This window comes from Apus apus, chromosome 1 (genome assembly GCF_020740795.1).
Source record: "Apus apus isolate bApuApu2 chromosome 1, bApuApu2.pri.cur, whole genome shotgun sequence".
Taxonomy (NCBI): domain Eukaryota; kingdom Metazoa; phylum Chordata; class Aves; order Apodiformes; family Apodidae; genus Apus; species Apus apus.
This window is the reverse complement of record NC_067282.1, coordinates 179,772,040-179,844,128: the sequence shown is the minus strand read 5'-3', so window position 1 is coordinate 179,844,128 and position 72,089 is coordinate 179,772,040. Positions and strand designations below refer to the sequence as shown.

The window sequence follows — 72,089 nt, the reverse complement described above, 5'->3', positions numbered from 1 at the left end:
TACTGCTTATCAGCCAAGAAAGAGGAGCTAAAAATAAGATGCAATTGCCAGGGAAAAAGGTCAATTTCTGAGTCACTACTGAAAGAATAAAGATGCAATGATGTGACTAGTTTCAGAATCATATCATATTCTTGCTGTGTTTAGCAGACAGCTAACTTTGGACTGCAGCATTCTAGATTAATTTAAGAGGAATGTTGATGTAATACTTAATGTATCTTATTTATTGTATTACTGAGAAGATAAAAGTAAAAATAGGCAGTTTTAGCCTAGTGATGCTCAGTTCATGCAAGGTTCAGATACTCAGATTTAAGTCCACTAGAGCAACATGAGTTACATACTGTTAAGAAAATAGCTGAGAATAACATACTTTTTCTCCAAATAAAGTTGCTGTTTTCACTTTTCTTCAAGTTCAGTGATGGAGGAATCAACCCTTCTTTCTGTTCCCTGCTGTATTCTGTATGTAGTGCAAGTTCAGTTTATGTCTTGACTCTTGGATTCCCTTTATTAAAGTGTCCTGATTTAGCAGTCAAATATTAATCTGTAAACTGTAATAAGCCTATTCACATATGAATTTCTGTTCTGTATTACTCAGGAAGGAAATAATTTATGTTTCATACAGATTTATATAAGAGAAAGGAGTCTAGAAGACTTCCCAATTTAGCTACCACACATGAGATGGGACTTGTGAAATACCTCTGCACAGGGCTGCTCCTGTGGAAGTTGTAAGGAATTGCTGTTGACTTTGGTACCAAGGTGCTTTCAGGAGCCTCAGCCATGACTGAAAGAGACTGTAGAGAGAAGTTATCAGATAATTCTGGTTTCTTCAACCAGATCAGTGCCTCAGTGTGAGAAGTATTATGCAGACATACTGAACTACTCCCATAAGAGCCTTACAGCTAGAAAGGACTTCATTGACAGAAAGCAAATCTTAGGTGTCAACATCAAATCCAGCAATATAGAAAAAAACAGAGAGCATGGCAGTAATCATTCAATGCAGATACTGAAGCTGTGTGTTTGCTTGTGCTGTTGGCAGTGTCTTACTTTTCTAAATTAAAAATGTAGTTGGAGCTATATCGAAAATGAACTTTTCTCTGAAATAAAGAACTGTTGTCAGCTCTGGAGCTCACTTCAAGGAGTGAGGCTTGGTGTTACGGAAAGCTCTGAAATATTTCTGTAGCAATCTCTTCCTTAAAAACTAGGACTCTGTGCAAAGTATTTTTTATCAGATTCTTCAGTGTAGAAAAGCAGTATTTAGAAATTTATAAAACTAAGGCACAGAAATTATCTGACGCACAGAGTCTGCAAGTTCTCCACTGTCTTGCTCCAGGTGGGTTATTTCATCCCTGCTTTAAACTCTGTGACGTGGCTCAGGAGAGTGGGGTGTCAACCTGGGTGGTCAGCTGCCCCCACATCTGAGAGTTGTGTGATACTGCCTGAATTTAGCAGCAATGTGAGTAGCCAGTTGCCTTTTTCAAGTGAGAGGGTAGAAACCAGTGGGAGGAAGCAGCCACACGCTGAGTTGTGGTTAGTCTTTTGTGAGCAGTTCTCAGGTTAGATCCCAGAGGACCAGAGCTCCTCCTGCTCTCCTCTACCCCATGAAGGTGTTTCTCAGCACAGCTGCCAATAGCACAGTGTAGGGTAGCTTCCTCTTTTATGTGTTATATTCAACTTTATCAAGGGATTCAGAAGTCAGAGGCTAGATTTTCCAAAACCAGTTCTGGCAGTTTATGGATTTGGCATAAATCTCTATCTCTTTTAAGGACTAATTCTTTGGCAATATTTTAGCCTTTTGTGTTTTCAACTTTACAGTATCACAATCTCAACTCTGCACCATTGACTCAAGGTACTCTTCTGCTCTGCTTTAGAGATACATAACATTAATCTATTTCTATAAACTATCTTCATTTTCAGATATTAAAAAAATTACTGTTCTTTGAAGAGAAATGACTTGATATCTGGTTTACCTGAATTACACATTAATGAGAGAGAAATCTTATGTTTGGTTTATTTAATGGAGAAAAAGTCAAGTCATGGAGTGTGAAAGAGCTGTATTTTCTGCATGGAAAAAACTATACAAAAATAAATTACTTCACATAATTTATCTTTTTTTTTTTTTTTTTAGTTTTTTTTTTAGTTTTGATGGTAATGTAGCTTATGAAACCAAATTTGAAATGCAATACTTAATAAGTATGAATTCATGGATGATGACTTATGCATTAGTCCAGTCAACAGGTCAGTCTAAAAAGTGAGGTCAGAGACAGTATTTTGTTTAGACTAATGGAAAGACTTTGCCCACCATTCACCTGAAGATGGAGCTTGAGTGGTTCTGAATATATATATGCAATGTATAACTTGTTTCACAGAACTCTGGCTAATAACTTTCTGCTTGGAATTTTTACAAGAAAAGAAGCACCATCTTAAGCTTATTTAGGTTCTTGTGGCAGAAAAATGAAATCTATAAACAAACTTTCTTTCTTTAATCTTCCTCAACTACCCTATGCTCCTGGGTGTTTTACAGATTCTTATATAAGACTCCTGTAATTATTGAACTGTTCTTTTGACCTAGTTGCTTGAAGGATATTGGATTTCTGTTATCTGCAAATGGAAATTAGCAGTCAGACCACCTGAAGTGCTAAGACACTGCTAATTTTTTTTTTTTTTAATTATTACAAATTTTTATTCCTACCTTGGACTTGAGTATTCACATTTAACTCGTTGTACTACTGGTTCAGTGTAATTAGAGGATGCCATTCCCTAGGTAAAATTTTACAAGACACTCTTATGTCTGCAGTACAACATTATAAGCTAACTGGTATATATGATAAACAATAATTACATAGTTGGATAATTACTTAAGTACCTAATATTATGATTTAAAATAATTAGAGCATGTCATGGCTGCTGTTTTGTATTATTTCAGTTACTACTTTCTTAGAGGACCTCTAGCCTGTGCGTACTGAAACTCACAGTACTCTCTCAGGACCCTTTAGCTTCCAGCTTTTCAGGTACAGACATTGATTTCACATCTCCCAGCCAGATGGCAGTGACTATGAGGACCTAAAAGTACTGACATTGCCTGCAGCATAACTACTTAAAAAGTAGCATATATCTAATTATGATTAGGGTTGGTTCTAATTGTGCCACTTCTGATTGTGCCCCCAAACCATTTTCCCAAATTCCTAATTTGCAAGGGTCGTAGGAGCAGGACTGTGGGTATTGCTGGCAGCAGAATAACAAGCATGGGATTACTGGCCAAATCAAGGAAACAGATGTAGTCTTTCCCACTTTGGGTGAAAATGAGGAGAGACCTAGATGCACATTTTCTGGGATTGGAAGCCTAAGAACAGTTACTGAGCTTGAGAACAGGAGCTGGGGCTTTGATCTCATAGAGCAGGAAGTTTTTATTTACTTTCTTTGTGTTCTCATGGTTACAATTCCTTTTTTCATTACTCAATTTTGGACATGGAATTACTCCTAGCGGTAATCTGAACAAAGAAACACGATATTTTCCTTTTGTTAACTACAAGACTATTCATAGAAATTGCGTCTTTATATATGAAGTGATATCTACCTCAGTTCAACAAAGAATCTTCCTGACAAAAGAGTGGGGAGGGGCAGGGAGAGGTAAAATGAAATATTCTAAAATAATTCTCATTTTCCATATACAGTACAAGACACTATGCTTGTAAAGAAAGAGACAAACATGTGGGGAGGAAAACTGGGTTGTTAAGGCCAGTGGCCTCCACAAAGAATGAAGAAGACAATTGTAAAACATTATCTATCCAGTTAATAAATCTTCTTCAGCCGCTATTGTATAAGCCTGACTGAAAACATTTTAGGCAAAGCTTTAAAAGAACCTGGAGAACTGTACAAAAATGCCAAGAATTGGATTAATTGGCATAATACAAGGTGGCTGGGCACAGTTGGGGAAAGTGTCAGTGTAGGGAGAATCCCCACCAAGTAAGACTGTCTGTGCAATTAGCTATCTGAACTCTAACCCTTCCAGAATAATTAATGAATAACAGAGGGGATCAAGACAAAGACACAAAGTGATTTGGTGGGTGCTAGCAAGTAATACATCAAAGAATGCTGGTAATTGGCCCTGTGGCTTTCATTCTTTGCCCTATTTCTTTCAATTCATTGACTCAAAATAATGGGTTCAGGTTCATTATCAACAGGTTTTAGCTGCAAGAGCACAACACTTCAACAAAGCTATGATTGTAGCAGTGCTGGTGGTTAAGTAAAAAGTTGTAGACTGTAGCACACTCCCTTGAAAGGGAAAGTAGCAGCATAGTCATAGGCTTTGTCTTTCATGAAACAGTTGGTATTCACAAATTTACTCTGAGTTTTCTAAGACTTGGTGTTCACTGAGGTTACAATGCTGGAATACAGTTGGTATGGGCAGGTATGTATAACTCCACTTCAAACCCTATTATTGCAGCAGCATCTATATTCTGTTCCTTCAGCTGTAAGAAATGAAATAGAATTCTCGACATCATGTGTCACATGTGCCTGACATTATTTGCATACTAACGGAGACAGTTTAGAGGCTTTTTCCCCCCATTTTGGAGGCATTGCAGTAAAAGGAAAGTTAATTATATTTAACCCATAAAAATATCTTTCTGATCTGAAAAATTTTCCTAGAGGGTTGGAGGGTGGTTTTTTTTCACAAAATCAGAAAAGATATCTCCACTGTTCTGTTTTGTTTCTAGTATAAATGCTGTTGCAAGATGTTGATTTAGCTGATCAGGATGTATTTAATTAATTAGAATAACTTTTCATAAAGAATAGAAGCAGCAGCAGAGTATTACAGCAATTATCTTCAATAAGTGAATTATCTGTATTTTTGTTCTGCTATTTCACTTTGCCATCATTGTTCCTTGATCTTAAAGGGCTGTAACATATGTTGTTTATTATTTTATTATGATCCCGTTAAATACAACTGCATTTATACTTAAAAACTGTATGGTACTGTGGTTAAAAGCTGCCCTTTTGGTCTAGTATTTGAGAAGCACTAGAAGTAGCTTAAATTGTAGAAGCATGTTTATGAGCACAAATGAATGTAAAATTATTTTACTTTTGAGTTAAGAGACACAATTTTGAATTTGGGCTCATAGTAAACATGTAAAATACTCTAAATGTTTAAATCATCAAATTGTGCCCCATATTCTCGTGGACAAAAACCTAAAACCTTATCATTACCTCTGACAAGTCTGTTAGGATGTAGCTGCTGGTGCAACTATTGGCTGCCTTAGTTTTACAGGTCAAATTCTGATCTCCATTGTATCACTGTCTTTTTGAAATAGCTTGAACAAAATATATGAGGAATTTCATTTTAAGAGGACAGGATTTCGTAATTGTGAAATACTGAAGTAGGATCTTGTATTATAGTAAAATTAGACAACTCAACATGTGATACTTTGCTTTGATCTTAGTCACATTTCTGAGAAAAACGATTATGTATGAAATATTAAAATACAATATGATGTACCACTGTATATATAAAGCTATACATATGATGCATGACTAGTAGCCTTTCATTCTTTAAATGCACTCATACTGTTTAAATACTGTTGTCACTGATCTGTATGTAGTAGTTCTTTGATCTTATCTACTATAATGCAGATTCATCCATCCAAACACATACCTTATCCATAACTTTTTCCATGCCAGGGACAAAATTATTTTGGTTTTGAAAAGCTTTATTAGCACATATTCTAAAATGAATAAGTTTTTTTTAATAAATTCTAAGTAACACTTCCTAGATATTTTTTTTTTTTGAAAAAAAAATATTAAAAATTGCACTGGGAACAATGCTACAAGCCTGGTGTGACGAAGCTGTTAGACAGACTGTTTGCTTTCCCCCCGTCGCTCATTCCAGCTGGTTTTGGTCGACGTTCCTTGTGTAAATCTCAGCATGACTTAAGCGATATGTGAAATACTTTGAGACACTTTTAAGATTGTTGCTCTAGTTGTTCTACTTCTTATGGAGGTTTTTCATAGCTCTGAGGAAGGCTTTTCCATCTGTTCACACTGGGACATGGATATCATAAATGTATGATCTTCACAATAATTAAAGTTGAAGATGGCAAACAAACACTTCATAAACTGCTATTTATTTTAGTATTACCACTGTTATATGTTGTTAAAATAAATATTTAAAAATATTTAAAGCCATACTCACAGTGCCTTCTGTCACACATATAATTCAAGATCCTGAGTTAATAAAATACTGGTTAACTTGTCCCAGAGGTTCTCATACTTTTTCAGAAAGTTGCTCCTCTTTTTGTATAATTTCACCTTCAAGCGAATAACAAGTCTTTGGGAGAGAAGGAAAATCGTTATTAAAAATACACACAGACTTGATCAAAATAACTTTGATGGCTGGAATGATAAGAACAGTCATTCTCTTCCTTTGACAGGTATTTTTTGGTCTGAGATTTGAGGGCACTGATATTGATTCAGAAAGCTGTGTGGCTCAATATTAAATGAAATGTAAAACTTTTCCATTTTCTCACCTCTCAACCTTCATAAAAGAGCAGCTGCTCTTGGAGCGAAAACTGCTGTTCTCTCTTTGGGTATCACAACGCATTTATGATGTGGGCTTATCTAATCAGCTCCCCTTGATGTGGAAAGCAAGCCTGTCTGTATTTAGGACAGGATTTCTGATTGTAGCAGCTGTATACAAGGCTGTATCCCAGGCTGGAATGTGAGATCTGGACCCCCTTGAGGCCACCCTTTCCAGCAGGTACCCCCAGCTTTTCTCCTCCCTCCTGGAAGTGACAAAGGCAGAAGGCTCTTCCACACTCCCCCTTCCCACTCTCCTGCAGGCAGCTGCACTCCCAGCCCTGAGAGTTGCTCCTTCTCCTCTCCAGAGAAATGCTAACAAGCTGAATGTGCCTGGGCAAGTTGCTTGGATCCTTGGTATCCCACACAAAGTTTCCCAGAAAGACACAAGTTTGTACTTTGTACCCCTGATGATCAAAATTACTCTTACACACTGAAAATGGATTCAGTTTGATAGCAGAACTAACCATATATGGGAAAGGCAGAGGAAGAAGAGCTGAATGGCAGTCCTGTCTCTCAGATATGCTCAGTTCCTGTCTTTTAGTGAGAACAGACACAACTCCAGGCTTTTAAGGACGTTTAGCAGATGAGAATTAGAATATATCCCTTTGCATTGCTTTCTAATAGAAAGTGCATGAAGGCTGCAAAGGAGAGGGGAGTCCTGTTCACTGAAGGTCAGTTCCTGTTTCAAAGGCTGACCTCCTTTGAAAAGAGGTCTCTGTGCCTACTGTTCCCAGAGGAAGGGACCCGGGGGCTGGATCCATGCTGGCCTGCAGCCAGGGAAGTTCTGAGCTTCTGTTCAAGTCACTGTTCCCTGAAAAAAAGGCATTTCAATATAATCTTATGTATCTTTGAGTATAAACCAGACACTTTCTAAAGTAGGGTCTTCATTTGGCTGATGTTATGTGCTTGAATCTCTCAAAGGCTGTAAATCTAGGAAAATCCGGACTCTTCTTAGACATTATTTTGTATCTGCATTTGGTATGGTGGAGATGTTCATACCTTGGGGAGGGGATGGAGTTGACTTCTGTTATCCATAGTGTTTGTACTTTCTCACAATGTACATTTCTTAAACAGAAAAATAAGGAATTAGCTCTGGATCTCAGGGGAATGAGTGGCAGGGTCCTGGAAGGTGCAAGGATGCTGAATAAAGAGCCCTGATCAGCCATTTCTCATGAAAATCCATGATGTGGAATCCAGAAACAACAAGGAACACACTAGCAGAATGTATTAAATTTTGTATCTGCTAAGTTGTTATTGGCCAACCAAAAAGAGAATGATTAGTCCACATTTCCTCTCTCCCCTAAGGACAGGTCTTCCATTTCCCTTCCCTTTGCCACCCGGACCTCCTCCATTCTTATATCACTTGCCAGAATTTTCTCTGGCTAAAAGTCCAAACAGGTTTTCTCATAAAAAACCAAAACAAAACCCCAAAAAATTACTGCGAAGATTGTCTTATTTGAGAAGCTTTGAATGCATCTCAGCTTTTGAAGCATCCTCTGGGGAGACAGTCTGTCCCTGTCTAGAGGAGAGCACAGGTGAAAGTAAGCGCAGGTCCCATGTTTTGGTTCTATCTATCTATCTATCTATCTATCTATCTATCTATCTATCTATCTATCTATCTATCTGTCTAAATTTTGCAATGCTGTGAGAGTATCAATGGAATCTTCAGTGGCTTTAAGAGAAAGCAGCTCTATTTCAGTGTCTGAGGTGTACAGTGTCTGAGTGTTTTATCTCTGTCTGATGGTTTTTGTCCCTGTATAGCACTTTGCCATACTGGATCGCTTTCTCGATTGGTGAGATCACAGGCACCACTAACTTTTTCCAGTCTTTCACTAAAAATTGTGAATTTGAACGTCAGCCCCCTTGCTTTTGGTTTAGTGCAGTACATCCAAAACTTGATTGCAAGTGTGAGGCCTTTAAAAGTGTATTAGCATCTTTCAAGTAAAGAGTAAGGAAACCAGGAAAATACTGTGCTAGTTTGTAGCTCATCTGTCACTGCTTGTGTACTCCAATTCTTGCTTCTTGTGAAGGTTTAGATTACTTCTTTGCTCTAACATTACACAGAGAATAATATGGTGTGAGAGAAAATGAGTGTTTCCTGAAAAAGACTGGGGGATGTTACTCACATCTTTGAAAGGATTTGAATCTGAAGATTCAAATATTCCCATAGCAGTTACAGCAGTTACAAAAACTGGGTTTAAAAGAGACAAAATTGTCTCCCTCAAGGCATTAGCATACAGGTACTACTTTAAGGGAAAAAAAAAAAAAATCTTGGGGGACTTAGCATTATTTCAAGTTATTCATAATTTGGACAAAATCATTGCATTACAAGAGCCTATCCTAATTACAGAATTTTTAAATCTCAATCCAAGATAAACATATCTTCAACACCACTTACACCTGAGTTGCCCTTTTAAATACTCAAAACCTTGATGCATATTCAGGGCTTATTTTCTTGAGTCTCCCTGCTGTGATGAAAGCACCATCTCATCTCATATTAATTTTGTCTCGGTACATGGAATATTATTATGCTGTAGCTTTTGGGGCAGGTTTTCTCATATATTTCTGAGAATTTTAAAGCTGTTAAAGTAATAGCTCAAATTTCCATCTCACTTCCAAAAAACACGTTTTGTTTGTGAGAGGAAGGTAGTGTTACGCAAACTTAGCTGTGAGCAATTGTCTTTAACAGCCATCGAAAGTCAAATATGGAACCAAGTTTCTAGTAGTTCCTTAAGAGATGAACCTTGTCACCACCCTTCATGGGAAGGGAAGCAGAACGTGTAAAACTCCTGGGTCCTTGTTTCCCTCAGAACTACTGACCTCTGGCCAGCTGGGCCCGTCTGCCACCCGTGCTGTGGGTAAGGAGTGACGGTGAGTACAGGGACAAGCAAGTAACTGCTTCCAGGGATCATTCTGCTTCTCAGCGGCAGGGGCAACCAGCTGGAAGAGCCTAGATGGGGTTCAGAGCCTTGAGGAGTGAGTGCAGGGCCTTGCAGTAGTGGTGGCAGCTCTGGGGGGAGCCTGAGTGGCCATCCCAGCCAAGCAGGCAGCACCCAGCTTCCCAGCAGGGGTGTGTGAGATCAGCGACTGCTCAACAGGGCTTAATTGTGTAGTCATTCATAATCGATTTTAATGCTTGTATTTTTACTGCAATTGAACTTGCAGTGTATTTCTCTGGCAGGAACTGCTGTGTTAAAAAGATATTTTCAATGCCATCTGGGTTTGGACTGCATTACAATTAAGCTGTTCTACTTCTAAAGCCATAGCATCGCACCACAGATAAATGGATTTAAGTTAGACTATTAAATTAATATTAATATTAAATTAGACCATTAAATTAATATTGAGGAGACAATAAGATTTAATTTCCCTGTTTTATTAAATGAAATTGGTTGTACTATATAAAACAATACATGCCCTTTAATACTTATTTACACAAAGCTTTGGTTGCGGAAGTTTTGCTGACAAATCTAGAGCAAGACTATATTCAAATAATATTTACATTGCACCATATTTTTCAGCTATGCAGTTTACCCCTTCACCTAATTAATTTTGTATGTAATTATGAAAGAATTTTTAGAACTATGGGGACTTTAACAATCGTGTGTATAGATGCTAAGTCCATGTCTATGAATGTATAGACAAGTGTATTCATTCACAATTAAACTCTCTACCATATAAACTTGATTCTAAATATAGACAATTTGTCCCCAAGGGAAAGGAAAATAAAAATCACTGACCTAAGGAAAAAAATAAACCAATAATGCCCCTCTGTTCTGCAAACCTATAAATAATGCTTGGTACTTACAGAATTGAATCATACTTGTTCTTTTTGCCTCCATGGTCATGAATAAATCTCTCAAATTTGGGTATCCAAAATGTATATGAATTTTCAAAGCCTGAAAGTGATTTAAGACCATACTCTACAATAAGATCAGTGGGGACTGGCATTTTTGAGTCACTTTTGTGATTCTCACAAGAATATCCTGAATGTATAATTTAACATCAAAGTCAGTATGCTGCCTGCAATGCTGAGGGGAGCAATTGACTTTTGGAGAGCTATACACAAAGGTGTTCTGGTACTACTATGGCAACTGACAGTACTGAGTACTAATTTATATCTCTAAATTTAAATCAAGGTAAACTTAAAAATCCAGATTTATTTATCCCAAGTCTTTGTATAAAGCTGCTTCTAGTTATCTCATCCGATCTGGGTCATTCTAGGTGATGCTCGAGGTGCTCCTGCTTGGGCAGAGGGTTGGACTTGATGATTTCCAACCCCTACCATTCTGTGATTCTATGATTCTGTCATTCTATGATTCTAAAAGTCTGACATCTGCACTAAGCCAGTTGTCATTGTGGAGAAGCAAGATGTAACACAGAGCAATCAAAACACCTGTTTTAGATATACATAAGACACAACTCCTTAGTTTAATCCAAAATTTATCTTCTGAAACTGACATTCCAATTATAAGTAAGAGATATAGCAAAAAAAAAAAAAAGAAAAAAGAAAAAAGTAACAAGGTTAGATTTGAAGTCATACTCTTCTCGTCATATTGACGTGCTCCCCAAACTCAAGAATGCCCAGCATCTTTGCTGAGTGGGAGAAGACAAAGGTGACCACTAGTCTTGGGGAATAACACTCGCTTACTAGAGAAACACAAAATGTATCCACAAAAGGATAACAGGTCGTATTGCATGTATACATGTGTGAGGGTGTACATAGTTGAAAATGTATTTATTTAAGGAACTGAAGGTGCAAGCTAGAAGTTTCTAAACCAGGTCAGTAAAGGGCAAGGTTGCTTTTGCCCTGGTGTGTTGTGTTATAATCCATCGCTCTGAGTTGCTTCGCCCTTATAGAGTTGTATGGCCAGTGAACAAGACTAAATTTTTGCTAGCAGTTGTTTTCCCCGCACCAAAAGTGAAAGGGAACATCTCTGTCAGGATCCTTTTGCACAGAGGCATAGGAGGGTTGTGTTACTGCAAAGCCACCTTGAAGCAGTAAATGGTGAGCAGGTGGGGAGAGGCCCAGGTTTTGTTTCACAGTCATTCTGTTACTTTTGGAGACTTCCTGAAACAGTATTGGTATGTTGTTCGTCTACACGATGGGTAATTTGGGCTGGGCAGATTGTGGTCTCATTTGTCTTTAACTGACAATGTTCGAAGAGGACAGATTCTGCTGAGTTGTGAGGGAAGGAGCTCAGTGCTGCAGGCTGTTGTTGGCACGAGGCTGGGAACTGAACAAACTCTTTCCTGCAAACGATAATTATACCATGGTTCAGGAAAGGAGTGCTTGCAAAACCAGACACAGCCGAGTGCAAAATAACCTTGCTGATCAAGCAGCCATACCCATTGGTATCTATTAACTTTTTATCTTGGCAGACATTATATAGGTGTGTTCAAAACCCTTTGGTTTGATATTTCTTTAGGAAAAAAAAATTAAGTGTAGTCTGAGGGGAGTCACAGAATCATAGAATGGTTAAGCTGCTTCTTGAGTCTCAGGCTATACATGTTGTAGGAAATATTTGTTGTTTTCCTCAGTTTCATATGATGCTTCAAAGTGTTCCTTCTTCAGAGGATGCTTAAGCTAGCTGCCCTCCTTTGCATAAGTGGAATCCCGTTCTTCACCTCCCTGCATGGCTGGATGTGCTGCAAAGGCTTTAGAGGATGAAGTGAGATGAGAATTTAATATACCTCTTTGTAGTCCTCAGTGAGCTGTCTACGGCAAGTCAAACAAATCACCTCTTGGAGATTTCTCTCTGTTAAGAGGATCATCCCAGGCAGAGATGACTAACTTTGAAGTGTCTATACTTGGGCAAGATGAATCCCATCAGGTGCGTGGCCAGAAATAGGGCTTGCCTTGAAGAATTTGTCATTTCTCTAGGGAAGCTGGGCAAAATGGCAGCAGAAAGATGGCACAGAGAGGTGGCAGGAATTGGCCAAGGTGACCCAGATCTTCAGTAATTGCATGGGAATACATCCTTGTTGTCCCAAGACAAAGTTCTTCACCATATATATCAGATCCATTTTAATCTAATATATATTATTAATTTTGCCATGCTCCTCCGAACTTCCTTGTTAAGTCAGGGTCTTAAGCAACAGCTGAGAGGCCAAGGGTGGGGAAGGGAAGAAGGAAGGATGAGAAGAGACTTCTCACACTTCACAGCCTAATCTGAAAAAGGAAGTGCTGAATGTTTTGCAAGATAATCAGACTGCAAACCAGTTCAGCAACAGACTTTACTGCAGCTGCTCTCCCTTGTGCTGATTTGAAAATGGCAAAATAAACAGAAACTTATTTTTTTCTGATTATATATCATCTGATGATGACAGTGCTGTAAGTGGAAATTCACAATCTATGGGGTTGGAAACGTGGAGATACCTTTCAGATCACTTTACACTTTTTGTCTTCTTAATTTTCATTGGCTAAAGGTAACTAATATGCCTGATACGCATTAAATAGTCTTCTCGTTTTGTTTTCTGTGCACAGATACAACAATTCCTTTAGCTGTATCATAGATTGGATGGGAATATAAATACAAGGTGTCCGTGGACTATATTGAAAGTCTTTAACATGAGATGTGTTCCACAGTAGGAAAAATGAGAGAAAGCAGAAAAAAAATGAAAATACTTTCAAAACCAGGAAATTCATCACCCAACAGAAATATACACAAGATGGCAGGCTCAAAATATGAGAATTAGGAATGATTTATAGAATGAAATAAAAAGAAAGCAGTTGATAAAATTTAAAAACATCAACATTCCAGATGTTTATGTAAAAAAAAAGAAAAATAACCCGTGAATCAAGTAAATTTTGCTTCCCTGTTCTAAAATGAGTCTTCTGATGAAAAATGTCAGTGTTCTTTTTCATCTTAACTGCCTTCAATCTTCAGTTTCTGGGCTTGACATCTATATAAAAAAAAGCCTAAAAATAGGACAGTGAGATGTAATGACTCTGAGCAATAATGGCATGATTCAGACTACTTTTTCTTAGAGTCCACTACCAACTAAAACTAAGGGTGGCCTCTGTTCAGTTTTAATTGCTAATGTTAGGCTATCTTTCTTGCAGAACTTTGGTAAAGACAGCTCAAAATTTTCTTGTATAAATTATGATGCCATATAAACTTTAATTAAAGGGATCCAGAACCTAAGCTACTATATCTCAGGGTTTAATGAAACAAGTTATAGCAAGTCATGATCTTAGCCAATGTGACCAGCATGCAAAAATAAGGATGATCATTTATCTTATGTCAGGTAACTCCAAAATGGTATCATAGACAGCATCTGTAGCTCATTGGCATTAATATATTTAATATAAATATAATATATAATATATTAATATAATATATTAATTAAATATATTAATGTATTAATCTATTTAATGATGATAAAACAAAGACTTTCAACTGCAGTGTGGGAAATTTCAAGTCCTCTTTCTATAAATATTGCAGAACCTTTGGGATGTTACTTTCTGCTGCTGGTACCTGGGTTTGAGACCCCACTCAAGGAGGGATATCTTGAGGTTGGTGGTCTTAAGTGTGAGACTGGTACCATAGTAAGAGAAGCTGGTTCCTAGTCTATTTAGGGAACCACAGGCGACCGGGCAGACCCTGTCACACGTAGTCCAAATGCTTCTGGGATGTTTTTTGCTTCTTCTCAGGGTGGATTATGTTGGTGTTGCTACTCAGAGCACCCACGAGCTGTTCAGCAGCTGGAAAAAAAGTTACTCTTTCTTAAAAGAACCCTTGAGAAAAGACAGAACCTGAATACTGGCTGCCTCCCATGAGTAAATCAGTGGAACTGCATTTGGCTTCTACAGGTAAAAGGAATGTGTGTATTACCATAGTGCCTTCAGATGTTTGATCAGGTTTGCAGCTTCTCGTGCTTTATAGTGAAGTCCTTGAAAAAAGGTTTTCAACCAATTACAAACACCAACAAGAATTTTAGTTTATAGTTACTAACATGATAGCAAGTTGAAATACTCCTACTTTTTAACCAAACTGAATTAATCAAATTTATCTTTTTTTTTTAATGCTCACAAATCCTGTTCATGCTGCAAAATGCTCAAAGGGTTAAATTAAAGATGAAATAGAGCACAGTAACATTCAGAAGATCCTCCCCTCCTTCAAATCATGTTTAAATGATAAAAAGCCTTTCTTCAGAGTTAGATCCAAACTCCAGATTTCCTGTTACTTTTAATAATGTAACCTCATGCATAATGATAAAACTTAACTCTTGAAAAATCAATTTTTGGAATTACCATATTTTTTTTTATTTCAGAAAGCAATTGAAACACTTTTTTTTTTTTAAATATTGTTTAAAGTTGATTATTCTTACGCACAAACATTTTTCTACCATTTTTTTCCTCAAGACTTTAATTTTAAAGTTCTTCTTTCATGTTTATTCTGTTGACTTCTTTATTCCTCCCCACATTGGTATTTCTGAATGCATGCCATTGCAATTAGATTATATTTTAAATTTTAGCTAAGGAGGAAATTAATTGCATTTGTATGTTAGGGAGCTTTGCCGAGTGTGTGTGACAATGAATAATAGAATCATAGAATCATAGGGGTTGGAAGAGACCTCTGAAGATCATCAAGTCCAACTCGCCTGGTGCAGAAGGAACACCTAGGGCAGATCACACAGGAACACGTCCAGACAGCTCTTGACAGGCTCCACAAACGGAGACTCCACAACCTCTCTGGGCAGCCTGTTCTAGTGCTCCATCACCCTCACAGTAAAGAAGTTTATCCTCACGGTGAGGTGGAACTTCCTGTGTTGTAACTTGGTGCCATTTTTCCTCATCCTATCACAGGATACCATTGAAAAGAGACTGGCCCATTCTTGACATCCACCCTTCAGATATTTATAGACGTTAGTAAGGTCCCTTCTTCGTCTTCTCAAGACTAAACAACCCCAGGTCTCTTAGCCTTTCCTTGTGTGACGGATGTTTCAGTCCCTTAATCACCCTTGTAGCTCTCAGTTGGACTCTTCCCAGTATATCCCTATCCCTCTTGAACTGGGGAACCCAGAACTGGACACAATACTCCAAATGTGGTCTTACAAGGGCAGAGTAGAGGGGGAGGAGAACCTCCCTTGACCTGCTGGCCACACTCTTCTTAGTACATCCCAAGATACTATTGGCTTTCTTGGGCACAAGGGCACATTGCTGTCCCATGAAAGTCTTGGAATGCCATTGCTTTTTTGCTCCTTTTCATCAAACAGGTACAAGGAAAAGTGTCAAGGAAATAAAAAAATATCATATAATCATATTTTATAAATATTGTTTTATTTAAGATTTTTGAGCATAACTTTATATGCTTATGGAATTCATCACTACAGATGTGCAGACTTTGTGTGAGTGAGGAATATTCTTAACTGAATGTTGTGGAACATTAAACATCTTCAAAGAGCTCCTATTCAAAACTTCCTATTTCACTATCACTAATTTTCAGCTGGAAGTTGCTAAGTTGCTAGCCACTGACTTTCAGCTCAGTGAATGCCGTTGCTATTTTGATTGTTCGTATGACTATTCTCATGATCATATAATTTCCCTTCCTTTTCATGAATACCTGGAAATGGGCACTTGAGACAAGTAAGTAAGTTAGACTACTTTTCCTAATTGTTATGTATTAGCAAGATTAATAACAGGATTACAAGACTCAGATTCACAATGGTGCTTAGAGTATATTTAGTAATCACTTTTTACTGGCTTCCACAAAAATTAAGTATTTTAAAAAGAGTGATCATGTAATAGAGCTCTCTTGTTTTGATGATGGGGCATGACAAACACACTGCTCTTTAAACTGCACTAATGCCTCTAGAAAATATAATTATAATTGGTGGAAGTAATATTTCAACTACTCCTACAAAGAGCAGGGTAATATAATGTGATGAAAGCTAATAACTGATGCACTATTTCAATCCTCATAAAAACTAACAGTGGCATTGAGAGTATGCACGAGAGCTCAATGAATCTAGGTAGTCACAGCGTGTAGTATGCAAAGAGATCCTCATCAGTCTGTATCAGCCACCCTTCTCTTTGTGTGGTAAAGATCAACACCTGATTCCTCTTTCTGCTGGCTCTCATTTCCTAAACGTCTTTGTGTCTGTACAGGCTAGAAAGCCGCTACCTGCATCCAGGAAAAAAGAAAGTAAAAGACTGATCCTAACTTTGTTCTCCTATAATAGCCTCTGCTCTCTGATTTGAATGTCAGTACTATGTTTATGGTTGTTTGGTTGAGCTTGTTGTTGTTGTTCTTGTTTTTGTCGTGCTTTTTTTTAGTGTGCATATTTTCAGCTTTAGCAGGATTAAACCAAACCGAAAACTGATGAACACTATCATGCATTTTATGCTACAGGTCACAAATCTATGAGAGTTAGCATGCTAATTAATGTAATTTTGACTAAGAAATTCAAAGCATGCTTACTCTCCAGGTGCATAAACAGATGTCTAGGATGGCAGAAGCATGAATTTAATGCTAGCTTACTCTGCACATGGTCTTTAATGCCTGACCTAGTATTGTCTTATGTCTAGACTTCCCTGTCTAATTTCACGTTTATAAACCTAGATAGTTTTCCAGAGAGTGCCCACAGTCTGATCTTTTGTCACCCATGTACCTTTCCATGGTGGTGATTTTTCATACTTGTCAGCAGTTCATTTGCACTGAATGTCCTAAAAAAAAAGTGAAACATAACTCCCAAAAGACATGAATTTGAATATTTTCCTCCATGACATGTGACAAGTGCATTCACCCGCAACTTCAGAAGTGGATGAAAAGCTGGACATGAGACAGCAATGTGTTCTCACAGGCCAGAGAGCCATCTGTATCCTGGTCTGCAACAAAAACGAGACCAGCAGGTCAGGGGTGGAATTTTTACATCTGCTCCACTCTGGAGTACTGTGTCCAACCCTGGAGTGCTCAGCACAGGGAAGACATGGACCTGTTGGAGTGCATCTAGAGGAGGGCCACAAAAATGATCAGAGGGCTGGAGCACCTCTCCTATGAAGACAGGCTGAGAGAGTTGGGATTGTTGAGCCTGGAGAAGAGGAAGCTCTGAGGAGACCATATTGCAGCCTTTCAGTAATTACATGGGGCTTATAAGAAAGATGGGGACAAACTCCCTCACTGCAGGGAGGTTGGACTAGATGACCTTTAAAGGTCCTTTCCAATGCAAACCATTCTATGATACTATAAAGTGATGTCAGGATTGTAATTTCTGTGTGTCAGCCAGTGTTCTGCTCTGTGTGTAACATATGCTGAAGGCTAACAGTGTGTTTGCATCCTGTGAAGTGCCACAATAAAGAAGAAAATCTCATTCCAATTGTGGTTTGCTCAGTCTGTTCATTAGGATTATTGATGTAACCCTTGAAGATTTGTTTCTTGCTTTCACTGGGTAGGAATTTAAATAGTGCTTGACCCACCCCAGAATTTTGACTTCATGAGGAGTTAGTGGGTCCATGCACTTACTGCAGGTATTTGGTTGCATTTTATTTAGATGTTTCTTCTGCTTATTAAAGCTCGGTTTTGCAGTTTTCTTAGTTGTGATCATGGATTGATTAGTAGCACTGACTCTTCCTACCCATCTCTGAGAGAGCTTTTGTTGTCTACAGAGCCCTGCTGATGGAAGAATGGTGAGAGGGAGCAGGAAACCAAGCTCACAATTTGAAGTGCATGAAGAAGGCAGACTTTTTGTCTCAAATAGAAGGCAAAGCTAATTTATAAAAATAATAGACCTCACTTTTTCATTTCAGGATATAAAAAAAGTACATGTTGAGGCCAATAAATTTAAGGTCAAGAAACTCAAGTGCATGTAGTTTTAAGCTAAACTACAAGTCTTTTTTTCTGCTTTAAAACCTCCCTATGTATTTGTCCATCTGTAGGAAGAAATGTTTGAGAAACAGGGAGAAATACATACCTAAGTATTTGTATATTATGTATATATACTGCCTATAAATTACCATTTACAAATTACTATTTAAGGTTACTCATGCTTTACTGAATAGGAAGATTGGAAGGAGATTTTCTCTTTTATGGCTGAGTAAAGGCCAGCTGTTTTGCCCCGCTCTACAGCTTGGTCATTTCCTGCTGGAGAGTCTGTTGCCAGTGCCATGGTAGAGCTGGATCTGAAAAGAGGGCCTGTACAGGAAGAATATTAGTGAAAAAGGTCAGAATAAGAGAAAAACCCAGCAATAATAATAGAAACATTGATTTATAGAAAATTATTATATTTTTTTGTATTACTGGAATATTACATAATTATGTCATTGCAATTAGATTCCTTTTGCACAGTCATATCGAGGAATTCTGGTAAGTGTGTAAAATCCAAGCAGAAAAAGCAATAATTAAATTCATCTTCTGAATGCCTGTCTGTCTGCTTGCCTCTGCTCTTGTCTCAGAGACATTTGGAATGGAGGGTGTAGGAGGAAAGGTGTAGCAGATGTCTTCAAGTTATGCACTGCCTGTTTAGCTGTATGATATCTACACCCCTTTACGTGTCTGAATTCAGAATTTCCTAATCTAAAAATGAAAAACATCCTTTGCAGGGCAAGTGGGACTGCCAGGGAGAGCCTTTTTCATAAACAGGTGCTTATCCACTCTGCTTTCTCTAGAAGAATAGGAGCCACACTTAGGTAGGAGTCACTGTGCCTTTGTATGTTTTCCATACCTCTTAGGTACATTTAGAAACCAAATTCTGCTGTTATACTTGTAGCAGGAATGTAAAACTTTGGATAACATTTTGAATGTAAACTAGTCCACAAATGGACAACATGAGTTTTTGCGGTCATGATCTTATTGAGTGCTGTCGTTTCAGGGTTCCTACATTGAAGGATGCAGAACTACAAATGTACTGCAGTTCTGAAAAATTGTCTGCATACATTAACTAGTCCTTAGACATGTAATTCTATTGTGCAAATGCTGCATAAGGTTGTGTGGGTTGTAGAGGTAAGCCTTGGTAATTAAATAACTGGTGTTCCAGGTGGGGCCTGAGGTAGGGTGCAGGTGTTTGCAGTGTCTGCCTGCCTTTTCCTACATCTGTCTCACTTTCATGAGCAATACAACTCACAATTACTTTTTTTTTGTTAGAAAAGTTGAACAGTTGGTGCTAGCCTACATAATGGCTGGCTATTATAATGCCTTCTTTATTATCAACAAAAGCACTCTGAATATTCATAAAAAGTTGACATTTTTTCATTAGCTGTTCCAGGCATATGGGTAGACCTACTGGAAAGGGTATCGTGCTCTCTGCTGGATATCTGCATGAATGTTTCTAAAACATGACTTCCCACAAGCACGGAGGACCAGATAGCAAGGCAATTAATAGGCACTGAATGTGTATTCCCAGTCTCTCATTCCTGCTCTCTTTCTTGTTAGTTCAGAGCTGTATTTGTTATTACTTCTTTCATAAATCTATGACATCCTAATCAAGTTCTCCAACAGACCAAGAGAAACCTGTGTTTGTAAAATTTATCAGCCCTTTTGACTTCCACAGCTTTAACAAGGAGTTTTCTATACATTGGATTTTTACCAGTATTACAGAAACCAGAACTTCAGAGTTTATTTCAAAATCAGAGCTGCACTCTGGGAGCTCAGCAATTTCCAGTCATGTTAAAAAAGCAGGAAATCTGTAAAGCTGCTGGTTATAATTATTAGTTCATTTTGCCTCCCGAGCAACATGAGACATGGGGAAAAGCCTGAAATTTTGTTCCGAATTTGCAAATTGTATAGACCAAGGGGTTTCTGTTATATCACAGACTTAAGAATGACACAACTACAGAGTGTCCATGCAGTGCACCTGCATGGATCAAGCAGGTTGCAGGTGCTGGGCTGTGAATATCGTGGGCAGTAGATATAAGTGGTGATGATGGGCTAGAACTCCATTTCATTCCATGCTTGTGCTCTACTGCAGCGTATCTGTGTTGCTATAACACAATAAATAATAGTAAGGTTTAATGGAAAACTTTTGCCTGATGGTATTCAGAAGTGATATAAATAGGTGGAGAGGTGGGAGAGCTTGTGATGACAGAATTAGAATGTGTAAAAAACATCTGGAATTGGGGCTCACAGAGGAGCAATTAGAAAGAAAGATCCACAATTCTCTGCTGTAGTGAGCATTAATCAGGCTGGGTAACTGATGAATACATGCAAATGTTCTGGTTTTGTCATGAGCTTCAGAGTTATGCCTTCAAGAATAATAACCACTTTCTGAATTTTGATCTCCTGCTCCAAAAGAGCCTTCCACTCTCTGGCCACATGGGCATTGCTGTGAGCCTCAAGTACACATGAACTCTGTCACATCCTATATTGAAAAAGAGTTTCCTTATTCAGAAACAAATAAAAATGACACAGTAGTGTCACAGTAGTACATTCTGTGCTTTGCAATAAAACTGCAGCAGCTGCGGTTTGCGATTCTGTCCATTATTTCCAAGTCCTGATGCTAATTTTTATCCCTTGCTTTACATCTCCACATGGATTATCAGCTGCTTGTGAACTTACAGTCTGCAGTTCCTCAGAACATGTTGTAAAAGCTACAAATTGGTAGAAAGCAGCTGCTTAGCATCCCTCCATCACCCTCCACAGAGTGACATACCCACAGCCATTACTGGGGTGTGGAGCAGATATGCAAAGGTAGCATAATGATGCTGAACATTTGTTCTGTCTTCATTGTCCTTCTTGATCAAAGTTCAATGGTTACAGAAACTTTAACTATTGTAATAATGATCCAGAGGGAATAATTTGCAAGAACTAGACCCAGAATATTTTTTTTTACATTAACCAAATAGCCAGATCTCTTGTTAGGGAAAATATTTGTTCCCATGCCTCTCTGTACGTAGTCTTGCTGTTATGAGGGGCAGGCCTGCTTCTAAATATACAAGATGACACTGTGGCTGAGACTGGGCTATTAAAACAAAGTATTTATATATACACACACACATAGAACAAGGTTTTAATCCCAGCTCTATCTGAACTAGCTTTATATGGACCGCCAGTTATTTTAGCTGTAAAACTGGCAAATGGTTCTTATCACCCAATGTATGAAGCCTTTTAACATCTTAATGGCAATGAGCAGTAGTGAAACACTAAAAGCAGCTGGTGGACTTCCTGGGACCAGTAGTTGTGGTCTCAAGGCCTGCGGTTAGCTGGGACTAACACTGCAGGGTTTGGGAGAGGAGCCATGTCTTCCTAGGTCAGATTTATAATCTGTATTTTTTCCTATGTCAGGCTGCAAAAGCCATAAATTTAAACACAGTACTCAGTTATGCTCCACACAGGGGTTGTGGTCAAGATGAGCCCGTGCATATTTCATTCAGTTCTGGCGTTTTTTGCCTGGTGGTGGTTATGCTGCTTGTACAAATATAGCATTAAAAATGAAAGTTTTAGGGATAAATAGGAAATAATGAACAACATTTTCCTTGAAAAGAAAAGCTAGCTTAGAGATTCTTGAAATACTTTTGGGAAGCAGGGTTGACAAAAAAATATTTTGTAGACACACTCCATCATTTCAGATTTTTCTGAGCTATTAGAACTATCTAGACTTCTTATTCATTAGGCCAGTTCTCAGTACACTGTTCCTCAGCTCTCATATACGCAAAAAGCAGAGAGGTTAAAAATATATTATTTTTTTTGTTGTTGAAGACTCTGACTTTAAAAAATATAACTCGTCATCAGGTATAAGTGTGCTTTGCTGCCTCTGACTCCACTGCAGCTGCATTGATTGACACAACCTAAAGACCTGAGCCTACTTATTTTTTCTTTTTTCTTTTTGTTTTTAATATTTCTCTCGTAGTTTTGAAAGCAAAACCAGTGTTTGAATCTTTCTTTTAAAACAAAGAATGCATGTAAAACGTGTCCTCTGTCCTCTATGTTCAACAGACATACTGTTGAATTTGATAGTGCTATCATTTGTAAGCTACATATATTGTTGCTTTAATGCATTCCCTCACTACTTTGATAAAAGCCTTAAGATGTTCACACTAGTCCTTTGATGTTTCCTTCTGATGTTACAGTACCTTTTTTTTCTTCTCTTCCAAAAAATCTGTTTTGCATAAACATGAGCAAGCAAGACATTTTAAGGATAGAAACATCAAGTTCTATCAATAAAAAGACAAAATGAGGTGCTATATCCATACTTTTATATACTCTTGTCAAACCTTTAATTATAGATTAAATATTAACCTGCATGGGTGTTTACATTGCAAACATAATAGAGAAAACACATTTCTCTAGTTAAAAACAAAACAAAACAAAACAAAACAAAACAAACCAACAAAAAAACCAAACCACAACTTAGGCTGCAGTGAATTTTGCTGTGAAGCAAAAATTGATTTCTGAATAGCCTGTTACAGGGACACTGGGAAAGTAAATCTTATACAAGCAAGAAAATACTTGCATGTCTAGTCTTGTCCATAAACTGTCAGTCTACTAAGATGGATTAGTTGGTTATTACACAAGAGAAAGGACTGATTTTTTCTATTTTAGCTTCAAAGCCACATGCCTTATCTTGAAAAATAAAATTACTTAGTCTGTGTTTTTTTTTACTGAGAATAAGGAAAGGATTAGTAGTAGAAGTAGTAATAGTAGAAGAAGAGGTGTTTGAACTAAAGGTCCTAGTGAAGAGGAGGTGCTATTGTCCCCATGAGACTGAAGTAATCTTTGTCCCAAAGATTTTCCAAAATTAAAAAGCTATCATTATAGTTATAAATAAATATTATTATTTACATTTACCAAGGAAACTCAATTAAATGTTTTACTCAAGGCCATACAGGGAAAATGTAGCAAGGGCAGGGACTGAATACACAGAACTCCTGAGTGCCAATCCACTGTAGCTTAAATTACTGGCAAGTTTTGTGGAAAGAGTTATTTTCCTATGAATGGCATGACTGTTTTGCTGCATCCAGGAACAACCCAGAGTAGTGGAGCCACAACATGGTCTGGTGGTTAAAGAATGTTAACTTTAGCCAAGAAATGTCAGCTTGTCATCTTGCGTCTTCCAAGATATTACATGTCCTTTGACTAGTCCAAATTTTTACAGTTTTCAGGAGTAGATGATGAGATTTCATAATACATTATACTTATAAACAGAAAATTACAAAAAATTTTAAAATGTATTTATGGTAGATTCTCAGTAACGTAAATAGGCATAAAATATTACCTCTTTGTCACACAACTAAAGAGTGGTATGCTTCTTAAGGACTTGTTTCACAGCTCACTAATGAAGGGTGCCCTTGACAATTATTGTTAAAGCTTCAGTCCTACAAACAGTTGTCAATGTGAGTATTCCTTCAAAATAAATAAAAGCCCTTAAGAAAAAATAGAAATAGTGTAGGTAGTTGCAGGATCATGGTCCAGAAAGGTATTAGCAAGGATAAAGACATTCTTGTAGTAATAAGCAGTGATTAAAAAATAATCTCCTCTCACCCCCACCCCCAACGTGATGGCAGTAGGTAGAGACAAAGTAAGCTCCTAATTAGCTAACAGGAAATAAAAAACTATGCAACCACAAAAAATTCTAGAGAAACAGAAAAATGGAAGAAACCAAGTGATTCTTGAGATTGAATATTTGTTAAACACATCTCTTTCTTCATCCTGCCTCAAATCAACTTCTGCTGTTGTGTCTACCTTCTGTCTTCCCTGTGCTGTTAAAGCTATTGAGTTGAGACTCAGAAGGATGGAGACATGGCCTTCAACTTTCATTACTCACTAGTAGAGAAGGTCACTTCCCCCCACCCCATACTGCAATACTCTGCATACTCTATTTTAATAATGGTTTATTTTAATGTAGAACTGTAAACCAGAATCCAGAATTTATGGCATTGATCAGAGACCAAATGATGCCTATATATGAAGGCACTTTGGACATCTATATTTGGATACTTTGGGTGTTACTCTCACAAATAAAACCTTGCTCCTGTACAATTCCTGCATTAACATCAGTAGTTTGCCATTTGTTTCCATTTAGTTGGGCCCATACTTTATGTTCTAATGGATAGAGCATAGGCCTATTGTGATTTAATCCTAACACAATGATCGGGCATTTCATGTATACCAAAGCATTGTGTATTGTTAAGACAAAGGCTGTGGCCTTATTGTTGATGGGGCCATAAGTAAAATTAACTTTTCAAATTTGAAATTCCTTTTCAAATTTAGTTTAATTATCCCAAATTACCCTTCCAGTTTCAGTGGGTAAGGTGCCCTCTTCACCTTCTCTTATAATTGCTGCTATGACAGATTGCATCCACAGTTGATCTTGGATACAACCAAGATCTAGAAAAACATTATTCTGGGCTGCATGAAGTGCATCCACAATCACTTACTGGTCCTTTCATTAATTATTTCCCATGGAGGCAATATATCAGATAAGAGAATGGTTAGTTCCTGATGCTAACAGACAGTGGGTGTTCTCATTTGTTTAAATCACTTGTGCTTGGTTTATTTATGATTACTTCAGCATCTATCCTATTTAAGATTCCCAGTGCTGTCCCTATGACACGGGTCACCTCTCCTTGTTTATTGTGGAGAGGTGAGGGTTCATCCATGTAACCATCCTAACCATCCTGCATAGGACATGCTTAGCAAAGGGGAATACATCTGCTTAATTGTAAATATATTCATTTACATCAAGAGTTCTACTCATTTAAGAGACCACGAAGAATTAAATAACACTCCTTGCTGGCCTATATTCTTGATCACATACAGTCCAATTTCAGACAGTGACAGGGATAGAGTTATCAGTCTAACCTAGTCAGTTTGTTTAACTTCTCTGATTTTTTTTAGTCATGGTGTTATCCTCTTTCATAATCGTGTTAAACCCAGTTCTTGTTTTGTGACTGTTCATACTGAGTCAGCATTTCCTGCTTTTCACACTACCCTTAACATTGCCTCAAAGCCTTCCAGAAATGGGAGGATAATGTGACTTGAATATTCTCTACTGATACTGCTATGCTTACTTTCTCAGTCAGGTTTATGGAGACCTTGGTGCAGGAGAAGAGAGGGCTGGTAAGATAATTGAAAAGGACCTTCTCAGTTACCTTGTAAAATATAATGTTTTAAAGAGGAAAACTAGACTAACATTCAGTGTGACTTTCAAAGTGAAAATGAAACTAGTAGCTGACATGAAAATCTTGCTTTAGAAATTGTAATTGCGGCTTAAATTTAGCTGTGCTGGAGACTCAAGGATAAATGTGACAAGCTAAATTCTTCTGTTGGAGATCCAGCCATGGAGAGGGACAACAGAAATTCTGCACTTCATGTAGTGGGATTTTGTAATCTTTAGGGAAGTGTACCCTTGCCTGTTCTGACTATAACAGTGAGCTTAGAACTTGTGGAGCTGTGGTCAAAGAAGGAGGGACAAGGCAAATAACCAGCTCAGAGACTACAGTTTGAAGCCACATTTACTTACGCTGTCTTTTCTGTCGGTTTTCTGTAAGAAAGCCTTCCCCACTCTGGCAAGCATTTGTGCATCCCTTAATTCGGTGTGATTGTCCTGAGGGCCATCAGTTTAATAAAATCTGGATTTGACTGAGAAAAATAAAGGTGTTACCAAAATATAACTGTCTTATATATATGCTCTGTATACAGCTAAGGAAAATGTTATGTGTCCAAAGAAATCTCAGTAAATTATGTTGTTAAACTGCTTTGAAACACCGCTGAATAAACTAGGACTGTGAACTGGGTTGAGAGTAATCCTAGTGTTTGATATTAAAAATAATTAGCTCATCCTGTATGATAATAATAAAAGACTGTAATAGGAAGAGTTCTGCCTCTGTGTTTAGGCTTTGTGGCCTTTTGAATGGCAACAGTGATGACAGACTGAAGAAAATATTGAAGGAAACTGCTGACATGGTCATACTATTATGCTATTGATTTCTTTCAGCATCTATTCTTCAGTCAATAATAATGCGTTTAAGACACAGATAGGAAGTTTCTCTCCTTAGAAGTGCAGTATCATTTCTTCTTCTTTAACTGAAACTCCAGCCAGCGTTAAGGAAATACCCTTTTGAACCACTTCTCCTTTCTTTCCCTCAAACCAACTGGGTATGCACAAGCGGTGACATTCTTTATTTATGGCCAGATTTGTATTAGTCTTTTCTGATCTTTTTGGGTACCTGGGCTCTGGGGTGATGCTGTTTTGTAGAGGTGATAATACTGGTAGAAATCCAGCCACTGTTGGTAGGTAACTATGTTGGAAAACCAATGTTTCTGCACTTTAACTGTGGGATGAAAATCAGGCTAATATGTTCTTGCTTTGTTTTGCATGTGGGATGGAATCACATTTTTATCTGCCATCTTCTTAAGGCAGACCAAAGAGATTACAGCTTTCCTTCTTTACATAATGTGGCCTACTGATTATGCTGATAAATGCTAATTAACTGACTTGATAACTAAATAAACTTGTTAGTACTAATAAACTCACTAAATCTTAGCGTTACTATTCACAGCATGCCACTGTGTTGCAGTACAAACACTGACTTTTTTTGCTGAAAGTTCTGTGACAAAATACAGGAGACTCTTTACCATTACCATTATTTAATATTCTTACTTTCAACTTAAAAAAAAAAAATAAAATCAGGGGCAGAAAGCTTTCAAACTATTACAAAAACATATAATCATCTTTCTAGGCAATTCTAACAACTTATTTTTAACTTGTACATTATTTTTCACCTTAGGATTTTTGCATTTAAAAGACTTATTCTGTACAATACTACTTATAATTAATGCTCTTAATAATGACTTATCAGTAGTAATCTTTAATTCTATATTCACTTAGAACTCTCATTTAAACTAAGTAAGAGTTTCTCTTTATTAATCCTAGTAAAATCAATCATCTTTTGTTAATTAACATGTTTTTATTTAGTAGATATTGGCTGAAAACTGAGTAGTCTGAGCTTTCCCTAGTATCACAACCCCAGCTCTTATCATATAACATCTACGAAGTGCACAAATGTTTGTTGTACCTGAATTGAAATGTAAATGCTGTAAAGTAGAACCCTAACACTGTAGGACATGTATTTGTTTCTGCTAGGCTGCCTTTTGATTCTATTCATGGTGTTTTTACAACAGTTCTTGTTCTAATGGTTTTAAAAGGATGATTTCAGAATTATAAAATTAAATTCATTTTGATTTGTTGTATATTAGAAATGGTATTAATATCTTCCTTCTTTTTTTTTCATTATTTTTCCCCCTAATTGAGTTACTGTTGTACAGAACACGTTGTAAACTAAGATTAGTTTAAATACACGTCAAAAGACAAGACTGCTTGCTCAGTTCAGCACTGAAAGTACCAATTATGCTACTTTGTGACATTTCCAGTCAACTGTGGCATACAGCAAAATACAGCATACAGCATGTGGCATACAGCAAAAAAAAGGCATACAGCCTTTCACTCTGTAAGTTGTTCTCTGAGTGAATTCTTGGCTTGCCTTCTCCTCTTTAGCAGATATTTATTGGTGTTAGGCTGAAAAATATCTTTCCAGACTCAAACATGCAAAACTACAGTTCAGAAAAGACTTGTCAAAATAAATAATACAATTGAAAGTAAAAGTGCACATTTGTTATAATTTCTGGTAATACTGGGTGTCTTCTTCACTAATATCTGGACTCTTTATATAACTCTTTTTTGTTAGAATAGTGGTAAACATAAATCCTATGAAATTATTAATAATTTTTTGTTTCTTTTTTCTCATATAGCTATCCTTGATGTGCCCTTCCTTCTTTTGATGGAAACGTCACCTATTGCTGTCAGCTAACCCAATCTGCTCCCCTTGTGCAAAAGCACACTTTGTGGTCAGGTCCTAAGTTGGCTCAAAATGATGTTGCTGCCTTGATTTCACAGAAATCGTGTTGTGAAGCTGAACCTAAGATGCCTGCTTTAAAAGCTTCCCCCCTTGCCCTCTTTATCATTCTGAGACTGAGGAAAGCAATACAAAGCACATTTCATCAGCTGAAGCTGGTTTTGTCTGTGCCTTTACAGAAGCTATAAGCCTTCACAGACTTAAATTAACTTGTCCAACAGATTAGCCTCCCTGATGTGACAACCTCACCAAACCACCTTGTGCCACTGGCTTTATTTCCTCCATTCTTGCAGTGAATGGGGCTGGGGAGTGAATACCTCAGTATGGTTTATTTTCAAAATGAGGGAGGACTGGAACAGTCAAAAAAGGGGTTAGTAATAAGTAGTGCTGTCATCTGGTGGTGAAATTGGTACCACTTTTCATGATTTGGTTGTGCTTTTCAGCCAATAGGTTTCACTTTTTGAGGAATGTAGTGTGGTTCCCTTGGCATACAGTCATGAATCTCTCATACTAGAAACAAGCAAAAACAGTGGTTTTATTAAAAAAATCACTCAACCTTTGAACTTACTACATCTTTGAGGAACAATAGCATGCTAGAAGTAGGCTTACTGTGTTCAGGTTTTGTCTTTTTCTTCTTTAGCTTGTGCTGCCAAAACATGACGTTACTGGAAAGTGCATTATGAGTGTTATTACTTGTGGGCAAACACTACTTGTCTGATGGAATGAAGAAGTAAGGACAAAACCACATACCCCTTCCTCAGAAATATCAGCATATTCAAATGCCAAAGCTCTATTTTATCTTCTTACAATTTTACCATCAGTTCTTTCTTCCACGCTATATTTGATGTCCATACCCTCACATACCATGATTGTTTTGCTGTCTTTAAGAGAACAGCAGGGACACTACTGCCATCATTGCATCTCAGATGGTGCAAACAATGAGCTCATTACTTCATGTTTCCTCTTCTTACATTTTAGGGCTGACTTCTCTCTGAGTTCTCTTAACCCTCAAAATGAGGTTTGAGTGAGAAAATGAAAACAATTAGAAATCAAAGAACAGATTCGTCTTTTGAAACTATCCAGGAATTTACTAAAATAAAGTGATGTTTCTTCTTTTGCTTCATTCATTCTGAAGTCCAGCCACTTGGCTTTTTCATCTACACATAAAGGTAGTACACATACACATACATGTTAGACCTATATTCCAGACTACATCTATGGATAACAAAATAGACTACATGGATCTTTGTAATAAAGGAATCTTTTGTCTTTTCTGAGTGTTGTCATCTGAAGTTAAATAGTTAAAAATACTGACATTAAGATATAAGCTTTCGTGTCTAAACAGATTTTCATTATTCTTGATCCTTGTATCAGCTTGTGTTAGGTGCATCTTATATTTTGGAGCATATTTCTTTTGATGTATGATATTTGCTAGAAAATCTTGAATCTCTGAATAAAAGATGTCATTCTAGTTATGGATTTCCCATGCTGCTTTAGCTGTAATGTTAATGATTCTGCGCTAGTTGTTGCAATTGGCAAATACAGAAGAACTTTCAGTGCTGCTGTTTTGTTTCTTCTACAAGGACTGAACAAATTGCACTGGTGGAAGTTCATTATCAGACCATTTTTAACTGAAAAACCAGAATATTGTACTTTCCATATTAAAAACTGTTTTTTTTCTTAGGTACATGTGTGATACCCTTTTCTCCATTTAATAGTATCTTATTAGCTGACTTAATTTGGATGACTTCTGGAGACAGAGAAAAGTAGTTCAATTAAGGTATAAGGACCTAGCTCTTTAAACATAGCTAGCCATATAAGAAATGTCATTCTTCAGAAAACAATACTGGAACAATAGAGATTTATAAAATTCACAGAATCATGAAGCAATGAGAGCATGGACAGGGTCACCGTACAGAGTCAAAGTAAGGATATTAGCTGGGGTTTCATAATTTGATTGTGGTCCCTTGTGCTTGTGTGGCCTACTAACTGTAGTGGTTGGTTTAGATTTTCAGCTTAAATTCTAACTTACATCAAAGAAAGTTTTGTAAAAATACTTCCTGTAGTTTTCTCTGCTTAACTTTATAGCTTGTTTTTATAGTGCAGTGTTAAAAACTTGAGTCTTTTCTGCCAGTGAAGACCACAAAGCCAACTAAATTCATTGTTATTTTACAATGACAAGCTGGCCTTAATACCTTAGGGATCCTTTCTTCAGAAGTCAAGCTGGTGATGGAGAAAGAGCCATCAGTGCTGTGTGTATCTTAACTGCAGGAGTTCAATTAAGAAACCAGAAGTGTCTCAGGTATATTGGTGCAAATGGAAGGGCTGACTTTGATAATGTCTCTGTAACTGCACAGTGCAGGTAGTTGGCTTTCCCGAACTCATTTCTGATCGCACAAGGGGGTTATCACAGAGGAACACCTGAAAGGACTGAGCTCCATCAATGCTCAGTGAGTGCTAGAGAATGCCACAATGGGAAATGCTGTCAGAATCTCAGCATCTGCATGGGGACTTGACAGGGAATGGTTAGCTGTAAGATCTAGCCTCTGATAGCGACAGCCCTGAGAGCTCTGTTTCCTTTCTCCCCGCATGAGACTCAATGCTGTTCTGCTGCCTATGCTGTGCACAGGAAGTTTCCTTGCCCAGAACTGGTTTCCACAACGTCTATTCTGGAGTTCCTTTGCTCCCACATTCTTCTTGCTTTTCATAATGGTTGGCAGCATGATGGAGAATTTCCGATTGCTCCTATCCTACCCAACATTTATAATTATCAGCTATTTTTAGACTTTGAGATACCAAAATACACAAGCAGTAGTTACTGTTGAAGACATGGCCTTTGTCAAAGAACTTGAAAATGTTTCTTCTTCAGTGTCCTCACCCTTGAAAGAACATTCACAAGTTCCTGATGAATATGATGTCAAAGGTTAAACAAGATGAAAAATAGTGCATCAGAGTCACACAATAATTTTTTCTTAACTTGAAAGCTACTGTAAAGCACCAACTAAACACAGTTGTGAGTTGCCAGACTGGATGTCTTGCTGCTTTGTATTCTCTCTTCATGCATATTAATAGACACAGTCTCATCTAGTCAGATCAAAGTTCCAATAAGAAAAATATTCACATTTAAAAATTAATTACTGTGTTTAACTTAAGTAATTAATTGACATAATCACACATGCTTTTATAAACTAACATTAAAGTGAACATTATTTGGCAATAGTTTTTAAGATAAGACCAGAAGTGTATAATTGCTAACTTAATTTGGAATTTCATTTTATTATGAAACAATTTCACAAATGCATTTTTCTCAAAAAGTTTAATAGAAGGACCAGGACAAACAAACAACTGATGTTCGTTTGCAATAGAAATTTCAAAGGCTTACTTCATCAGTAAAAATGCTTTTTTTCCTAACCCTTAAAATCCATTTGAAAGTCCTCAGAAATAGAGCTAAAATAGTCTGTGTTGTGACTGTGTTTCTTATCTTGAAATGGAATTGTGCATTTTGGGTACTTACAGAACATTTTAATATTTAAAAACTTCATTATTAGATGCTTATTTTCTGGTACAGTGACTAAAAAGAACATGAAGCCCCATAACTCAAACAGTTTCAGAGATGTGTTGTGTTCAGGACTAATGATAAATGATGGGATCCCATCAGGGTGAGAAATTGTATTTCAAAAGCTATTAAAAACACTGTAACAAATGAACATCCAGCATAAATGGCAAACTATAATGAAGTTTACTGAGTTCTGTCCACTATGTATACTGTGGCCATATTTAAGTATATTATTTTGCAGCAGCTATTTAAACTATTATTAAATTCAGAGTGAATTTTCATAAAGCAACAAGTTGGTATTATAATACTCAGTTCTCAGATCCTAAAATCCATAAAATTTAAACACAGAAAGGGCTATTGGAGCTCTCATTCTAGTTCCTTTAAAATCACAGGCTTTTTTTATTCCATTCAGTTATCATCCCAGTACTCCACTTTGAATCCAAGAATATGTTTGATACAAATATATCTTGGATTTGGCTAATACATCTCTTCCACAATGTCATTGACCTGTATTTTGAAGAAAACAATGCTGAGAGCATTTCCTTTTGAGTATTGCACTGTATTATTCACATAAATTCCAATATGAGATTGTCAAACATCAGCTTGTGGCCAGTGGCTTTTTCCATGCTTTCTGTGCTAGCTTAAAGACTCTCACATTCAGCATTTCCCCCAAATTTCACAAATTTCAACTTGACAACTAGAATGTAGCTCAATTTCTTTAAACTTTCATTATAACACCATTTACTTAGTATTCAATTACTTTCATAGCTTTATTTTTCATAATTTTGATTTTTTCAACTTTTTTTTTAAAACTTCTAGAGTAGAAATATTTTTTAGGATTTCATTATTGATCTCTCCTGATCCATAAACAAAAGCAGAGTAAAACTAGGCTCTTATTCCCTACTTCCTTTTTGCCATTTTCCCTTTCTTGCTATAGCATCTCCTGGACACTCCTGCTGAGTTGCTGCTTTGTTAGGACCCCCAGTTCTTAACAGGCTCCTTGCTTCCAGTGTTTTCTCTGTTCAGTTTTCTCCATTGTTGCATTCTGTTTCTTCCTCCAGCATATGCAGATGTGTATTTGACTGACTGGGAACACATTTTCTTTCAGGGGGATCACTCCTCTAAAAAAATATTTATTCTTTTGAGTCAGCTTTATTTTTCATTAGTCCAAAATCACTGATGGAAGTGTTGAGCAGCACATGACTGAAGAGTCAATCTTTCTTATGCCAAGTCTTTGCTGATTACTTTCTTATGCATATTCGTTAGCCAATTCTTAATCCCGTTAAAACACACTTTATTGATATTGTGTAGTGCTATATTTTTAATTAGAATATTGAATGATACTAAGTAAAAAGGCACACAAAAGTTGGAGTGTATTATACCTGCATAGTTACCTTTGACAACCTAACTTGAAATCTCATCAAAGACTAGAAGTAGATTTGTTTGACAAGGCTTATTTTGTACAGAACTATGTTGACTAGTGTTAATTATATTCCTATCTTTTAATAATTTATTAATTGAATCTCTTTTCAGTTTTCCTATGATTTCTTCCAGGACTTATGCAGGGCTAAGCAGCCTTGGGAGAGCAGGTACCACCTGCTTGCCCTTAGTGGAATACCAATACAAGATGTAGCACTGCTGCTTACTGGAATATCATTGACATAGTTCATGCCTCCTTTACAGTCTCTAAATATGCCTTCTTTCTTACTTTTGGCATGCTAACTAGTCTTTTACTAATGAAAAAAAAATCTCATCAGCAAATGTGGAAGTAAAATAGTTCATGCAAATAAACCAGAGAAGGCCTAGTTATGCCATTGTGCAATATATTAGAAATGAAGTAAAAATAGTGTGAATGTGGGAAAAGATGTTATACAACCCTACCACAGCTTTACAACATGATGATGTGCATGCAAGTTAGACAGAGCAATTGAAGAATTTTGAATATCCATCTGTAATTCTGAAAGGCTGTTCTTTTCTTGGTCTTAGAGCTAGTTTGCCAGTGAGATATAAAATAGAAATAGGTACAGCCAGTTACATGTGCATTGGGATCTCTTCAGGATTACAAAATCCATCTCAAAGTATTAATTTCTGTTCTAGCTTTGTTCTGGTGGAAATTTGTTGTTTGAGTTTGAGGTGGATTGTTTTGGCTCCCTGAATACTTGATGTTTCTGTTTCTGAATAGGCTTTAATTTCACCATGAATAGGAAAGCCAGATAACAGATTAAAGCAGTGCCTAAGAAGGATTGCATAATGTATTTGCTGTTAAACTTTATGGTGTCCTTCACTCCTCAAAGACTCTGACATAATTAGCATTTAAAGTACATGGCCACAGCCAATTCAAGAGAATGGCTAGGAGGAGAACCACAACGTCATTACCTTGTTACGCCTTCCACACACAAAAGTCAAGAGATCCTATATCACTTCAGGAGCACTGTGACAGGAAGGGTCAGGTCACTGACTATACCGAGAGCTAATGCAGATATGCCAGTAGGATAACACCAAGTCCTGGGTGTTGTCTGAGTCAATATCTGGCTGGTCAGGTTGTCTCTGGGTGCCTATTTCTGCTAGGGATTCTCAGAAATCAGGCATGTCAATGAGCAAGGTCATCCATTTAACATAAAAAATAGGAAGTCAGAGAGACATTTAATAGCAAGTGGTTTGCTGAGAGCTAGAAGACACAGTTTAACAAATCATGATGCTTGATTTGTGTCATAGATGAGAACCCAGGTTGGATGCTCTACCCTGAACACCATCTCAGTATCTTCCTTTAAAGTTGTTCTACTTTAAACAAATGATTAAATATTCACTGACCCAGAGACAGGAAAAAAAAGGAGGTAAGCCTATATGCAGACTGCTGGGACAGTAAAGGGTGTGTCAGAATCAACATTATAGGTCCTTGGTCTGAAGAACCTTTAATGTTTTTATATATGGGAGGACTCCCTGACTGGGGATTCAGATACCCTCACCTTAAAATTTCACATACTCTCTCATGAAGAAATCTCACAGATTCCTTAAAAAGTTGAAGAATTACGAAATTAATCTCCCAGCACTGCTAGAGGATGCTACACTGGGATTACTGGGTGAAATAAGAATGCTTCTACTCTGATTTTTTTTTCAGTTTTCTGTGGAAGAATTTTATCTAATGGATCTAAGATATGAACATGATCAAGTTCTCTAAAGAGGCAAAGTGCATGTTGCTCTGGGCTTTTTTACTTGTGGGGTTAATCATCTGTAGGAGTGATCTTCCAATTATTTTGCTTTTTTGCATTGATTTCACTGAACCCTTAACTGGATAATTTTTTTTTCCCACTTAAAATAAAATTTTCTAGAGTTTTAATATGTAGACTGCTAATTTAAATTTCCCTGACAATTTCTAGATGTCTTTTGCTTTCACAGGTTCTCAGGACCTCATCCAGTCAAGTTATGAAAATCTCCTAGTATGGAGATTCCACAGCTTCTCTGGGCAATCTGTGCCAGTGCTTAGCCACTCTTTTTACACTATTAGAAAGAAGCTCAGAAGCAAGTAATTGTTTAATGTTTGTAATTATGGGAATAGTTTGTTGTTTTTTAAAAATAGCTTATTTAATCTAAAATTGTCAGAAAACTTAAACTGAGCTTAACACTGATATAACATAATAAAAGTAATTCAGTATCCCAGTGGAGAACAAACTGGCTGTACTTGGTATTCGACGCTTGAAAATTTGGTTCTTAAAGTTAAATTTTGAATTTCTGCTCGTTTCACACATGCTACGTAGGCAGTTTTAACGGTAATTTCTAAGTTTTGAGAGCTTCACTTTGCAATCTTAGTATTCCTTTGGTATACCATTACTTCCCCCCCATTTATTTTTCACAAGCAGTAAGATTAAGTAGGAGTCCAAATCTGCTTTATCTTTACACAGTGACTGGACTATTAAAAGTGCTTTACTTCTTGCTCTTAGCATTGAGTTCTAAGTCATATTTAGATGTATAAATATGTTCAGGGATTGCAACATCTTCATCAGTTTAGGCAGTGCATGGGTCTGGGTAGTGGTCACTTTGCCTGGATTCATTCAGTCACCCTAGAATCCAGGAGAAGCATGAAGAGTCTGTGGGTGCTTCTCAAATGGCAGCAGAAAACAAGACTGCAGAACAAAACCCTGATCTGGCCATACTACGGGACAGATTTTCATTCATACTGAATTTACCCAAGATTGATCCTCTTGTTAAACTGATGTAGAGTGGATTTTATATTTGGATTCTAATTTAAGAAACTGCTTGAGTGGCTAACTTTCAATGTGAGCTTAATTCTTACTGAAGCTGAGGAGTAAATAGATGCCTAAGAATCTGAATTATTTGTGATGGTTTACACGTCTCCTTACACACGATATATCAGAGTTTAAATTAAGAGTACATTATACACTTTCTAATACTAGCAGAAATAATTCTATTAAGAAAAATAATTTAATAATTTAAGTAAGTCCCAAATACATGTGAATTTTTTAAAAACCTTACATGCAATGCATAACTTCATAACATAAACCAGCAGAAAATCTAAGCAGTATATATATAGTAATATAAAAACTATTTATTATTTATTATTTATTAACAATATGTTATTATAATTAATATATAACAATATATAAATGATTGCATGGCTTTAATTTTTTTATGGCTAGAAAATTTTTTTGAAGAAACATAATTAACATAATTCTAGACATACCACCAGAACCTGATTAAAAACAAGGTAGGTACTACAATATTGTAAAAAAATATAGCTAGTTTAGACGCAACTGCTTTTATGGGCTAGTCACCTCTGCTTATGTATATTAAGGGAATTAAAAAGAAGTTTGTTTAAATAACTGAATATTTTTTTTTAAGAAGGGCTGCAAAGCAAGTCTTGCTACTGTTTAACGAACATCAATCATGCTTACACAGAGGTCACTTGAGAAAAATTTATTACAATAAATTTGTGACCAGTCACGCCATAGTAAGAGGAGAAAGCCACAGGGCTGAAATGACAGTGAGGTTTGTGTATGCAGTGCTCCTCTGGCAGTTAAATTGCAGGAATGTGACATTGATCTGAAATGGGAGTTGTTTGAAGTAGCAACTATCAATCTCTGTAATCAAAGAATGGCCCAAAGTCTTACTCAATTAGCCATTTTGGCATGACCACTCAGTTTATAAAGTCCTACCAATTCAAAAAGCGATTTGTCCTTAAGAGGCACTTCGACTGTGCAGTTTGAGGACAGCCATCCAGGACTATAGCTTGGAACCTTTATTTGTTTTGGTTTGTTTTTTTTCAAAAGTGCAGCAATGCCTCATTTAACTGACTGTACTTATTACAAGGTGAGCCAATTGTGGATCTAGATACGAGTGAATGTCTGCTGCTGTTGATATTACTTGAAGTTGGTTGGATTATGTTTTTCTTTATGTGTTTATGTACTCTTTCAAGTACAACAGAGTAAATACATTGTAATATTATTTTTAGAGGACATATATCCATTTATGTAGATTTTATTGTAATGATCAGTGATTTCAAAATAGATCATTCCTACATGAGATGAGAAAAATGTGTAGAAGAGAAAAAACTGGTCTTTTCTCAGGATCATGTTTCTCTTTTCTAATTGTATTTTTGCTTGGTAATAAATTCAGAAGGTTTATTCAGCTGTGTTAGGGGGGAAAAGTACTCAAGAATTGTGCAAGAGTGCAAAACTGAAAAAAAAAAAAGAAGAAAGGTTAATAGTAATTCTATTCAAGTGTTAGTAAAGCTGAATCTAATGTTTTGAACATTTTTAAGGGGATATATGGGTAAATATTTGTGCCGTTTATTTGATACTTCACAATTTTTTCTGTTCCTTCCCAGGTACAAACACACTTGGAAAATCAGTCTAGATACCATATCCAGCAAAGCCAGAGGCACCAGGTGAAGCAGTACCTGACCCTTGATACCAAGCTGTCCAGCCAGACTCTCTCCCTGTCCCACTCCCACACAATCCAGCCTTCAGGAGTGGCCTCCATTTTAAGAAACGGACACATGCCTCCTGCCAGCGATCTTGGCACATCAGAAAGCCCAGTTACCACACTGCTGGCCCTTGGAGGAGAGCAAGAAAATGCGGTAGGGTCAGGTTGGTGAAAGGAATGGGGAAACAGGTTTTGCGTACTTCTGCAAAGAAGTTACGTGACCCACATTGCATTGGTAGTGGGCGAAAGATTCTTTGCTTTAGTGGGGCCTTTGGTTGTGGCACTTGCTCCCTGAATCCTTTTGGATTAAGTGGGTGGTTCCCTTGAATGCCTGTGAATAGCTTATTGCATGATCAAGCTTCTGAATTTCTGCCAGTTAAAATGTACTCCTGTGTCTTTTTACCTGTGTCATATATTGCTGTACATTTTTTTAATATGTACTTTGTGATGCAAAGTTTTGGTGTTTTTTTTTTTCAGATGAGATATTTCTGTCTAAAAGCATTATCCTTGCTGCATAGCAAAGTTAAATACTAATTACCTTACAGACGTGACTGAATGAATTGCTCATTCATTTTTCAGTTAGTTGATATATTTATATATGGGTTATCTTGGGTGCATTGGCGTAGATATGCTAACTTTAGTGCCACCATGTATTTTAATAGAGGTACAGCTATCATAGACTGTCAGATTCTCAGTCAGTGTGAGATGTAGATCAAATGGAGATGCTGTATCATGTCTTGGGCTTTAACAAAAGAGAGGAAACTTGCCCTGTAACCCATTTGAGCATGGGGAGTTTATGCTGCTAAGCATGAAAAAACTGTAAAATACAAACCCAACACTTCCTGGAGAGATCATATGGGGCCTTTCAACTCTGACATTTTATGTCAGGTTTACAGATTATTGGAGTCACTACTCTGCAAAGATTGTTTAAGGTGGCCTTTGTGGAGGCTTCTGTAGTCAACTCTGTGCTGACAAGTGTGCTGGAACCATTCTCAAGCACTTTGGGAATATGACCAGGAACAGCTGGATCCCTCCACTAGTACCATTGCCTGTCTGCAAGAGCAAAACTGCTGCTTGTAAACCACTCTCCTGAAAGGTGCCTGGTGACGCCTGGGAGAGTGACAGCTGGCACAGGCCAAAGTCCGTGCAGTCATGACTCCAATAATTTGAATCATCCCATCCTAGAGCTCAGGGAGATCACTGGCACAGCAGAATGTCCTAGTTGCAGATGCACCCTATGGTCCACTGTAGGCTGTAGGTATATTAGTAAATAACAGAGACCTAACACACAGGTTGGTGCATTGAACTGTGTTCATCCATGTTATCTAATTGTTGGATTTTCCTGGCATCCTTTTGGCCCAAACAACATTTTCCTAAATAAATCTGTGCACAGCTCCTCGGACAGCACAGGTCTGGTTTTTGGAGAGGGAGACGAGTATGACCAATTTTGGGCCATGTGCTCTAAAAGTCTGTGTCTAAAGGTCTCTGGCCTGTGTGACACTTTCTTTTGTTGTGTAGGACTCTCTACATTTCCTCCAGCTACAGCTCTTCAGGGAGTTCCCAAGAGCTGCTTGAAAAGCCTCAGAGTACAAGTCAACTGCTCCAGCAGACAGTAAACAGTAAAAGGTTCATAATGAGATCTTTCCAAAAGTTATTTTGAGAAAGTAATCAGACCAAAATTATCACTGAGAACTCATGCTGTACCTTGTCCAAATCTACATATGTTTGTATGTCCCCAAAGTATTCACTGTTTTATCCCAAACAATTAATTAGCTATTCCATCTTCTTCAGTAGCTTTTGGCTCAGATTAGAGCAAACATGGGACCAGAAGGCTGGCTGAAGGGGTATCCAGTGTCCTGCCTGACTCAACATAAACCTCTGCAGTGTGTAACACCAACTGTTGAGTGACTCACTCTGTTGCAGAACCGTAGGTTCCTTTCAGCTTTGCTGCACCACTGCAGCAATGCACTGTGGATCTGACACATTTGATGAAGGTGACAGAAAGATCACAGTTACAACTTTGCAATGCACTTCCTTCATTGGATCTCAGTGTTGCAATAAGGGGTTAAAAAAGGGGAATGGGCTGATGTTTGAGAGGACAGAAGTAACCTGCTAAACCACAAAAAATGTTTTCACAAGTAGTAAAATTGTGAATATTGCGTAGAAGTGCTTGAATTATTTGAATTTTAATATATAAATTTCTGAAATTCAGTTGTATTGATGAAATAAATACTCAAGATTTGTCTGTATTTTCAGAATAACAGTGTTTCCAGTGTTATTTGTAATGATTAGTATAACTATTATTTTATCAGATGGAAGAGGTGATTGAAGACATAATCAATATGGAATCAAATTTTAATGATGAAGGGATAGGTTGTTCTGAAACTCCTCTACTGATGCAAAGAACTGTAAGTATTTTGTGGAATTGAGTGATTCAAGCACATGTCACACTTCAGAGGCTAAAGCAGTGGAATATTCCCCTTTCTCTTAATTTGCTTGTCTTTTTGTCAAGAAATATTACAGGAAAGAGATGCAGTGTTGTGGGACAGAGCTGTTTTACATGGTCTGATTAGCATTTGGGGTTCTAGCCCAGCACCAGGTTCGGCGCATAACACACTTGATGTACTAATTCCCATGTAGGACTACAGATATGAGGAGTCTTTAGACCTAGAAGACCTTTTAAAATCTTAAGCTTAAAGATCCTTCTACCTCATCTAAAAAAGTCAAATCTTCCCCTTCTAACAGTTTCTACAATACAGTAGTTTCTCCAGTGTGTTATACTAAAGCAAGGGTGGGCTCTGTTCCTCGACTTTCATAAAGGCAAGCTTCACTCAGATGAATAATTTCAAGAACAACTATGAGAAATGTCACTTTTCAGGATAAATGCTTTCTAGGAATAATTGTAACAAACCATTATAATGTGTCAGTGTATTCTTGTAAAGAAATTACAAAGGATTCACAAAGGCTACTTGTATTTCTATATATGCTACACTTTTGAAGAGGAAGGATGGACCTTTTCTGGACTCAACAACTCATAGAGCATTATTTATGAAAATAACGTCAATAACTGTTATGTACTTCATAGTGGGCATGTTCTTTGTTCTCTCAACCCTGATTTATCTTCTGAAAATTTTTCCACATATTTTGTCCTCTGAGCCTTACGGTAAATACTGATAAAGGGAAACTTCACTCTGGTGAAAGCATGAAAATTTTCACAGGCTTTGACAGTCTACAAAGCTAATTTCAGAATACAGTCAGGTGCTTGCTTTTAATCACCCGCTGGAGGAACATCTTTTTCTGGCTTCAGAACATCACTGGCTACAAAAATACATTAGGAAATAAGATCTCTATGCCTTCGTGTTGTCCAGTACAAAGTCCAGTATTAATGACAATTTATACTTCCATGAATACCTGGCATTTGCATTCCAACTAAAGAACTGATGCATTCAGTCTGATTTATACATATCTTGGTACAGAACATAGCAAAGAAATGCTCCCTGAGGAACGAATTAATATTTTGGCTTAAATTAAGATGAGGCAAGGGAGCATCCTTCCAGGTGTCGTATCATGAGATGGTGATGAAAGGCATGAATTCTGGGTTTTGGGCTAGACTCACACTCCCTCAACACCTTTTAAAACTGGATGATGTTAATATATGCTAATTCCAGCCTCATTAGCCTTTATCTTCAGCCATGAAGGACATATCTCTGTAAAATGTATTGAATACATTTTTCTTGATGAGCAAGAATATATGCAGTGACTTTTAGGCTTACCTGGTACTTTACTTCCAAAGATTTGAGGCTCCTGAAATTCCTGTCAGCAAGGTAATGTTATTTAGATTTTTGTTTATGCTGAGGAAATCACCAGATTGTTAGATAAAGCAAGAGAATAGCATGTATTTTCAAATCTCTCTGTGCAGTACTATGCAAAAATGAAGCCTGTGAGCTGTGCCAGCATGGAAACAATCAGTGTCTCTGTCTCTTCTGTCTCCTCTTTTGGCAATGTGTACTCCAGATATATATAAAAGAAGCAGGCAGATGGAGGCAGTTTCAGGCTTTTAGTGTGTGAATCAGATGTTTATGGCATCTTCCAGGCAACATCCTCAACGTGCCTGCAAGTGTTTGATCTTAAGATGTGCAATAGAGAAAGATAGAGAGGCAGACAGAAAACGTGTCGTTTAGCTCAAGTTTTTCATCATCACATTAAACATAATGACATTTTATTTATCTGAGTTAGAAAGGTATCTATTACAACAGTGTTGGACTAGTAGACATGATCAGTCATGACAGAACACCAGATTCCCCCCAGAAGAGGCAGTGGGGTTGTGCTGCACTTAAACAGAGATCCATATTACTTCTTAGGTACTCTGCACAAGGTGCCTGGCTATGGCAGGTGCCATCAGCACAGAGCAAGTGAAATCACAATGGAGACTCAGTTGCTCATGTTCCTGGCTGAGTTGGTGTTTCATCCCCCCTTAAAATTCTGCAGTGCAATGCTTACATATTTTTAGGATTGCATCTTTGGCTTTTCCCTTCTTGACATTGTCTTGAATTTGTCCAAGCTGTGCAAAGTAGTGTCTCTAAAATTCTAGAAGAATTAGTCTCCTAATTTTCTGATTGTGGTATAAAGCTTAGGGGGTTTCCAGCAAAATCTTCTCTTGAGCAAGCCAAATGTATGAAACCATTTTCTATTCTCATTTTTCTCAAGAGATAGTGTCTGAGGTTATAGGCTTTGCAGTGCGATCTGTTGTGTGTTGCAGTGAATTAATGTTTGCTTTAGTCAGATGCACCCATGTAAGATTTTAATGGCATGTTAAATGAGGACATTGAATTCTATGAGACCACTCATCTGAATAATTGCTCAGAGGCTCATTGTCTGACCCTGAATTAATGAATTACAGCCATGTATTAGTAAAATCAGAGAAGTGAAAACAAGAACATCCCTACATCTCTCATTAAAATTATTAAAGCTTCTGAAGAGCAGATTGTCTGGCTTTTATTGTGTTTGGCTCCAAAATCATAATATTATAAGACTTTCTTGCTTTGTGTGGCAACCTAAGAATTTATTGAAGTAGGGAATTCTCTGTCTGTGCTTCTGTTGCTGTTAACAGTCCTATAATGGTAGAAACCTACTTTTTATAACTATTTTTTAGAAGTTGAGTTAAAATATAGGACTAGGTCCTCCCTATATACAAGAGGTCTGGATTTTTCTGAAAATATTTGTAAACTCAGTTATATAGTTGTCCAGAATTCATAACTGAAATCAAGTCATAACTGTTCTTATGTGCTATCACTTGATGAAACTTGGTTGTTCACCATGAAGAAGGCAAGATTTAACAAAGAAAACTTGAAAATGCCACCAATTTAAGTCTTTTTTCTTGTTATAATAATTTAGTCTTATGAAACTTTTTACTAAAGGCAGCAACATATTTATTTACATTGTAAGAAATCTATTTTTGTGCTCAGTACCATATAGGAGTGACAGGTTTCTTCTTCATATTATAGGAATCATTTAAAAAATGAGGCAAAGAGTATACAAGTGAGTATGAGATAAATAACGCCATGTATGTCAGATATGGTGACAGATATTTCAAAAGTAAACATTTTTAATTTTATCAGACTTTCATTCTTATCCAAAATCCTCACAGTCTGTTCAGCATTCTCTAGTGAATTTAAAGTTTATTTTCTTACAAAAGCTCAGAACATAGGAACTGGAGGTGTGCAGGTCTGTTAATGCAAAGCATATATGATACCATCATTAAAAGTCTGGAGAAAGTTGTAAAAAGCTGTGGTCTATATTTTGTTTGGTATCTGAAAAAGGGAAATTTAAGAAACATGTTGTATCAAGGGAGATGTGGAGAACATTACTAACAGTAAAGAGAGCCAGAAATGAGCACAGTTAAAAAATACTATCTCTGTGCTTTTCAGTGTTGTATTTGTCAGTATGTGACTTAGTGAACCTCTACTTGTTACTAAATGTTGTTTTGTTTTGCTAATGTATGTATACAGCCCTAGGACTCACCCAGAAAGCCCAGTAATTTAGCAAGCACAATGGTGAATTCTGTGGAAATGTTTGGTAGTTTACCAGTACTTTCATTAAGAAATAACTACTATAGCCCAGATAATAACTGAACAGCTACTGGGATAATGTTCTACACTTGACATGCAGTCCACGGAAAAGCATTAGGAAATTGGCTTGGAATGAGAATGAAATGAGAGGATGTTAATGTTGTGCAAGGGCACAGGCTTCTCTTGTACCGTTCTGAGTGGTACAGGCTGGAAAATAATTTAGTTTTGTGTAGATTTCCAAGGGTTCTAAGTTATCTTTTGTTCTGGTGCAGAAGAAAACAAGAGCCTTCAGAAGTTTTCTTGAAGAAGCCCAGGGAGAGAGGCTCTGTAGCAGTTGGATTGTTGGTGGTGAGAGCTAGGTAGTAGTGTAGAGTAGGGCTTGGGGCAGAGCATTTCCATAAAACTGGACCTCAGAAGATCTGCTCACAGTGGTCTAACTGGTGATCTGTTAAATCAGGTGGGCTTGCTGTTGCTAGAATACAAAGCATTGAATGCCTAAGCAAAATGGACCAGTTCCTTTTCGATTGCCTGGGTCAAAATGGAAAGTTTCTCCTCTGAAAATATTTTCATTGAGTTTTTACCATGTCCAGTAGTAAATACAACCAAGAAAAAATGTTTCTATGTTGATTTATTCATAATATCTAAGAAATGCTTTCCTTAATTATTCCCCTGAATGAGCTTGCCAGCAAGAATATTTCCTGAAAGCAATGGCTTCTAACCAATAGGAAACACTGATCTTGTTATATATGGATAAATGCACCATAAGTGCATAGTATAGATTAGCCTTGTCCTAGACAAAGTCAGAACAAATATCTGTTAAAACAAGGTTATTTTTTTGTTTGTTTGTTTTTTGTTTGTTTGTTGCTTTTTAATTCTGCAATCTATTTTCCAAAATAATTCTTTCCTTTAAAGGAAAGAAATACTAAAATACTTGAAACAACATTAATTTCTCCAACAGCTCCAACTCTAATTGCATAGTGAAATCATGGTGTCACTGGTGCTTTGAAGTTTGTATCACCTCAGAGAGTCAGAGCTGTCATGAGCAATGAGTCTGTTATTGGAAACTTTTTCTATCTGTGAATCTAATCAAATTTCTTCAGTCCTTCTTTGAATCTCATTTGGTGTATGTGTTATTTATATGCCAGGAAAAGCAGAGTTAAAAGAAAAAAAAGGTTATTGCTGTTTGTGCCATTTTAATGAAATGGGACTGCCCCTCAGCTGAAATTTGGTTTCATCATTAGATTATCAGAGAATAACTGCATAACATTCAACCATTCATTATATTAGGTAAAAACCTCTTTATTATTTGTTACAACTAGAAACAACAGCTAAGGGGCAGCAGATCCCACAGATCCCATTGCTAGTAATGTGGTTTGGTGATGTAGGTAGAACCAGAACAGGATGGATCTGGCTTGTCTGGTACTTCAGATTTTGAATAAGGGTAGAAAGAATGAATTAACTACCTATCCCAGTTTGTTCCTTGGCTGGGCCTCCTCAATACAGTCCTGAACCCAATCCAGCCACTGTTTTCCTCTGCAAGCTAAGGATGTCTGTGTTGACCAGCACTGTAACTAGGGAAGGTGTAGACAGATTCTTCTTAGTTTTTACATCTGCTTTGCCCCTCTCTAAGAACTCAAGTGGCTGCCTGTAAGATAAAGAGACCTCTAGTGACATTGTAGGCATCTCCAGCTGACAGGATGGAAAGACTGGTAGAGAGGGATCACTAGCAGAGAGTGGAAGCTAAATTCCCTGGGCACACTGGCATGCAGGGATTTTACTGTCTGTTAGATGTTGGGGCTGAGCTCGTGGTCCAGCCAGCTGTGGGAGATGGCAGCAAGGCAGGGAGTGGCCTGCAAAGGGGATGCCTTGCAACAGGTCACCTCATGAGGGATCCGTAGAACTTTTGCATGACTTCATTTCGTATATTGACAGCACACTATTTCACAAAGACTGGGAGCTACAGTCTACTTCCAGTCCACTTTGGAGTCAATTCTGCTGGGATTGCTCCTCTTCTGTCACTCTTGCAAGACAATAGTTTATGTGCTCACCTTATTCTGAGCAAGAAAATCCTCAGTTACCCTGTGGCTCACCTGCGTTTGGTCAGTTCCTTTGGCATTTGAACAAATCTTGTGTTACACAGGAATGGACTAGAGGTTAGATCAGGACAGGACAGGATAGATGTTTTCCTTTCCTAATTTTTATGAATCTGTTAACTACAGCTGGTATAAAGTTCTGATTAAATCTGTTAACTCTGCTTTTGATTTTATAGAGACTCTATTAATTAATGAAAAAGCACAGTGCAGTCTGTCTGTGAAATCTCTGCTATTACAAGGTCTTTGAGGTCACAGTTTCTCATCATGGCATTAATAATTTGTATTAGTTATTTGTCAAACACTGATGGCTACCATCTGGTTAGATTACAAAAACTGCTATCTGTCCCATTGCCAGAAATCATACAGAAAAAATAAATTCAAGCAGGTACCTTCCAAAGTATTTTATCCAATAATTGCTGTGATTGTTCAATTATGAAGTAAAGCCAGGTTTCCATTAAAGGTGCATAGAGTATTGCTGATCTAGGCAGCCCCCTGCAGTGTAATCATGAGTACTTTTTATTTAGTGAATCTTGATGTCATTTGGGAACCTTTATAAGTTTATAAAATCTGCTGAACTTCAAAGCCATTTTAGAGAAAGGGCCAGAGTAAACATTAACAACCTCATTTGCTTAGGTTGGGTAACTTGAAAAGCTGCATAACATCAATGAAAATGCTTTGTCAATCACATTCTACACTAGATTAGTCTTAAAGTCCAAGGAAGAATCAAAGTTCACCTAAGTATATAAACTTCTGTCTAGCACTCCTGAGTATCATTTCCAAGTTTAACGAGAAAGAAAAATGAAGGAGAAAGAACAGTCTGTAGCTATTAAGGAAATAGTAGACTCCTCAAAAATAAAACTGGTGAGCAAATATTTTATTTGTCTTTCTTCAGTGGTATAAAGCTGCTAGATATGAAACTGTGTCTTTCAGTTGCAGAGCGCTAATAATGAAATGCACAAACTGAGAACTCCTCCAGCTTGTTTTCTGCAGCTGGCGATGTCTGTTGCTATCACTGCCACTGCTGTTTTGAATGCCATACAGATGCCAGATGCAGGTTTATTTTCAGTATTTCACACAATATAGTGGCCGTGCACAGCTTTTTTGCATGTTCTAAGTACTCCAAACAGACTGGCTATGAGATTTTGCAATTTACCTCATGCTGTAGAATGGGTCTTTATAGCACAGAGCTTACAATGCTTTGAGTTAAGGCAAAAACTGTGGTCTGCTTTACATAGCTGCAGCACTCAAAACTTGTACAAAATACCCCAAAACTTTGTCCCTAACACTCTAACAGCATGATGTCTAATGACCCTTCTCTATTTTGGGGGTTGACTTCTCTGGCTGAAGGAAGCCAGAAGATTGAAGCTTCATGCAACTGCAGTAAATTTTTTCATAACTCTGAAATGAAGGAAAATTTCCTATTTTCCTCTTTGGTATTCTCTTTTAGAAAAGTAAAGGACATAAATGGAAATATTACTTGAAATGGTCTCAAGTTGTGCCAGTGGAGGTTCAGATTGGAAATTAGAAAAAATTTATTTACTGAAAGAATGGTCAGACATTGGAACAGGCTTCCCAGGGAAATGGTGGAGTTAACATACCTGGAGGTGTTAAAAACCATGTTGACATAGTAGTTTAGGACAGGGTTTAGTTGACATCATGGTGTTGGGTTGATGGTTGGACTTCATGATCTCAGAGGTCTTTTCCAACCTTAGTTATTCTATGATTCTATCATTATTCTAACATAAAAGGAGTTTTGTATGTATCTTTTATCAACATGGTCTTCATCTCAGAGCTTAACACGTGTTGAACAGAAGTAAGAGAAAAGGACAGATAAAACAAGCTGCTAATTCTTCTAATATGCATTCCTCACTAATTCCAAGCTGTGAAGCAGCATCTACAAGCAAACTCCTGCTGTTTGAGGCCACCAGGCAGATTCTTTTTTATCCCAAAGCCCTGATGGACAGCATCTGCTTCAAGTCTCCTGTTGTTTTCTGTATACAGCAATGCAAGACCTGAAGTCCTTAGTAGATGATAGATAATAAAAGGCGGCTACATTAAGCTCCTTGTGGTCTGTAACATATTCAGATACTTATTTGATACGTGAAATGTAAGAGGATATGATATAAAGCATAATATATTCATACAAATATACAAATACTCATAATAAAGATGTTAGCATCTATATTTAACAGAAAGTGCCCCATAGTCTAATCCTGTAAAAAATTACATCGGGCTTTCACTCATTTCTCAGCCTCAATTTGCCACTTTTCTTGTGTTTTTTGTGCTGATGTTTGTTCTTTGCTTTCAGAGGAAGAATTTGAATTATTTGGCAAATGCATTCACATATGGTAGCTGGAGAAATGGAACCAGGAATTAGTGCATTATCTGGTGTTAGTAGTGAAATGATCATAGGAAAATAGCTAACACAGCTGCCATTTAATTGTCATCTTTGGTTTCAGACCCTGGAGGTTAATGGGGTGGTACTCCAGCGGACTTTGATTTCCAGCTGCAAGTTGGATGATGACAGTACCACAACATCACTTCACTTTTGGTCTCTGGCTGTTATGTTAGTTTTTTAACCAGAAAAAAACAAGAGCAACTAAAACTGTCAAATTAAGATATGATAACTGAAAGAACAGACCTCTCCTGCAAAAATCTGATTATCCAGAAAATTCCTTTGCTTGGTCATATTTGATCAGACATTCATCTAGACAATGGACTTCTATGTATATGATCAGGGAAGGAATGTACTGTAACTGGGATTATGAACAGAGTTCATTTTTCTATGATGAATAATGAAGCAGCTTGATGATCATTATTTGAAGATAAAAAATGAACCAGTTTTCATGCATAATATATAAGGTGTAATGTAATATATCTGAACATTAAGTCCTTGGTTGAAGAGTGTGTAATTATGAACCATGTTAAAGATAAATATAGAAGGAGACACAATTTGTTCAAAGGAAAACAAGTCTGAAAAGGAAAGCATTTGCTCTTCAGCTGTTCTCTTTAGGTAATACAAAGAGGAACTGGAACATTTGGTTGTTTGTTATTACTAAGAACAATTTATGTTAATATTTGTGTGTTGTATTGCAATTACAAAAGGACTTAAAACATGTAGCTGTGAATGGGATGTTCTTGTTCTAGAATCTAAAACCATTACACTAGAACTTTTTTTGACAGTTGACAGTATGGACACATCCTTACAAAGAAAACAGCTTATGTTGTTCAGCTTTCTTCAAGCAACAGAACAATTGCAAAAGAAAGCCAGAGGTAGAAGCCCAGCCTTCTGGGTCCAGGATTTATATTGACCTACAAGATTATTCATCCTGCCTGAAATACCTTTGAATTAGATGAAAAAAAGTCACAATTTACTAAAACATGCATTGAAGACAAAGGAATTACCTCAGTTTCCTCTTGTCAATAATTGGAAACACTTGTTACAACAGATATTACTATTTAGAAATTGGATTTGCAATTATTGCGTTGTAATACAGTAATCAATCAACTCATTATTTGGCCAAATTCAGTGGACTTTTATAAAAATTTCAAAGATTGAAAAATAGTTTTCTTGCCTGTCATGAATAGACAGGAAAAAATTACAAAGGAATTAAGTGTGTAACACAAATACTGAACAAACTTTAACTTGGTGTGTAAAATGAACTGTGGATACAGTTCCAAATTCAGTTTTCTATGTTTAGGAAGCATAAATAGGATAATAGCATAAAACTTTATAAAATCTCTGCTTTGCTTTTTTAATTAAAATGAATAAGCAAGAACCACATTGAAATGGATGGTTGTTAACATCTTTTTTCTGACTAAGAAGAAGTAGCCTCATTTTACAAAACTATTCCTTGAAGTGATGGTATCAATTAGGTTCATGAGAACATGATTTAAGTGGGATATATTGGGGGAGGGAAAGAATAAAGTATTGTGCTAATATGTCATATGTGAACACTTAATTCTAGAGGCAGTCTGGGCAAGTACTAATTTTTACCAAGGACCAAAAGAAATTTTGCCTTGTAGATACAGTACTCAACCAGGCTAGTCAGCGACATAGTCTCTGCTTGAGACAAGTAGAGCAGCATGTGTTATGCTTCCCTGCTACTTGAGTTTGCCAAGTCTATAGGTGCAGTACAAACAATCTGACCCTGTGTGGTAGGGCAAATGATCCTCAGAACTGTCTGTACTGCACACCAGCTGCTCTGCATGTAAGTAATACTTTTGTTACTGCAGGAAATATAGGCAGGTGGACACCCCTGGTGAGTTGCAAGTCTGCAGTTACTAACCTTAAAAGAAAGAAGGTAGCAAAGGAAGTTTCTGCTAGCAGGACTATTCCTGCAGCTTGCTTCTGACTTGCCCTCTTTTTCATGGGTTCTTCTGACCTGGATAGAATGAAGGCCTCTGGAAGAGGCAGTCTGGTCCTGACCTCTGTATTTTCTGGGGACATCTTGACCCTTCTGATCATACACTTGGGTCTGTGAATGTGACTGTGAAGAAATAAGACCTGGGAGAAATGGTAGCTGGAAATAAGCATCCACTAACAGGACAGTCCATCCTGCTGCCTGTTCCCAGGCCCCTCAAGGGAAAGAAGATTAGCTGTTGAGTTGTTTTGACCTGTCAGGACAATCAAGTTGCCTGTGGTGAAAAGCACTTGCTATCCTAGGCGTTAGTCATTTTAAGTAACTAGAGCATGTGAGGTGTCTGCTCTTTAAAAATGTACATACCCTGCATCACTTCCATGATTAGTGACATACTTTTGGTTGTGTGGAGAGCTGTTTGCTACTGGAAATAGTCTTCTTAGCTAGTCCTTCAAAACCAGGGTTTGTTGGTTGTTTCCTTCTTTTATTAATGCATATTAGTAAAATGCAACACAAATGACATAGAAAGTAACCGAACCTTATAATTTTTGGGTTAAGGGGCAAGCTAAAGAAATGATAAAGATTTTGTTAAAAGAGAAGATATTAATTAAGTGCTCCAAGAATAAGTCTTGAATCTCAATTTATTTAATATTTTCATGAGTGACCTTGCTACAGAAAAAAAGTTTATGTTGATGAAATTTACAGAGGTAGTAAAAGCAGAAAGTATTGCCAACACAAAGGAGGATGAGGACATCATAGGGGAAGAGTTATATGGCTGTGATGACAGAACAGTATAAATGGAAGGAATGTAATAGTACTGAGTGCAAAGTCATTCATTTAAATACTAATAACAGGAATGTCTGCAGTAAGCTGAGAGCTCATTAACTGAAGATGACAGAGAAAGATCTCATTACATTAGTTGCTCAGAGGATGTCTATAAGCCATCAAAATGATGGGGCTGCAAAAAGGAGACAAATATGATCTTAGGATCCATCACAGGAGATTTCCAAGAGACACAATGAAATATCCACTGTGGAATTCACTGGGTAGAAAACTTTTAGAATGTAGTAAAGGTGTCCACCCTTCAGACAAACTAACTCAAAGCAGGAAAGATAGAGAGAGACCTGTTAGGACAAATCATAGCATGGAAAATCTGGCTAAAGAAGAGTGGCCTATTCAACTTAGCAAACCAAAGACTTAAGTGAGCTATGGTCACTCACAATAATCTCATGAGAAGGTTAAACAATTACATTTGTAAGTTAAAGGAACAAATAACCAAAATAAAAAATGTCTGGAAATGGAAATAAGAAGAAAGCTTTTAAACAATAACTTGCAATCATTCAACTTTTGGAACATACTCCAAATGAAAATATTGGATATGTGAAACTTCCAACCCAAACCATTCTATGACTCTATGATTATGTGATGATATATTAAATCAACCAAATATCTAGGAAATGCTTTCTACTCCAGGGTCTCTGTGTCTAGCCTGTAGAATTACCATATTCAGCAGAATTTTTAAATTAAGAAAGACCTAGTTGACTTTTGAACAGGGTTGAGCTGTTATTTTCTAGCACTGCAACACTGACTGTGATAGAATCATGGCCCTTTCACACTTGAATGTTACTTTAATACAAATACATCATGCAAATATTAGCCAAAATGGAAAAATACTTAAATACTATGTGATCATGTAAGTGAACATGTGATCATGACATAGAGCTGTTTAGGGTCAGCAAGTGAACAGGTGCAGACAACCCTTATCCATGTAGGGTTTGGTTTTCTTTATTATGGATCATTTTTTCTGGGAAGATATGGAAATACTACTTGTTTTACGTCTTCCTGGAAATTCTGTGACATTTATCAGTAGACACAGACCATGGACAGATACTCACTTGCAGCCCTGGCTGTGTGGGATGCACTGCCCCAGAGGTTCTGCTGATGGAAGGAGGCATAAGCACTCTTACTGCTCTGGACAATGCTGGCTGAGTTAGATGGAAGTACCTGCATCAACTGTGTAATCAAATTCAGCTGAAATGTTTAGCTGTGTTTTTAAGTTGAGTTTACTCATGCTCTTTTGAACCTTCACACACTTTTGAACTTTCAAACGTATTGGTATTGTTTTTCATTACCAGCTAAATTGAGCTTTTCTCTTGGGTTTAAACCTTGGCATTTGAATTCACATCTTTGTGAACAGGCTACTGAAATTTAACTATATTTCAAGGATAAAGATGAATTACTACTTGAAAATTATAAATATTTATTGATGTATGTAGTTTTTGTGTCAAACTGTGGTTTACAATTCTGATGTTTTTCATTAACAGTATTGGTAATCTTAAAGCTAAAAAGATTTCCACAAGTTTCATGCAAGTTATTGAAAGCTGTGTGAAATGTGTAGGATATGATAGATAGGCATTTCTCATTTGTTAGATTATTTATTGTACTATGTTATTTTGAGTGGTTACTATTTCCCAGCATTTCACAAAAACAGTAGCCTAAGCCATAATTGCCTTATCCCAAGTCCACTGGTATAAGTGTCGGAGTCACACTGACTCTCAGGGTTTTTTAACATTGTGTTTTCCTATCATTTCAATAAACCAAATTAATTTACACAAATGTAGGAAGGCATTAAGCATATGTCTAGAGCTAATATGATTTCACTCTTGTAATACAATTATAGCAAAATATGAAAATCAAAGGTAAAGCTGCAGTGAATTCTGGAATGAAACAAAGGTGCTTAATGTGCGAATGCGCTTAGTGTTCAAATCCTGCATATTAAACATAGCTTGTTCTTGAGTAATGCTCAACTGAATTCCAAACATTCTTTTAAAAAGTATTTTCATTGAGAGATCAAATATGTAAGCAGATTTAAAAAACTGACTTGGTGTTGTGATTTCTAATGGTATTTAGGTATTGTTAGTTCTCCTACGTAATAAACCTCTACTTTAAAGGTGAGCATGTTATCTACGTGTATTCAAAAAGAATTGCTTCCTTTCATCCTAAGTTATACAACAGGGAGAATGTAAGACAAACAAGATTCTCAGATAATTTAGTAAAGCTACTAGATAATTCAGAAAAGCAATGATTTAAAAAGTCTAACCTATTTAGATATTCAAATTTCATATAAAAGTGTGGCAATCACAGCCACAGAATGATTTCACACTGAGAAAGTTGTTGGGAAACCGTCTCCATTCTAAATAACTTGTGGTGAAGCTCTCAGCCTCTACAAGTGATCATATTCTAAAAAAAGCTGATTCCAAGCAGACCTATGTTTGGTGTCTCGATGACCTGCCTTAAAAATTCCAACGTGTTTTCAGGCCAGGTAGAGACAAACTCAATTTCTGAGCCTTTGTGTGCTGACCACAAAAGAAAAAAATATCAGCACAAACTTTATATGCATGATCAAATGAAAAAAAAACAACAAACACAACAAAAAAGGTTGTTCCTATTGCCTGAAAAAGGCAGCAAGAATGCAAATGTTTTTTGAGAAGCTAGATGTGGACTCTTTTTATATAGCTGTTTTCACATGAACATACAGAAATGCATAAAAGAATGATCAGTGTTGAAAGGCTGGTTATATGATCACAGAAACTGATCCTGAACTTTATTAAATTTCTACATATTTTACAGTTGTTTCAGATATGTAAAATTATTAAAGTAAAACTAATATTTGACTAATTATCTGGAACCCATAGAAACATGCTTTAGACTTACCTCTCTTTAAGTGTATTCTATGGGTTTGTTTAAATAATGTTATGTTACATTTTGGAAGGTAGTAAGGATAATGGTATAGATGATCATATACTTTATGTATGTTAAAGCCATTAGGTTATCTGGTGTATCCTGACAACAGTGCAGTAACTTTCCTTAAAGCTTATTTTTTGATGCTCTGTCTACTGTAGTTTTAGCTGTTGCATCTAAATTAAATTGCTAAACCAGGCACAGTATGAAGTACCAGTCTGGAGTTTAGTGATGTGGTTAAAAATATCACTGGCGAGTAGGTCAAAACTTTCAACCTAGTTCATATTTGAAGTACAGTTGTGCAATCCTGTTATTGGAAAATATTGTATAGAAGTAGTTAAAACTAGACACTGGGGGCCATATACGACATCACTCTGCATCTGAAACCCACTTAGAAATCTGCTTGTGGAGCAGTAGCAGACTGTGACCCTTCACTTTTAATTTTATTCAATACTAGGTAATGACAAACTTTCCCTTCAAACACATATACAGATCCCTTCTGAAGAACTCCAGACTCATATTCAAAGGAGTTTGCTCTTTGTATTTATGCTTTTTAAATCTTTTTAGTCTTTAACTTATTTTAATGTGTTTTTTTTTTTCTTATTCTTCTTTCCTTCCCCTACCCCTCAAGTTATCTAGCAGCATTTTGGATATATACAACAGTGACCAGGGAATGGCACCAGCTAATATGGGTCTCACAAATGCTTCTTGCCCAGCTAATCTACCAGTAAAAAGGGAACTTACAGGTAAAAGAACTCTCAGATTTTAGTATTTTATAACTTCAGAAGTGACAGTGTTTCTCTTAAAAGCTGAATAAATCTTAACCATGGATTAGGTGTTCATAATTAAATTCCTGAGACTTCGTAGTTTCACTTAAGGAAAAGAACAAAGACCAAGGAAAAATGTTTTATTTCTGTTCTTCTCCTTAGTAATTCAGAAATCGTGTTTGCCCCCTGTTTTTTATGGACCTCATGCTTTTAATAAACCTTATTCTTTCAGGAAGCATAGTGGATTCTTCCACATGTTGGCTCCTGAACAACGGTATAAATAAATTATCATCCATTAAATTTGTTCCAGGGTAGAACAAATGATTCTTTTAAAACCTTACAATAAGGCTATTCAAGGTAAATCTATATTAGTGGATTAACAACTTTAAAAGTTACATTCAATTAATCCAAAGAATGCTAACAACCATGTACAGTTTATTAGTGTCACTCAGAGGAAACAGTGAGATTGTTCAATATCTTGCAAATCTGATTAACTCTTGCATTATGGGATATACAAATCCATAATAACGTTAGTGTGTTGTAAGTTTTATTCTGATGTAAAATATAGACAAGTGGAGAAAAAAAAAATCCCCTCTATAACATTTCTGTGTTCGTAAATAAAAAATGTTCAATAAATCTTAAACAACCTGCTAGACTTGCTCAAAAATTTAGTACTGGTAGAATATAGATTTGCTTATGATCTTGTTTAATAATAAAAAGAGTAATGAAGTAAAAAGGCTAGAAAGCTGCTCTTTGTGACAAGAGGCCATTTTGAAAAGGTGAAATGAGTACTGGAATTGCAACTTAAGGACTGTTTTAATAAATGTTACTTTCTGTCAGAAGCAGATACACGAGCATTGGCAAAGGAGAGACAAAAAAAGGATAATCACAATCTCAGTAAGTATATGTTCATCTTCCATTTCATTAAATGTAATGTATGAGGAATTTTTTACAATTTGAAACTTGAAATATTGATAACTCAGAATACCACTGGAACTGTAACAGACTTAAATCAGGAAAGCTCGATTGAAACAAATTTCCAAGCTTCAGAATTTCCCCTCTGATCCACTAGCGTAACTGCTAGAAGTTTATTTTCAGGAAGAACTACAAAAATAGGAAGAAAAATAATTCTGTAAGAGTCCACTGGTAAAGAAATTTTTTTCTTTGCTTTTTTTTTAAGCCAATGTTTAATTTACTTTTGATTAGTATCTGGCAGAGTATTTCCACATTGTAAATATTAATTAAACAACAGCTATTTTGCCATATGACTGTATGGGTAACACACATTCTTTACTTCTGTTTGCCCAGCCAATACTTTGAGGACATAACTAAAATACATATTTTAAATTGTTCAGTTGCCATGTGCTTTTGAACAGTATGTTCTACAAGATCAAGCACAATGCCAATGGAACGCAAGGAGTCACTTAAGAGTACACTCAGAATTGTAACCCTGTCTACTGAATGTAGGAACCATAACTACAAAATCTGATATTCCTTAACCTGTTGAATGAAATTCTTGTTAACAGAGACAATAAGACAATGTCTCACCAAGGTAGAACCCTTAATCAGGGTAAATAGTAACAACTAGGAAGTTCCCGGAGCTGAAATCAGAAATGACTGCTGCACAAACCTGAGAGCTTCACACAGACAGGAAGAATAAACACCTCTATGTATTCAAAGAAGCAAAAAAGTAGAGGTCATCTTTGTGTTGGGGCTGAGACTGAAAGTGAGATGCTTGTATGACTATGAGAAGGTTGAAGCCAGCCAAGTATGTCCCATCAGGCTGCCCTAGGCTGTGCACTTCTAATTTAGCTATACTGGGGTTTTTGTACTTAAATTAAAAATTAGAGCATCACACTTGAAGTGCACATCAGTGTACATGGATATAGGGAACATTTATCTCTTCTGGCCATGTTCTAGGATGGCCAGGTCTGATCTGACAGAGCACAGTGGCATTAGCATATTGAGCCCAAGGTAAGGTCTTCCAAAAAGCAAGGGATAAGAGAAACAACTCAGTGTAATGCTAGTGATGGACCAAAGCTGAATCCTGTCTAGTCAGTGAGGTCTGGAATGAGTTAAAGTGCAATAGGAAGGTGGTGGACAGAAGTGCAAGTTCATGCCAGTAGAACGTCACTGCTGCTCTCTGACAGCACCACAACGGGACTACATTCTCACTGAGTATACCTTCTGTATCACAGTTGTACACAAGAAATCCCCAAAAGCAACGAGATACTCTTTGGGCCTGTCCAATGAAAAAGTGTGAAGTTTGTGCATGTAAAAGTAACCGGAGAAAAACTGGTGAGGAAGCAGAAGAGAATTGTCACTAACTTAGTAAAATAGGAGGTAGAAAGATGATAGAACCTTTGTGCAGAGAAGGGTCACACACTCCAGTCTGGATACCGGTACAATGCAAATAATGTGGACTGGAAGCACACAGAGTGGGAACTAATTTTAAAAGGTTTATCTTCAGCTTTTTCCTTTCTAATTAAACTACAAGTAAACCTTTTGTTGTTGTTTAAATCATGCTTTTTAAAATTTTCTCTGTGTTTCAAAAGTTATTGTAAACACTCTTGTGCTGTCCATCACTGAAAGAAGCAGATGTGCTGGGAAGTGTTCCTGGGACACAATCTTTCTCCATTTCAGTGAAGGAATATGATTGCAGTTATGTTCTCTCTGTGATTTGCAATGCTGGTAACTCTAGATAAAAGACAGTGGAGCTGTTAACTGTCACCTGTAGCAGGAGTTCTACCAGAATATGAAATGCTGGATGAGCTGTCTTGTGTCCCTGTTGAAGGCATCTGCAAAACTCCACTAAGGTGAAGACTCCATTGTGAGGGAGCAAGGTGGAGAAAGGATACATAAACATCAGAAAAAAAAGAAGAGTTTAGACAGTATGTGAATATTTCATTCTGTAAGAAGTTAGTTGTAAATGGGGGAGAAGTCTACACATAGAGTAAGATGCAGAGATGATACTAATCAGGAGTTTGTCCTGAGTGTAAGTCAGAGACAGGTAAGGGATCAAGTTGAAATTTTTATTCGAGGAAGAAATTTTATGTAAATCGACTGATATTTTTTAGCTAATTAAAATGTTTTATGTTGAATTTATCCAAGTATATTTCACTATAAAAATAGTAACTGTTTCTTTTTAACAGTTGAGAGAAGAAGAAGGTATAATATTAACTACCGAATCAAGGAGCTTGGCACACTCATCCCCAAGTCTAATGATCCGTGAGTTCAACAGTCTTTCCTATTATAATGTTTATAGTCTAAATACAGGGAAAAAAAAGACAGTTGCATATACTGGCTATGGGGCGGAGTAATGGGATACAAAATCTTCCATGCTGGGTCCCTGGCTCAGATCAGTCTGTTAAAGTAACAAAACTTTGACAGAGTTTTGGTGGTGGTTGGAAAAACTTACTTGAAAGGACAATAAACCAAAAGCAATTCTGGGTGTTTAAGAGAAACTGTATCATCAGGGAAAAAGAAACCCAAACAGCCAAACTAAACCAAAACCAAATCAAGAAGAAACAAAAAAGAAATTAAACAAAACAATAGAAAGTCCAGTTCTCTCTCCCTGGGAGTAATTGTGTGGTGCCTCTGGAGAAGGAAGCAGTGTTGCTTTCAGCCCTTGTCGTGGGCCCTCTAGTGGGATAGAGCAAAGTGCATTATGTCACTGTCTGCCCTTTCTCTAAGAAAAAAAATTGAGTTTAAGAGCCTTTATAGACTGAGCATTTTTCAAAAGTCCTCCACTCTGTGCAAGGAAAACAACAGTCCTAAAAAGCAAGGATAAAAATAATAATTGCTATAATTGCTATAATAATAGCATTTTATACTAATGCATATACTTACAGTAACATAAAATGCATATTGCTTAAACCATATCTACATTCCCTTAATGCTTGTATTTGTCATCAATATCAAAAAGCTGCCTCAGTAGGAAAGCCTATTGCAGGATTAGCAATAGCAGTTCGGCGTGATATTTAAAGCTGAACTTTAGCCTCAGATTTCTCATGTCACTCAGGGAAACCTTAAGACCATGTGCTAGCATGGTTGTGACTTGCATAAAATTGATTATACAGATTTTGTCTTTATCATTTGTATGTCAGTACAGGCCTGCATGATACTTTGAATGAAAACAGATGTTAATAGTCCAGACTTTCTTGTTTCCTTAGGACTAAGGCAGTTTTGATTATACTAAGGATTTCTCTAAACCATATAAAGTTGTGTGAGTCTTATAAAAATACAAGGTTGGCATAACAAACTACTTGGAGTGAAAACATCAGAGAGAAAGTTAATATTTCTCATTTTAGAGAATTCATGAACTTGGCTCCTTCTACATCATCCACCCAAAATTAAATAAATGGATATGTTCTTGTTATTAATACAGAATTAGGTCTTACAGCTGAGTTAAAACAAAAAGTGCTTTAAGTTCCTAAATAAAGTTTTGGGCAGGTTATCCCTTGCAAACTCAGGCTGGTAGGAGAGTTTTAATTTTTCTGGAGCATCTTTAAGTATTCAAGACCATTTGGGTAAATAATTTAAAGATTTTTCAGAAAAACAGTGGATGGCACTGTTGGTTTGCAGCTGTAAAGCTACAATGGAAGAAAGTTACACTGCAGTTAGAAGTGGGCATAAGGTACAAATTCCAGTTGCAATTTTTGATTGCCTACAGAGGTGTTTCAGTTACATGTTTTGGTCTGGATTCAACTTTAATTTATGTACTTAGTCAAAACACCTAGATACCTAGAGCAACCACATAATCTCTTAAAATTAATTATCTGGACCTGTAATTTGGCTCTGGTAAGTGAATTATGGATTTTACCCACATATTTTTGTGTTGTTGCCTGATGAAAAAGCTTCAGGTATAGATCCTAAAGACATCACCTTTTCTTGTTTTAGTCTACAAACCCAGGACTGAGTTCAACAGTGACAGCCCCAAAGTAGCTTATGTTTACAAAATCGTTAGGTGAACTGAAGTGTCTCACAAATCTAAGGACTGCTGTCTTCAAAAGGCTGGTAATGAGTACTCCTTTTGAAAAATAGGCCTATTTGAAAGCTTTCAAGTTGGTGATAAGAAAAAAGAAGTATCAAAAGCTGCAGAACACTTTTGAAAAACCGCCTTATAACTTTTCTATAGCTTGGTGCCAGGTTGAATTAATTCAAGGAATGTAAATAGTTGTGTCTTTTTTATTTAATATGTATATTTGTCTATGGAAATATATTAATTTGAGTATGTTGTTCTGTTGGCTGAGCAGAACAGTTCTGTTGCCAAATCATAACTCAAGAGTCATTACTCTCAGTTCTTGCGTTTTCTTTCATAACACCTTACTGTGCCCCCAATCTGCTCCCTTCTTTGAAAGAAAGTGATGTATCATCTCTTACAATACTTTATCTGTAACAAGTTATCACACATAACGTTTTCACCTTATTTATTGATTTTAGAAGATTCTTCTTGTAGTGGGAACTTAGCTGGAAAGGAGAAACCTTTCTGATGCTTGGACTAATGACAGTGAAGCAAATCAGCAATTGCATTGAAGAGCAAATACTACTATAACTAAGCCATTGTGGTTAACATGCCTGTCCCAGATTCAGACTCAGGAACAAGAAAGAACATTTTTGATGCTATTTGGAAACCTTTTAAGATTTATATTTCTTAGAACTGGTCTGTGAGGTTTTTATTTCACTTTTGTTTTGTTAGTTATATATTGAACATGTTTGTATCCTGCAGAGATTTCACGGGGACTTTTTTTGACTGGCTTAAGCCCCTATTCTTTTAACTTATTTTTTTATTTTATTTTTTAATTATTTTTTAATTTAATGATGAAAAGTGTGGATTACATTTTTTAAGTGAATAGGTGTTTTAAATTCACTTAATCAGCATTAGAAAATGAAGATAAATAGAAGTTGCAAAGAATTTTGACTCTTTTGTTTAATTTTCAATGCTTAGAAGTCCAAGAGTTAGATGATTCAGAAATGCAAAACAATTATAAAGAATAATTTTAAAATATAATTAAAAAGGCCTAAAATAACCAATTATATTGTGCTGAAAAACTCATAACTTGTTCCTTTCAACATCTCTACCTTTCCATTTGTGGTTCCTTTGGGCTCAGCCATTCAGAATCCATCTTTTAGGTGGTTAACGGGAGTTAGTGTTGTAGTGGACTCTGAAAATGCTTTCACAAGAATAGCTTTATGGTAGCCAGGCTAGAAATGTCAGAAATACTAAGAAGAAAAAAATAATAATATTTATTTTAAGTATTCTAGTCATTTTACAGAACTGAGATGTTAAGAGAACCACTGAGGATTTGGACAGAAGTAGTGAGCTGCTCTCAGCCTCCCCTCTCTGCTCTCTGCTTCTGCCTGTGCCTGACCTTCTCTCTGTTGTCTGTGGACAGGCCTGCTAGCAGCCAGCACAGCCACCTGTCTCATAATGCAAAAGCCTGTGTACACTCATGCTATTGTAAAATGGAAACTTGCTGCCTCTTTCAGGAGAATACACTTTGTAATTGTGCAGGTCATCAAAACAAGTACAAAGTCCTTCCAAGTATTTCTTTGAGCAAGCATAGTTTACAGCGGGTTTCTCAGAAATAGGGAAAGAAATGGTCTGCAAACATAGTTTTAACTCCACAAATATATTTGTTGTTAGTAACTGGTCTGTGGCTGACAAACTGTGACTGTCACCCTCTTCCAAACTCTGTTTTCGTTTATTTGCTTTAATCTTAGAAGATCAGATGCTCTCGTCCTTCCTACAGGAGTTCAACTTCTGCAAACTAGTTAAGCTCCCTTGACTTCAATAAAGTTACATTAATGGAAGCATGCTGAAGATCAGTCTCATGGCTGTATCTTCTCTCCTAAATGATAAACTCTCCTAGGTGAGAGTAACATGGTTTGGTCTGGGCATTTCTAGATAGACTGAGCTGTTGAAGTTTGGAGGAACTATGGCTCACAGACTGATAAAACACAATGTGTCTTTTACTTATTTGCTACTTTTCCATGCAAGTCATATTAAGTGTGGTAGACCTCTGTTAATTAAACTAAATAACACATGTGAATCTTGCTAAAAAATTCAAATTATTGTACCACATGCACACACATAGACACAGTCCTCCTTTGCAGAGGCCATTGCTGTCAAGACCCAAGTAGGGCAACCCAGGGAGATTCAGATCGGACACCCTTGCTTCTAAACTCCTCAGAGAGACGCCTCAGTGCAGCTGGATCCAACTAGGATCTAGGTAGGAAGGAACTGAGAGAGAGAGAGTAGGAGAAAAAAAGTTTAGAGAGAGAGATAACAGAAAAATCACCAATCCTGGATCCAGCATTGGGCCAGCTAACAGGGGAGAGTTGGTATCAGTGAGGCTCCCCAAGCCCACCATTGCAGTTCCCTGTTTTATAGGCCTAGTTTCCTTGTTTTGCAAGGATGTGCAAGCGTGATTGAGTCATAAGCCTGAGCAGCTGGAGTGAACCTTTGCCACTGGATCCTTATCTCAATCGCTGTACCTGCAGGCCCAGGCCACATGAAGGCCATCAGTACAGTCTCCATCCTCTCAGGCAGGCCTTTTGGGATGCAAACATGACTTTTTTTAGGGATTACAATCGGTTTTCGACACCAGTTCCAGCAAGTATAAATCCTGAGGGCTGGTCCCTCACAATTGCTGCTGATGAGAACTGCCAAACTTCTTACTACTCTCAACTGACTTGTTTCATGTGTAGAGTTTTCCTCGTCTCAGTATTTACCAGATTAAGTCTTACATATATACAAGAAAAATGAAGACTGAGGGAAAAAAAAAGGAATTAATAGACAGTGAAAGAGTAATATATATAAAAAAAAAGACTGGTTAATCTATACCTAAACTTGTAGATTCAAAACAGTTAGGAAAGCAAATGTTTTGTCTGTTTTTATAAAGTGGTTTCCAATAAAATTACTAACAACTGCCAGTGCCTGCTGAGTTTTTAAAGGTTCTCAAATGGGTTTTATCTTTTGAAATTTTATCTGTGTTATAAACCAAGCAAGCACAAAATACACATATCTAAACAGCGAAAAACTACAATTTCCTAGTGACAGTTTTATAATTTTTCAGATAATTTTATTTGCACCCAATTTAGTATTCAGTATTTTCAGAGAAATAACAAAAAAATAATAAATGATCAGAGAATTTCTGAATTCTTCTCATGCACTTGCTGTGCTTGAATTTAATCTGTCTTCAGATGAAGGTTTTTTTCTTCTTCTTCACATCATAGATGAATCTTCTTCCCTGCCTGCTAAACAGAGCTAGATGTGTTGCAGGCCATTGCTATGCAATATTTGCTAGGCAAATTTGCCCCATTTACCTTCATCTTCACTAGTTGTATTGCTACTCTTCCAAACCTGGACATCTACATAGAGCCTCTGTTTCCCTGTAGCACTGTCCTTTGGCTGCTGTATAGTGCTCTGGACTAGAATGGATGGAGAGTGTCTGCAATGCAGAACTGGCACAGACATCTTAGTATTTCCTTTTGCTCCTGGTATAGAGAGACATGGAGTGAAAGAGACTTCTAAGGTCACCAACTGATCCTTCGTTGTGTTGCTTTGAGACACTGGAAGATTTAACTTCAATATACTTCATTTAATAAGACACCAACCAGTATATGTCCATATGAGTAGAGATGTAGAAGGTACGAGGGATATGCACATACACACAGACACTCACAGACACATAAAATAACAGTCTCTTAAATTATAATAGTGACCACACCACTTTGACCCTATATCTCAATGGTAGTTTTTTCCTCTCAAATTTGAAGTATTGCCACAAGAGATATCTATCCATATGTATCTCATTCAGAGGCTGACCAGATCCATCTCTGTGACAGTTTGAATCTGGGAATTAGCCCTCGAGTGAAGATTTATTTCAATCTATGAGAAAAAATATCATTATCATATTCATAAAACTTCATATTATCAAGACAACATGAATGTAAAATAAGCAGTATCACAGAGGTTGTCAGTTATGTGTAACATTAATGAATTTTATTACAAAAAAAATTCAAAATACAGTCATGAATATGCGACTTGTTCATATGCAATCAGAAAAAGCAACCAAAAATATTTTTGTCTAAATTTGATTTTGAATTAATAGCATTTTATAACTGACATGATTTTTTTTCTGAAATCACTATGAAATACTTACCAAATATGTGGTGTATGCATTTTTTTATGCTGCTGTTACATGTCTTAATTGTTCCCATTTTGCAGGTTTGGGATTAATTTCTAATTTTATAGTGCTACCTTTTTATGTTTAGACCATAAGTCCAAAACTGGCTTAGTTTTGTCTTAATGACAGGCTGGGAAAAGCTGACCCCCCTCGTCTATGCAGATTGTGTTTCTCCAGAGCTTATACTATAGGTATTCTTATTACAGTAATTCTTTTTGAAGTTGCCATTAAAGTGTCTAAAATAATTGTTTTCACAGCACATACAGCTCATAGCTGAGATGATAGTGGAGATTCCCAATCTGAAATGTTGCTGTCCTCCCAGCTGCAGCTGCCCTGATTCATTTAGGAATGGTCTGGTGTAGACCTTTGAAACTTCACTGCAATTCAGGTGTAAAAAGGGACCTTTCAGTGTTCTACCTAACTTCCTAAGGAGGTCTGAAGAAAACAAGACCATAGTGCAATGATAGCTGTCAAAGATTTGTCCAGAAAATAAGCATCATGTGTCCTAAAAACTTCCTTAACCTTTACAGTCTGTCCATATGTATTTCATATGAGATGAGTAAGTCCTCCATTAGGAGAGAGTCCATGGGTTGCTGGCAGGAATATGTTCTGTTGTCTTACTTGGGCAAATACAGGGAGAGGAAGGAGGAGACAGTGGGACTGCTAAGAAATGATTCAGCTGTCATGGGAGAGACAGATTTTGCTCTTGGCTCCCACTCCAACCTCTGCTTTAGTTTTTTTGGCCAGGGAATATCTAAGTGAGAATACATACCCACTTCAGTGAGCAGCCTCTGATGTTTTGGCTTTGCAGAGATTAGGGTCTAACACAATAATTATTTTCTCTCTGACCTCCTTGTCTTCTAATCCCAAAAGCTGTCCATTCCTGGCCCACATCACTGAGACTAGGGGAGGTCCTGGTGTGCTGGAGCCCCAAGGATTGTGTGCTGCCAACAGGAGACAGAGATGTGAATTTGAACCTTATGATCAAAAAGCTGGTTCTCCCTAATATCTAGCAAATTATTTAAATTCTAGGGTACAGTTAACACCTGTGATGCTTCATCACAATGAAATTTTTGCTTTCTTTTGAACATCTTTAAAGCTATCAGGTCCATAAGGTTTTGTTAGTAATACTGCTTGTGAGCTGGAAGTTAAACCATGATTTCCTGAATGAGGAACACCTTAGTTTTTTGCTAGGCTTTTATTTTGAGTCTGCATGTGCCTGTGGATTTTAACTTGGTTTATATTGTTTGAAGATTTTTGAAAGGGTTTTTTGTCATTCCGCAGCCATTATGTTTACCAAAGTGTGTTTTGTCTGGTCTATCATCAATGAGGAGTGGCATTCAGCACAAGGCATTTTTTTCTCAACAAGCATAAAAGCAACCTCATTAGTAAGTCAGGTAAAAGGAGTAGTATGTTCAAAATGATCTTTAAAAATTTAGGCTTAAGTCCTCAGTAATGTATATTTCCTAGTTCATTAATGCAGAAATACTGCACATAGATTTTAATCTTAAAGTTAATAATAAAAGCAATTTTCACTAAAAATATAAAAACTGTAATGGTAGAATCATGATATTGCATTTAGCTCTCCCACAAAAAGTCACTTTATTACTTTCTTTTGACACTTATTTTCATTCTGGGATTAATTTTACTATATAAGGGCTTCTTAACTATTCTATTAAAATTTCCATTCAGAAGCAATAATATCTAAGAGTGAATAATAGTCATGTAAATCATTATTTCATATTAATGTAAAAGATTTTGTAAGTTCTTATGAATTCTGCTGACATGCACAATTGTGAAAAGGTTATCTCTACATTCTGCAGTGATATGCGCTGGAACAAAGGAACTATTTTAAAAGCATCAGTGGAGTACATCAAGTGGCTACAAAAAGAACAACAGAGAGCCAGAGAATTAGAACACAGGCAGAAGAAATTAGAGCATGCTAACAGAAGACTTCTACTCCGAATTCAGGTTTGTATGAGAGCGGCACCATGAACTACAAAGCTTTCTCAGTACTTATCCCTCAACAAATTTTATTAATCTAGATAATTTCTCCACAAATTACATTTATTAAAATGAATTGGCTTCCCCTATTTATTGCTGCATCTATTGGGAAGGGAGCATTTTTTAGATTTCTACGAAATTCCCTTAATAATTAGACTTTACATAAAGGAATACATGAAAAGTTAATAAAGTACTCATACAAACAGTTTCCTTGTGTATGCATTTGAGTCATAGAAAGACAAAAAAGGAAGAAAAAAATTATATCCCTGCAGCCAAAATATTAATACTGGACACAAAATTCCCTTCAGTATTTTGATTTTTCCTTTGTAACCTTTTTACATGTTACACTTGCCTGGGTATAGTGTGCAATGTTGTATCTCCTTGTGACATGAAGCAGCAGAGTATCTCCCTGCATGGCTTGAACTGAAGATTTGAATATAGAGGCCTATGAAGATAAGGGAGGTAGACAGATAGACATAAAATCAATCATCTTATTTGTCTGTCACCTTTATTGGGTTCACTACCCAATTGTTCTAGAGACGCTGTCCTACCTCTAGGAGGGAAAATAAAAAGAAAAACACTGAAGTGGCAAATTTTCATAGATTAAGAATGTCACATTTCAAAATGTAGTCTCACAGCTGGACAAAAGGTATAATTAATTTGCATATATGATCTGTGAACTTATTGCAATAATTCTGCAGACCCTGATTTGGCTTTTAAAGTCATTATCTAATTGTTTTTGTTTTAATTGTTAGGAACTAGAGATCCAGGCACGTGCACATGGCCTTCCAGTCATGTCTTCGCTCAGTGCTGTTGATTTAGCTGCACAGGTCATCAAGCAACAGTCTTACCCAGAGGAGAACTCCATAGACTACTCTCAACAAATGCCTCTGGCACACAGACCAAATTCTGATGTTAGTGACCGATCTACAGCCTTTTCTGATCCACTTTCACACTTCACGGATTTGTCCTTCAGCGCAGCTTTAAAAGAAGAGCAACGGCTAGAGGAAATTTTGCTGGATGACACGGTGTCACCATTTGGAACAGACCCACTCTTGTCCTCCACGTCCCCAGCCGCATCAAAGGAGAGCAGCAGGAGAAGCAGCTTTAGTACAGATGATGGGGATGATTTATAAAAACAAAAAGGGCCTCATACTTCTCTAAACCTCTTGCTAAAGACTGCACTGCATGTAAGCATGGTGTTCGTGCTTCTTTTAAATACAAATAAGGAGAGCCACTGTGAAGGTGAATAACGACAAGGGCTTAAATCAGCCCTTACTTCACAGGAAAATGAAATGGACATGAACTCATAACTTTGCCCCAAATTCACACCCTCTGCTCACAGGTGACATTTGCACAAATCTTTCTTCTCTGGGAACTTTTTTACTATCATTCCATTACTTTTTACAGCACTATGAAAATGGTTACCACAAAAGGAATACCCATGGTACAAAAGTTTATTCAAACCCTCTCTTCAATCTGCATTCACTTTTCTCTGATAGAAACAAGAGCTTTTGGCATTTTTTAATTTCTCTTTTTTGTCTAACTAAAAATTTTACATAACGTGAAGTGAGAGGGAACTATTTAAGCTGGGAACTATAGACATGTTACAGGTTTTAAAATCTGAAAAAACAGTAATTCTTTCTCATAAGTGAAGTGAACATGAAATTTAAACTGCGTAGGCTTCTCTTTAAAAGGAGAAAATCCATTAAGCTTTTCATGGAATTCCTTTTCCAAAAAAATAAATTATATTTTTTTTTGTAGAAAAAGAACAGAACTTTAATGTATGTTTTAATGATAGAGAAGAAAAGTGGAAGCTAACATGATCACAGAGACTCAAACAACTGAGACAGAAAAGATAGGCATTGCAGCAGAAAAACTTTATGGATGCATGTGACTCAACAAAGGGTACTCTGTATTGCAATTAGCACAATTTAAAACAAGTACTACTGGTAACAGTGCTATATCAGCTGCTTATTCTGGGAATATTCAAACTGTGTCCTTTTTTGTGTGGAAGAAATCAGAACTCAGAGAGATGACTGTGGTTTTGGACAATGCTTTCAGTGTCCTTTGGCAGCACAGTAAGGTTTTTTCAAAGGGACTCTACTTTATCCGTACAGATGCCTTTGATCCATTTGGAAATGGGGAAATAACAAGATTGCCATTGCATACACTTGAAACAAAAAGAATTTAATTTCAAATTTGGCATTGGATTCACTACAGAAAAGCTGAAAAGGAAGGGGATATTCAGAAATGTTGGTGTGATGTACTGTTTCTTGTAACTAGCCTGCTGGCTGGAGGAGGTGTTCAGAAAACGTGTTTTTATGACTCACTAAAGGCTCAGTAGTTAGAGGACATGTAGAAGACATATAATTTCTATACATTGTGAAATTCTGGAGAGTGATGCATGTTCCTGGAGGTCATTAAGTGCAATCATTCTAATTACAATATTAATACATGGGAAAATAAGCTGGCACAGGTTCTTCATAGCTCTTCTTCAACCAGAGCCAAAACATCACATCAGAGAGTTCTCTAATGATTCAAAATATGTTACAAAAGTGTGTATTAATTTTGCTGTCACTGAGTCTGCCTCATGCCCCAGAAGTGTCACTGGATGGAAATAGTAAGAAGAGATTAAAATAGATTGTTGTTTGCATTTCAAAGGTATTTAAACATATCCAGGAACAGAATAATTGTTTCTTTCTGTTGCCTCTTCTGTTGTTGGTACCTGTGTCCTCTTCAAAGTCCTTGTGAGGTTTTTGCTCCTCTGACACTGTAGCCAATTCCTGACCTACCTAGTTAGTGTCATGATAGTTTCTTAACAAGAAGGTTATCAGTAGGATAAAAAATTACATCCAGATAGCTATGAAAGATAATGGAGTATCCAATTTCACAAGAATATTTATGTTTTTGGGAAACTCAAGGATTTCTATGAGCCTATGCAAACTAGTTGGGTGTAAGTAGTACAGAGCAGTTGTAAGCTGAATGCAGCAAAACTGATCTTCGTGTGTATGTGTGGGATCCCGGACAGTCCAGCACACACCTGACCCTCAGAAGAGGCTGATATGCTTCCACTGCATGGTTAAAAATAATAGCAACAACACAACATCTTTCTGGTCACTTTCTTTTTCTGTGCTCAAGGTAATTGAACATAGAACTCATCATTTTAATTGGAGTGCTTTTACAAATTAAGCTTACTGGAAGAGGAACCACTTTGTAATAGTTTTGCCAAAGACTAGCTAATATTGACATTTGAATATAAAATATGATGAATTAAAAGCAACATTTATGCCCACATTATGTCTAGCATAGGATGCTTATTGTCCATTTCAGCTGATGAAAGGAGGGGATACTGAGTTGATATCAAATGTCATTTGTCCTTTTACTGCAGTTTCTACTACATTACTTTAAAATACATCAGTGTGGACTGCTCATAATGGAGAAAAAAAATTAAATATGAATGGATTACATGATTTTCCCATCGAACTTCTACATGGGAGTTAGACCATACTTCTGAACTGTACTGACATTAAATAACATTCTGAATTTCATCATTTTTATAAGCAGTGTTCTAAAAAAACCTTAATAGTACATCCATTAGATTTTTTAAAGTTGATTTTCATTCTTCTGACAATTGCTTCAGTCTGAAGCACCAGATTTTTTTTTCTTTGTTCATGGGAAAGTCAACAGAAGAAAGTGAATGTTTCTTTTGCAATATACTATATTGCATCTACTGTTAAATAGATTCTGTTCATTCACACAAAATCCTCAGCCCCCTTGCCCAAAACACTAAATGTATCCATACCTGTAGGTGTGAATTACAGCAAGTTTTTTTCACAATCTTTATGTTTTTTCTTGTAAGAAGTCGTCATGCTTAGTATTTTAGCTAATAACTATAGCCTGTATTACAGCATCACCCTTGAAATTAAGTGGTGAGACAGGGTGCAAGAAACAGTAATCCAGGACATTCTGGGGATGAATAGGTGGCACTGAAAGCATTATGGAGATGCATGTGCTGGTGACCATATCCCATCCTTTCTGAAGTAAGCACTCCCTCTTCTACCCCAGGTTAGGTGAGGCTGCTGTGAAGCTGAGAGGACTCTCAGAGCCAAGCAAAGCATGGTCCTACTGGCTTGCAAAATGGAAATGGATTTCATGACTACAGGGACAAACCCAGACATCCTTTCTCAGGCAAAATTTCTTTGCTGTCCATGTGAGCTTTATTGGACTAAGATGTGGTGCAAGGGAAAGACACTTTTTAGCTATTTCCTACAGAGATCTGTTTAACTAAATCTCATGAAAGAGATGCGTAATATGTCTGTGGCTCTGGGCCTAGAAAGGAATTTAAGGACTTACAGAGTTTGACCTCAAGCAGGGCAGGGGGCGGGGGAATAGGCTATTTTTGTCCAGATGAATTAAATGAAGAGCTCTTGCTTGTTTTCAGTAGCAGCAGTTCAAAGCTGGTGGACATATTCCTAGAGAATACACAAAACAGGGGACTAATAATTACACAAAAGGGAAGGGAGTTGAAACATTAACAGCTTGTTTAATTCATGAAATGGATATAGATATTATACTAAGAACAGAAACCTAAATTATTTTGCTGTGCATAGAGCAGATAGTATGAAAAGCTACAGTAAGTTTAACAAACAGGAACAGAGTTGCTTTATATAGTAAAATAACTAAATATAATTCAGTCATTTAATCTTAATAAGAATGTTGTTATTATAATACCTTTTGACTTTAATAGGGTTGTATATATGAACGGAAGATGTAAAATTATTGTAATTTAAAATTATGTTAAGTCTCTTAGATAAGTAAAGGCATTTACATTACTATTATGGGACTGTAGAATATTTTTATAATAATTGCTGTTTTTCATTGTTAGCCACATAGTATCTTGTTTTCTAAGTCAATGTATGCAGACAGAATGTACTTTATTATACACTGTAAATGCAACCTTTTTAAAATTACATTTTATACATGCTGGTATTTTATGTCTATTATATGAATACAATTAAAGGATTGAAATTAAAATGGCTCTTTATATATCCCTTGTGAAACTACACTATCCAGTCCCTCAAAGAAGGCCATCACAAAATAGGATCATAATGTCCACGAAGAACGTCTGAGATGCCTAACAGAAAAAACACTTTACAATTGCTAAACATTTAGTCCATTATGATACATCATGAGCCAGTAGCCTCCCATTAATAAAAATAATTGATTCATTCTTTAATAAGGTCTCCTGCCATCTGCTTATTCCTGCTGCTAAGGCTTTGATTTATGGAAAGTGTTTTCAGAATGTTGCAAAATTGCTAGCAGGCATGATGATATCAGTTAAATCACTAAGAAGCTCTACAAAAACCTCTTAATGTACTAGATGTTCCCTAGACAATCTAGGATAAACAGAATATTGTATTTTAAGATGTAATTTTTATTTTTTTTTAAAGCAGATAATTAGGTAGCATTTGTCACTAAAAGATACTCTTACTTAATGAATTAAGTAAGATTCAGATTGCATTTTGAATTCCTAGTACCAAAAGTGCTGCTTTCTTTAGAAGTTATTTGGTGCTTTCTGTGTATGAAATGATGGAAAAGTTGCTGAGTAGTAACATATATTTCAGCTACAGCTTTGTAATAGTTCATTGTTTCATGTCAAATAGTATTCATCGTTTGCATACATCAGATAAACATTCTATTTGTAATAAAGATGTTCTCCAGATTCGTTATTTCATCAAGTCATTCCTACACTACTCTCAAGATAAAATATAATGTTATTCTAAATATTATTTAAAGTTAAGTGATTAGCCATGGAAAGAAACTTTGCTTTTTTACATATTTATTATGCACTTAGGATTTGAGCATAAAAGGTACTCAGCTCCTTTGTGAGGAACTGGGAGCCCTCAGTTCTCTTTGAAGAAAGGCAGTGCTCTGCCTGTTGCAGACTCAGACAGTTAACAATTAAATAAACAGCATCAGAAAATAAAATCAAGTTATTTCAGAGA

General features: G+C 36.7%; 1 protein-coding gene across 1 annotated transcript; it reads left to right on the top strand.

Annotated features, from left to right (window-relative positions):
- The first annotated feature begins 37,208 nt into the window (after nt 1-37,208).
- On the top strand, nt 37,209-67,654 carry TFEC (transcription factor EC). The gene is made up of 8 exons (XM_051623069.1): nt 37,209-37,241; nt 37,759-38,010; nt 40,169-40,264; nt 54,751-54,865; nt 55,730-55,783; nt 58,039-58,114; nt 65,901-66,048; nt 66,837-67,654. The coding sequence occupies exons 1-8, from the start codon at nt 37,209-37,211 to the stop codon at nt 67,215-67,217; spliced, it is 1,155 nt and encodes a 384-aa protein (XP_051479029.1). The 3' UTR covers nt 67,218-67,654.
- The last annotated feature ends 4,435 nt before the right edge of the window (nt 67,655-72,089 follow it).

Bases quoted from the DNA above. Each gene is read 5' to 3' on its own strand.
- TFEC (XM_051623069.1), top strand. From the start codon at position 37,209: ATGCCTCATTTAACTGACTGTACTTATTACAAG. The intron at 37,242-37,758 runs GTGAGCCAATTG...GTTCCTTCCCAG, and splicing joins CTGACTGTACTTATTACAAG to GTACAAACACACTTGGAAAA. The intron at 66,049-66,836 runs GTTTGTATGAGA...TTTAATTGTTAG, and splicing joins GACTTCTACTCCGAATTCAG to GAACTAGAGATCCAGGCACG.